This window comes from Solanum stenotomum, chromosome 2 (assembly GCF_019186545.1).
Source record: "Solanum stenotomum isolate F172 chromosome 2, ASM1918654v1, whole genome shotgun sequence".
Taxonomy (NCBI): Eukaryota; Viridiplantae; Streptophyta; class Magnoliopsida; order Solanales; family Solanaceae; genus Solanum; species Solanum stenotomum.
Window position 1 is genome coordinate 35,855,553 of NC_064283.1, and position 72,089 is coordinate 35,927,641.

Consider the following 72,089-nt stretch of genomic DNA (forward strand, 5'->3'; position numbering starts at 1 on the left):
AAGGAGGGATATTTTGGTCTTTTCCTTATCCCACTAGGCCTGCAGATTTTTTTCCCACCCTTGTAGGGATTTAAACTGAATAGAATAATTGTTAGTCATTCCAAAATAGCTTAGGGTTTTTAGATAGAAGTTCAAGAGGAGAAAAAGAAGAACGTTCAAGATTCTTGCAAGCATTGAGGGTTTTAACCAAGAACTTAGTTCTTGCAAGGTATGTAAGCTTTCATAATGTTGGGTTTGTTTGCCCTCACACCAATCATGTAAAAAATTTTAACACCTCGAAATCTAGTAGGCTTAACTAGGGCTAAGTGAGGGGGCAAGGGCCAAGAAGGGGGCTTGGGCCGGCTAGTCTTCACAAGTAAATGCCCACCTTCCCACGCCCACCATTAATGTTCGTGGTGAGGACCACTAGTCGTGGTGAGGCTCATGTTGGTGAGGTAGTAGCTATGTGAAGCTGCCCTAAAACTAGACCTTCCCCAGGAGCCACTTAATGGCTCGTTAACGCCACCACGGCTCGTGGAGGCTCACGTGGTCATGTGACTGACAACTATAAGTTGAGGGTTAAATGGTCTTTTTCGGTTCTTATTAGATTAAAGCTATGTCATTTTGCCTTAGCGTAAGACCCCTATATATGTCATTTTAACCCCAAAACTCACCCATTCAAGTCATTATTTCCAAAACCCAAAAGAAAATCAAAGTTCTTCCTCCCAAAAATATTTCTAGAGACAAGAGAAGAAAGGATTCAAGCTAGAATCAAGGTTAAGCTTCAATTACTCCATTGAAGTTAAGATTTGGACTTTGAGGTATGTAGTTTTCATCCATGGATTCCTTCCATTCATGGAATTCCCAAATTCCACTATTTTCAAAGTTAGAAATCCCCAATTGAGTTAGGGTTTTCTTCAATTGTCATGGGTTCTCTTAAATGTTGATTACATGATTGAATTATGATCTATTATGCATGAATTGATGAAACACTATGATTTTTATTATGATTTACCCATGAACCTATGTAATCCCAATGTTTTCAAGTTATGAACTTTATGATGTGGGATTTTGATCTTCAAGGAAGAGTTTTATGAAATTAAGCATGTATTGCTAGTTTTACATAAATTTATGATGAAATCCATATCTAACCCATGTTTTCTAAGTACTGATAATTGGAAGTGGGTTTTGAACCTCGAGAGGTGAATTATGGAATTTTGCATTCTCTTATGAAATCTATGCAATTGTTTTAAGGGTAGTTTGTAAGTAAACTACCAATGATGATGTTGTTGTTGTGTTGTTGAAAGTACATACTCATAAACACATACTAGCGTGATGTGAAAAGATTCCTCACATCGAAAGGATTCTTAGGTTGAAAGGTTTTCTCACCTACTTGAATCAAAGAGTAAGAGCTATCCTAATGAATTTAGCTTGGATTGGTTGTCCAAGGAAACCTTTCCATGGATAATGAGAATAAGTAAGAAAATACTGTTCTGTGGGATTTATGCTTAGCATCGAGAGGATATTGACTTGAGATGGAAGCTCTCCTATAGTAGAGCTCGGGTTTCTAGAAATAATCTGTTGAGATGGAAGCTCTCCTAAGTAGAGGCCGGGTTTCTAGTAGAGATCTCCTTATCCCTTAACTATGCGCCCCTATGGGTTGATTTAGATACTGGATCCACTTAAGCTAAACGTTCATGGTCCTTACCTTGGCAAGTAGGACAACCCTTTTTGGTGTGCGAGACACCGTAGGATTATGTTATAGCTCACATGGTCTCTATGTAGGTCAAGGCTAATTCCTCACAACAAGATGAATAATGAACTAAGGTTACTTCAAGAAGTATCACATATGAGTTCAAAGGTTTCAAAGATGATGTTTACTTGCATTGATCAAGGTTTTATGACTTATGGGTTCTAGCTCTCAAAATACATGTTTAATCTTGATCATTGCATACTTATGAAATGTTCCTTTTTTCATGATTTAAATGTTTTATGCATGGCTATCATACTTGTTACATTGTTTTGTACTAACACATACTCTTGCCTACATTTCCCCAAATGTAGGGTCTGGCAGTTAGGGTTTCGAGTTTTGTGGTTGATGAGTCCACAAATTGGACTCATTTAGGGCTATATTTTGATAGAATTAGTGTCCTCAAATGCATATTTTATCTTAATATCTAATGAAAACCCTTAAGTTTCAGGTATTTGGAGTTTGAGGGAAAGCATGGACACTACTTAGCAAAAAGGAACAAAAGCAGCTGAAAGAACGAAGAAATGAAGATTTGAGAATCGCCGAACCCATTCGGCGAGTCGCCAAAAGGTCTTATCCTCGCCTTTTGTTCCAGTGTACTGAGGCCTGAAAGAACGAAACAAATCTATGGTGAAAAGGAGCAGTCGGCGTATCACCGAGTAGTTTTGCAAAGCTGTACTATGTGACCTAATGGTCTAAAAGACGACGATGCTGAAGGTTAACGTAAGACGGCGATGACACCTACCAAAGGGAGTATCGCCGAGTTGATCGGTGATCTCGACTAACGATGCCGAATGATCCGCTGCAGCACAGATTTTTGAAAACTATAAATACTCGTTGAGAGTTGTAGCTTAATATCAGATTTTTAATATATAATTTTTAACATAGAATTTTGAGTTTTATGTTTGGAGAGGGTTTTGAAGAACTTGAAGATTCAAATGGTTTCAACTCTAAGAATTTGGACTTGGGTCTTGTGGATTCTTCACTCTTTGCTTGTTTTAAGACTTAAATCTTCATACCCATCTGAATGCAAACTCATATTGGTATAAATTTCTATCTCTTTTACATGTGTAGCTAAAACCCCAATTCTTAGGGTGTGATTTTGTGAATATGAGTTAGATTATCTGTTGGGTCTTGCTTGTTGATGGTTTATTTGTTGTGTAAATGTGATTTCGTTTAGTAGTTGTGGTGGAACTTAATGAAAATGTAGTTGCAAATATGATTTAACCTTTGTGTTTTCGGCTTGCTCGAGAGAGAGGTAGTAAACCTAAGACTACTAAATTGATGGCTGGTGGGAGTGAGTCGACATGAGGTTCAGCTCGAGAGAGTGAAACCTAGTCCTTCTCCCACACACTCATCTCGAGAGAGTGAGTGGGCTAAGGCAGAGGCTTTTCTTCGTGCGGCAAGTGGGTGTCCGAGGGGAACCCATTTGATTCGGGGTAAGTTGTTCGGGAGAGAATTTACCCCCACTACAGTCTAGACTAGTCACAAATACTCAACGGATTTACTATCAAAAGCATGTACCCAATAGTCTAGTCCAACCCGTATTCCTATCACATCCCAAGAATCATGTCTCCTTGATTAGTACTCCTTTTATTTTTGCTATTTTTTTGCTTACTTGTCACAAACCCCCATTGATAATTGACACTTGCGTCACCCCTTGGATTAATATGTTTATATTCGGTAATGTTTTTAGCTATGACTAATTAGAACTTAATTCTATTTTTCTATTAATTCTCAAGCCCACTCCCTTGGGACTCAACCCAAACCCTTGGTTGGGTTACTTTACTATTGTACTATCGTAGACACTTGCATTGGAAGTTGTGTCTTGATTACGCAAACATCAAAACGGCGTCGCTGTCGGGGAGTGATGTTATTTGAGAATTTTTAGTTTAGTATAATTTTTGTTCTTCTTAATCATAGTTTACTCACTAAATTTTTAGTTTTTTTTTGAGTATTTGTGTGTCACAACAGGACATATGAGTGCAAACGGATCATCCAGCGGGTGGTGCTCTTCATCGAGATGACATCGATGATGTTAGTTGTGTTTATGACCCTACCCACAGGGGTGAGATGGGTGCAATCTGCATGCTACAATCCAACGGAAATGCAATGTTTGAAGTTACAAGCGCGATACTCCAGTTCATACATTCAAGAGGTTTAATTGGAGGGTTAGAGCATGAAGATTCACATGAACATATACGAAGCTTTGTGGAAGTGTGCACCCCTTTATCGTTCAAGAATCTATCGCAAGAGTCCATACGTCTTTGCTTATTTCCATTATCATTGACCGAGGGAGCTACTAAATGATTGGTCGAGCTTCAAAACAACTCCATCAAATCATGGGAGGTGCTGGTTATGGTCTTTCATGAAAGATTCTTTCCTCCATCAAGCATGATGAAACTGAGGGACAACATTCTGAATTTTAAGTAAAAGAAGGGTGAACCAATTCACGAATCATGGACAAAGTTCAAGAGATTTTTGCGTAAGTGCCCAATGCATGAACTGCCAGGTGAATTGTTGCTTCAATACTTTTACCGTAGTCTGGACTCGGTTAATAAAGGGATAGCTGACCAGTTGGTGCAGGGATGAATACTTTTACAATCATTTGAAGTAGCCTCATTTCTCCTAGATGGTATGACTAAAGTAAACCAGGCATGGTACACCAAAGATGATCAAGTTTCCCCACTGTGCTTCAGATTAACACAAGAACAACTCGATAAAGAAAGGGAGAGAGACAAAAACATCAAAAAGATGTTGTTTCAAATGAAAATTCTAGAAGAACACATGAAGGGGGCATATGGAGTATTTCGAGTTGAGGAGGGTTCTTCTTCCGGTTACTCAAGATCGGGGGAGAATCAAGGTTGGAACTCCAGAAGATACGAGGAGGCTTTCCACCCACGCTATCAACAACGGGGCGGAAATCAATGTTGGAACTATTATAGGGGTGAAGAACCAAGGAGATGTTGGCAAGATTGGGTTGAGAAGGATGATCATGAGGAGGTCCATACTCACTTGAGTGAGAGCCCAAAATCTAAAGAGAGTGCAAGTAGTGCTCGGGTAAATGATTTATTGTCACGCGTACTCGACAAAGTTGAGGGCTCTGATGATTTGATAAAAGGGATGAAAGATGACTTTTCATCATTGAACAGTAAAGTGAATTCTAATGCTGATGCCATCAAAATGCTGGAAGGTCAATTAACTCTATTATCAGCACGTCCAAAACACCGATGGAAGATATTGAAAGAGATCTGGTTGTAGTTACCCGTAGCGGAAATGTGGTAATAGGGAATGTGATGGAAGATGAGGATCCTCAAAAGCATGAAGAGAGTCAAGGTATGGAGGACAAGAATTACCTATTCGACAAAACCTTTCCAAAGAACCACAGGAGGAAGCGGAGCAACAAGTTTAAGTTCCAAAAGTCATGCACCCTTTACCCAAGATACCTCCATCATTTCCCCAATGCATGAAAAAGAAGAATGAACACGAGAAGTTCAAAAAGTTCTTGTCAGTGTTCAAGAAATTATCCATTAACCTCCCTCTAGTGGAAGCATTGTTGGAGATACTGGGATACGCCAAATTTATGAAAGAGCTAGTTACAAAGAAAAGGAGCTTGGACAATGAAACTATTGAAGTACCCCATAGTTGCAGCACAATTATGACAAAAGAGCTAATCACTAAGAGAGAAGATCCTGGGGCATTCACCATCCCGTGCACCATTGGTATGCTCCAATTCGCTAAAGCTTTGTGTGATTTAGGAGCAAGCATCAACTTAATACCATATGCAATATACAAGTAGCTTGGTTTGGGTGAACCAAAGGCAACCACAATGAGAGTCCTTATGGCAGATCGATCAATCAAGCATCCAGTGGGTATACTCTATGACATCTTGGTAAAAGTTGATCGGTTCATCTTTCTGGCTGATTTTGTGATTTAGATTGTGAGATCGATGCTGAAATCCCTATTATTTTGGGAAGACTATACTTAGCAACCGGGAGGGGATTGGTGGATGTAGAAAGCGGGAAATTGAAGTTTCGGGTGAACAATGATGAGGTAACCTTCAATATTTGCAAATCCATGAAACAGCCAAGCGATATCCATGTGGTTTCAACTAAGGATGTTATAGATGAAGCGGTGGAAAGTGTGAGCCATTTGATGCGAAAGAATGAACCCTTGAATCTGTGCTTGCTAATTATGATGAATCCAAAGTTCAAGGCTATGATGAAGTGGTAGCTACCTTATCGGGATTAGGAGTATATTCAAGGAATCCAATCAAGTTGGATATCGACTTGAAAAATAGAGAAATTCCTTCTGCAAAGCCATCAACTGAGGAGTTGCCAAATATGGAATTAAAAGCACTACCCTCTCATCTCAAATATGTCTTCTTGGGAGTAAATAATACTTTACCCATGATTATCGCAACTGACTTGCTTGAAGGGTGGGTGAACTTGCTCATTGAAGTACTGTATAAATAGATGAAAGCTATAGGATGGACCATAACTGATATAATGGGAATACCTCCTGGTATCTGTATGCACAAGATTCGGCTTGATAATCAATGTAAACCTAGTGTGGAACATCAACAAAGATTGAACCCACCAATGCAGGAGGTAGTAAAAAAGGAGATTATCAAGTGGTTAGACGCGAGAGTAATCTACCCGATTGTAGATAGTAAATGGGTAAGCCCGGTACAATGTGTACCAAAAAAGGGAGGTATCAGTCTGGTCCCAAATGTAAAGGAGGAACTCGTGTCGACTAGACCAGTGACTAGGTGGAGAGTATACATGGATTATTAAAAGCTTAACTCATGGACCGAAAATGACCACTTTCCAATGCCTTTTATAGACCAGATGCTTGACCGGTTATTGGAAAGGGGGTGGTATTGTTTTTTAGATTGGTACTCCAGCTACAATCGAATCTCTATTGCGCCTGAAGACCAAGAGAAAACCTTTTTTACTTGCCCTTATGGAACATTTACATTCAAAAGAATGCCATTCGGGTTATGTAATGCCCAACAACATTTCAGCGTTGCATGTTGTCTATTTTTGCAGTTATGGTTGAAGACTCTATGGAGGTATTCATGGACGACTTCTCAGTCGTAGGCGATACATTTGAAGAATGCTTGACACACTTAGGGCAAGTGCTCCAAAGATGCGTGGAAACGAATCTGGTTCTGAATTGGGAGAAATGTCACTTTATGGTGAAGGAATGGATTGTTCTCGGGCACAAGGTATCGCAAAAGGGGCTGGAAGTTGACAAGGCGAAAATTGAGGTTATTGAGAAACTACCCCCGCCAATTTCAGTGAAGGGTGTTCACAGTTTCTTGGGGCATGTAGGGTTCTACCGAAGGTTCATAAAAGACTTCTCAAAGGTTGCACACCCACTATGCAAAATCTTGGAGAAGGAAGCAAAGTTCTATTTTGATGACGTCTGTATGGCTGCATTTCAGTGTCTGAAAGAGAAACTAGTATGCACCCCGATTATCATCAGCCCTAATTGGTCCGAATCTTTTGAAGTAATGTGTGATGCTAGTGGTATGGCATTGGGGGTAGTGTTGGGGCAAAAGCGCAACAAACTATTTCACCCAATTTATTACGCAAGAAAGACTATAAATAGAGACTAGCTAAATTATACGGTCACTAAACAAGAGTTGCTTGCGGTAGTCTATGCATTTGAAATGTTTCGGGCATACTTGCTAGGCACCAAAGTGATCATACATACTGATTATGAAGCACTCCGTTACTTGATGGCAAAGAAAGACGTAAAACCAAGATTGATATGGTGGGTGCTACTATTACAAGAATTTGATTTTGAGGTAAAAGATCAAAAAGGCTGCGAAAATAAAATGGCTGATCACTTATCGAGGTTGGAAGGAAGGGAAGATGCTGAGCATGAGGTCCACATAGATGACTCCTTCCCCGATGAACATGTGTTTGTAATATCTCTCAAACATACACCATGGTATGTAGAATTTTCAAATTACATTGTGAGTGGACTGATGCCGGATGAGTTGACCTTTTACCAACAAAAGAGGTTCATGTTCGATGTTAAAAAATACTTTTTGGATGAACCATACCTATTTCGAGAGTGTGCTGACCATGTCATTAGAAGGTGTGTTCCTGAAGAAGAAGCGTAAGAAATTCTCCGTGCTTGTCATGCATCTCTAGTGGGTGGTCACCATAGTGGTATTCACATCGCCACTTAAGTTCTCCAGAATAGATATTACTGGCCGTCCTTCTACAAGGATGTACATGAATTTTCAAAGAAATGCTCCTAATGTCAACAATAAGGCGGAGTGTCTAGAAGACACAAACTACATCTCAGTCCTATTTTAGAGGTCGAGCTATTTGATGTATGGGGGATCGATTTCATGGGCCCATTTGTGAGCTCATTTGGAAATAAATATATCTTGGTGGCTGTAGATTATGTTTCCAAATGGGTGGAAGCCATTCCACTTCCAAACAACAAAGGAAGAAGTGTTGTCTAATTCTTGAAACGTTACATCTTTGCATGATTTGGCACTCCTAGGGCAATTATTAGTGACGGGGATCCCACTTTTGCAATAAGTGGTTTTCAATGGCACTAAGCAAATATGGGGTGAAACACAAGGTAGGAACCCCATATCATCCCCAAATAAGTAGCCAAGTCGAGGTATCAAATCGGGAGATCAAAAGCATATTGAAAAGACAGTGAATGCCAACAGAACTGACTGGTCTAGGAAGCTCGATGATGCACTATGGGAATATCGGACCGCTTACAAAACACCTATTGGTATGTCCCCATATCAATTTTTTTTGGTAAGGCTTGTTATTTGCCTGTCGAGTTGGAACACAAAGCATTGTTGGCATTGAAAGCTTTAAATTTGGACTGGTAAAAAACTTCAAGGGTAAGGGTAGAGTAGTTGAACAAACTCGATGAATTTAGACTCAAATCTTATGAAAGTCCAGCCATTTACAAAGAGAAGATGAAGAAATGGCATGATGCTCGAATACTCAAGCGGGACTTCAAGGTGGGAGATTGGGTGTTGCTATACAACTCTCGACTTAGATTCTTTCCCAAAAAACTCAAATCCAAATGGTCTGGACCTTTTAGAGTAACGCGAGTGTTCACCAATGGTGCCATAGAAGTTGAAGATCAAGAACGACCCCTATTTAAAGTGAACGGTCAACGTTTGAAATTATATTTTGGGGAATGTCAGGAGATTTCTTTGGTTGAAGAGGTGTATCTGGAGAATGTTTGAAGGAACTACGGCGTTGTGCCACGACATTAACTAAGGTGCTGTTTGGGAGGCAACCCAAAACCCTTTATTGTTTTAGGTTGCTTTGATAAAATAATGGTGTGTTAATTGTGCATGAAGAAGTGTGGGAAGCATTTGTAAAGAAAGAGATTGGCGAGGGAAATGTCGGTTGGTGAGTCGCCAAAGTATTAGGTGATCCGACTCACATAGCCGTTTGATCCAACCCAGCTTGGGTTTGTGGTCTGTAAAGCTCGGCAGTCCTAAAGAAATGATTGGCGAGTCGCCGATCAGCTCGACGACCCCAATTTGTATCTCCGTTTGGATCCCCACATTAACTAGGGGATTATGTAAAACTTAGTGAGGAAGGTGATTGCTCGGCGTGACGACGAATGGTTTGGCGCTCACGACTAATGTCGCCGAGTGGGAAACAACTGGATGGTTTTTCAAGCCAAAGGTTTAAAAGTTTCAATTTCCTATGCTCTCCTTTATTTTCAAACTTTGCAAACTCCAACCTAGTTTTATTCTCAATATCGCTGCATCTCTATTGTGTTTTGGTTATTAAATTGTGATCGGATCTGGATTGCATTGCCGCCTAGCATCTCAATAGCATCTTAATCAACATCCAAGGTTTGTTTTTGAGCCCTACTTTCCTTTTATCAAAAGGTGTGCTCAAATGCGATGACATTACTTTGATAATGTGTGCTGGTCCTCTCTAGTAGGATTAAATTTTTTATTTACTTGCTTTGATTCAATAATATTGACCGTACTGAGTTAATTAGTTAATTCCTGAAAATTGTGCCCTATAGTAGATGAGAAATCGTGGGTTATGCATAAGTGTCGCTGGGTCTGAGCCTAATTTGGCTATTGCATGTTTTGATTTTTGGTTTCGGGGGTTGCAGGGTTGAATTTGGGAAGTTGGGTCGAAAGTAGGCACGTTGGATCATTTGGTGAGCTGGGTCGAGCTCACTGAACCACTCGACGGTTCACCTAAAGTACCCTCGTTCCTTTAATTCAATGCTAAATGTGATGTTGAATTATGTAACTTTTGGCGAGAAGCATAATGTCGCCAGACGCATTCGGCGCCTCGCCGAAAGGCTTCCTGTTCGCCCTTTTTCTGGACCCTTGTATTCTCTGTGCTGCCTAAGTAGTTGGGTGCTTCGCCAACTGGTTCGGTGAGGTGATTCTGAAATTGAATGGCCTTTCTTTTGTTTGAATACTTTTAACTTTTTCTCAAAGTTTGCCGAAATGGCTAGACCGAAAGTAGCTAGAAGAGATATACCACCTCGACAAACAATAGAGAAAAAATTCAAGAAAAATACAAAGGCAATAGATCCTCCCAAAATGGATAATGAGGGCCAGAAGTCCAGTACAAGCAAGAGAACAAATCCCCAAGACCCCACTATTCCCTCGTGGAGACATGGATTCTTCACAGTTTTGCACTCCTTTCTGGCGGCTCATCACTTGGACAATATCAGTAAGTCAGTTGCCACTGAATCTTCTGAAGAGGCTCAGGGGACCATTATCAATTTCCAAGCATACACTTCGAGCACTGATGCCCCGATAGATGGAGAGACTGCATAGACAGGATTCCTCTTTACCTCCTTCACTATCTTTCTTTATTTTACATTTTGAATTCTGTGTTATTTGCATTTGAGGACAAATTGCTTTTATTTGTGGTGGGGTGAGGCCCACCTTTATGTGTTATTCGTGAATTGTGTTTTGTTTATATATTTGGGTTGTAAACTATAATTGTATTAAATACTGCTTTGCGTGAATGTTTGAGCTTGTGGCTCCTTTTATTTTAAATTGCAAAATGATTTTGACCCGTCCGAAAATTTTTGCCACCTTTCGTGTGTTGAATGTGGCTGTTCTTTTGCAAAATTTGAGTCTCAGTTCCGATCAATATCGATAACTTGAATAGTTCTCTCAATCGAACGAACATAAATGCGCGGCTACGATGAGGCCAAATGAAGTTGCATAGACAATATGTGAGCTCTTTGCATCTCGTTATGACTAGCCTAATATCGAATTGAGTCTTTTGTAATGATCATTGCACACTAGCGAAAGTGTGGAGTCCTGTTTGACTTGTAGTGTCAATGCCTAGTGTGATGAGCTTACCTGTGAACAATGCATGATGGATCCTAGAATTTGCCCCGTTGGTTCGGTCAACTAAGTGATGCTATCTCTTGATATGATCTTAGGAGAATTCTAAGAGTGTGGGCCAATTTGACATATACCTCTTTTGTGACCTACTTTGTGAGTGTGTGAACCGCTTTTGAACACCCCTTGTGCCTTACCTTCCTTTGGAAGAAACTTGATGAAAACTAGACCTTCCTTTATCCATCACCCATAATCCTCATGAAGTTGTGGTTAGTTTAATAGCCAACTTAGGCCAAAAGACTAAGTTGGGGATGTGGTGAAAAGATAAGGTCAAGTCAAGAAGTACAAGAAAATTCTCCTCTTACTCATGGTTTTGAGAAAAATGGAACCCCACCATAAAAAAAAAGGATAAAGAAAAAGAAAAAGAATGAAAAAGAAAGTTGTGGAACAAAGTATAAAAGAAATGGGGTTTCCAAACAATCCATGGAAAAAAAAATAGGATGACTTATGAGCACTACAGAAAATGATGAAGGAAAAGGAAAGAAAGTGTTGTGAGCACCACATTTCATGAGGATGAAAGTCACTGAGCCTAAATGACCATACCTTTGCACTCAACCCCATTACAAGCCTTGAAAAGACCTTTTTTGATCTTGAGTGAGCTAAAACAAAAGTTGATCGGAAAATACGGGCAAACCTATAGGTGAAAGTATGCATTCTGTTCTTCTTTGTGAGAATGAGCGTTGCATTTGATTCTGGAACTTTAAATGATTAAACCATTGGGTGTGAACATGGAATCACTCCTTGTGTGAGGGCATTTGAACACTTTGGTTAAGCTTGAACTTGCATTTCAAGGAAGTATTGTGAGCATGAGATTCTTTGATATTGGTGAGTGACAACTTGAATCTTTGAGTGCACATTTGATCTTTGCATAAGTAAATTGAGTCTTGTGTAGCACTATTCAAGATGCCCTTTTTGAATGGCTGAACTTGAGTTTACTTGAGGACAAGCAAAAGTTTAAGTTGGGGGTGTTGATCAGTCCACAAATGCGTATTTTATCTCAATATCAGATGTAAACCCTTAAGTTTCAGGTATTTGAATTTTGAGGGAAAGCGTGGACACTACTTAGCAAAAAGGAACAGAAGCAACTGAAAGAAGGAGGAAATGAAGATCTGAGAGTCGCCGAACCCATTCAACGAGTTGCCAAAGGTCTTATCCTCGCCTTTTGTTCAAGTGTACTGAGCCCTGAAAGAAAGGATCAAATAGGCGGTGAAAAGAAGCAGTGGGCGTATCGCCGAGCAGTTCCGCGAAGTTGTACTATGTTGCCCAATGATCCAAAACACGACACTGCTGAAGGTTAATGCATGATGGCAATGATACCAACCAAAGGGCGGATCGCCGAGTTGATCGGCGATCTCGACTAACGATGCCGAATGATCTGCTGCAACACAGATTTTTCAAAACTATAAATACTCGTTGATAGTTGTAGCTTAATAGTTGATTTTTAATATATAATTTTTAACATAGAATTTTGAGTTCTAAGTTTGGAGAAGGTTTTGAAGAACTTGAAGATTCAAAGGGTTTCAATTACAAGAATTTGGACTTGGGTCTTGTGGATTCTTCACTGTTTGCTTGTTTTAAGACTTAAATCTTCATACCCATTTGAATGCAAACTCATATTGGTATAAGTTTCTATCTCTTTTACATGTGTAGTTAAAACCCCAATTCTTGGGGTGTGATTTTGTTAATATGGGTTAGATTATCTGTTGGGTCTTGCTTGTTGATAGTTTATTTATTGTATAAATGTGATTTCGTTTAGTAGTTGTGGTGGAACTTAATGAAATTGTAGTTGCAAATACAATTTCACCTTTGTTTTTTTGGCTTGCTCGAGAGAGAGGCCGTAAAACTAAGACTACTAAATTGATGGTGGTGGGAGTGGGTCGACATGATGTTCAACTCAAGAGAGTNTTTAAGACTTAAATCTTCATACCCATTTGAATGCAAACTCATATTGGTATAAGTTTCTATCTCTTTTACATGTGTAGTTAAAACCCCAATTCTTGGGGTGTGATTTTGTTAATATGGGTTAGATTATCTGTTGGGTCTTGCTTGTTGATAGTTTATTTATTGTATAAATGTGATTTCGTTTAGTAGTTGTGGTGGAACTTAATGAAATTGTAGTTGCAAATACAATTTCACCTTTGTTTTTTTGGCTTGCTCGAGAGAGAGGCCGTAAAACTAAGACTACTAAATTGATGGTGGTGGGAGTGGGTCGACATGATGTTCAACTCAAGAGAGTGAACCCTAGTCCTTTTCCCACACACTCATCGAGAGAGAGTGAGTGGGCTAAGGCAGAGGCTTTTCTTCGTGCGGCACTTAGGTGTTCGAGGGGAACCCATTTGATTCGGGGTAAGTTGCTCGAGAGAGAAGTTACCCCCACTATAGTCTAGCCTATTCACAAATACTCAATGGATTTACTATAAAAAAGGTGTACCAAATAGTCTAGTCTAACCCATATTCCTATCACATCCCAAGAATCTCGTCTCCTTTATTAGTACTCCTTTTATTTTCCTGTTTTTGCTTACTTGTCACAAACCCCCATTGATAATTGACGCTTACATCATCCCTTAGATTTAATATGTTTATATTTGGCAATGTTTTTAGCTATGACTAATTAGAACATAACTTTTGTTTCTATTAATTCTCAAGCCCACTCCTTTGGGACTCGACCCCAACCCTTGGTTGGGTTACTTTACTATTGTACGATCCTAGACACTTGCATTGGAAGTTGTGTCTTGATTATGCAAACATCAGTGGCTAGAAGTTGACTTGACATTTTCCGATATTTGGTGAGTCCTCATGCTTCGAGGACAGAGTTTTATTGTTTCACTTTCTTTCATGTATTTCTCTTTTGGACATGATGTATGGGATTGGCCCAATTTTATTCTATTGTATTAGATGACTATGATGAGACAAGTGTTTTAGACTTCCACTTTTCATTTATAAAATATTTTTAGACTTGGCCTATTGTTTTACTCTTATTGTTCTATTTGTTACGTTATGAGACCTGCTATGTGGCTTGTATGGAGTTCTTTGGTGTTCTATACGCCATGTTACATCTAGTGGGTACCCCTAGGTCATGACAAACTTGGTAACTAAAGCACAAGATTTATAAGGGTCCTAGGATGTTTTATAAGCCACATCTGGTAGAGTCTTGTTCATGAGTGTGAAGTGCTCCATATTTATGAATGAGAGGCTACAAAATGATTAGGAAACTCCACTTCTTTCATTACTCTTAAGTTGTGCGATAGATTTTAACTCTATAAGATCTCTCTCCTAATCCTTACCCTATGTTCTACGGGATATGACTACCTGTAGAGCTTTTTCTAGAAGGAATGTGAGGGAGAATGAGGAGCAAGAAGCTCCTCCCCAAGCTCCTCAAGTTCCGGTCGATCCTTTAGCCTAGCAAGTGACTAATATGGAGTTTAGGGCTGCTTTTCAAGTGTTGTCTCAAGCCGTGACAGCCCAAGCCAATTGAGAGCTTGTGGTTCTTGTAGGCCCGGATACGAGTATGGTGGCTTCAAGAGTGAGAGACTTTACTAGGATGAACCCTCCAGAGTTTCATGGTTCTAAAGTTGTGGAAGATTCTCAAGAATTTATTGATGAGGTCTACAAAGTCTTGATGATCATGGGTGTGACGCCGGTGGAGAAGGCAGAGTTGGCTGCTTATCAATTGAAATGTGTTGCTCAAGTTTGGTAAAACCAATCGAAAGAAGGGAGATCAGAAGATGTGGGTCCTCTTGATTTGGAGAAGTTTGAAGTTGCCTTTCTTGATAGGTTCTTTCCCTTTGAGATGAGGGAAGGCAAAGTGCTTGTGTTCATTAACCTTCGGCAAGGAAGTATGAGTGTGAGGGAATATGCTCTAAAGTTCACTCAATTGACTGAGTATGCTCCAACAATGGTTGCAAATTCTAGGGCTAGAATGAGTAAGTTCATTTCGGGTGTGTCCGAAATAGTGGTTAAAGAGTGTTCTACCCCCATTCTCATTAATGACATGGACATCTCTCGTCTCATGGTCCATGCACAACAAATTAAGAAGGATAAACTTAAGGAAAAATCTAGGGAGGTAAAAAGGGATAAGACTGGTAATGGTAATTTCTTACATGCAAGGTGTAATGGACATGGTCGTCTGAGATTTTGACAATGGTTTTCCGGTCAAGGTTCCTCCAATGCTCCTCCTAAGTTCAACAAAGATTGGGTGTCTAACTCTAGGCCTCAAGGAGGGAATGGTAGTGGATCTTCATTGCCTATGTCTACTTGTACTAAGTGTGGAAGGAAGCACGAGGGTAAGTGTCTAGCCGACACAGATGGTTGCTTTGGTTGTGGTAAAAGTGGTCACAAAATGAGAGATTGCCTGATGCTTACGGGTAAAGGAAGAGAGGGAAAGCAAGATCCTATTAGTGGTTTGAATTCCAATGCTCCTAAGCAGAACTGGTTCTATGCTGTTCAGACCCAGGGTGAGCAATAGAGTTCTCTAGACGTGGTTACCGGTATGTTAAAAGTTTTCCAAATAGATGTATATGCTTTACTTGATCCCGGTGCTACCTTGTATTTTGTGATGCCATATGTGGCTATGATATTTGATGTGCTCCCTGATGTGTTGTTAGAACCTTTTTCTGTCTCTACCTATGTTGGTGATTCTGTGGTGGCTAAGAGGGTCCATAGAAGATGTTGCGTTTCCTTATCCCATAGAATTACTCTTGTTGATTTGGTAGAGCTTGATATGTTAGACTTTGATGTTATCCTTCGTATGGATTGGTTTCATTCTTGTTATGCTTCTATTGATTGTAGAGCTCGTGTAGTCAAGTATCAGTTTCCAAATGAGCCTATCCTAGAGTAGAAGGGGGAATTCTATGCCTAAGGGGCAGTATGTCTCTTGTCTTAAAGCTAGAAAGATGATTTCTAAGGGTTACATTTACCATTTAGTTAGGGTGAGGAATGTTAAATCCGAAACCCCTATTCTTGAGTCAGTCCCCGTTGTTAATGAGTTTCCAGAAGTGTTCCCAGATGATTTGCCTAATATTCCTCCTGAAAGGGAAATAGACTTCGGCATTGACCTTCTCCCAGATACGCAACCTATTTCTACTGCTCCTTACCGCATGACTCCAGTAGAACTTAAGAAGTTGAAAGAACAATTGAAAGATTTTTTTAATAAGGGTTTCATCAGACTGAGTATCGCTTCCACTAGAGGTAGATTTATCGATAAGGTCTTGAATACAGAGAGAAACTTCTTGAACTTTTCATCTTCATTCCTTTTCTTGAGTCTTTGCGAAATTGTGAATTTATTTTGGGCAGTGCTTTTATCGGCTTTTGATGAGATACCACTTTATTTTCGGTGCTTTGCTGTGGATCTTCTTTAGCCTCTTCGAACATGTCATTCTTCGAAACATAGTCTGGTTCCTCTACATCCATGATTCCTTGCCCTTCTCTACTAGTGCTTGCTTCATCATTCACTTTCACATCTCCACCTCCCTTACCATTTCGGGTTAATAACGCTAAGCTCTTTTCATGACCATCTTCAAAATCTTCCACAACTTCATTCACATATCCCTCTGATGGTTTAGATTGCATTTGGGCTGATAGTTGATGCATCCGCCACTGAAGTTGTGTGATAGATTCCGAATGAGAGTTTACTTTGCTGTTCAAGGTTGAGAAGTTAGCCTTCATTTCTTCAAGTGTGTCGTGTCATCCTTCCACTTTTCTTAGAATTTGGGATAGAAACTCATCTACCCGACAACTTTCAGAGCTATCTCTAGACCTTGGGCTGCTACTATTTGGGACATAATACTCATCATAATCACCCATATTATGATTCAATCCTCTCCTTTCATTTTCACCATATATGCCCCAACCTAGATTCTCACTCGACTATAGAGAGTCCAGGTAAGAACCCTTCTCTAAACTTGACACCTTCTTCACCTCATAGTCTTTTGTAATACCCCCCAAGATTTGGTGTTTAAGCAAACTCATTTGAGACATCATCTTAGCTATATTTTCATCCCGTTCTTGATTCTTCTCCACTTGATCTTTTGTCATCCCAAAACTCAATGCCGACACCTGATTTTCTTTAGCGTACCACACACTATTGATTTTTGCCATTTCATCAAGGAGAGTGGAGGCTATAGTGAACGGTTGTTGCATGATTCCCTCTCTAACAAGCTGATCAGATGCTCCTTTGTTGACTGAATCGAGACTCCGATAACAGTGTTATAATAGTATGTTGTCTAGGAGTCCATGGGTTGGACATTTGAGCAACAATTTCTTGAACCTCACATATGTTTCTTGAATTGGTTCTCCATCAACTTACTTCAAATTTTGGATGTTGTCCCTCAGCTCTAACATCTTGACGGCGGGAAAAACTTCACATAAAATGCTTCGGTTGACTATACCCATAAAGTGATTGACCCTCTTTGTACTGATATACCGTGAGTTTATGGTATTTCTAATACATTTCACTTACAAGTTGTGTGTGTCTAGGACCTTTTTATATTGGTTTTTATGTGTTTTTATCATGTTTTGCAGGAAAGATGTTCAGGCGCGGAAGTATAGAGACAACTGAAAGAAATGAAGAACAGGGCATTCACGGAGGTGATCTACGGACTGTAGGTCCATCCACGGTCCGTAAGTGATGACCGTAGATCAGGAGACATGGTATTGAGGACAAATCAGGGAAATCTGACCAAGTGTGGAACCACGGGGTCCATTGACGGTCCGTAGATTGATCTACGGACCGTACTGTTGATCCGTAGAATGATACTGTAAGGGTTCCAGTACCTGATTTTTGAAGATTCTAAGTATGGAGCTACGGAGGGGATTGACGGACCGTAGATCGATCTACGGTCCGTACTGCTAGTCTGTCGTTTGCTTCAGAGAAGCTGATTTTTTGGAGGTGGAAATATTTTCCAAGTCCTGACTGACGGAAGGGACTTACGGACCATAGATATATCGACGGTCCGTAAGTCAGTCTCGTGGATTGAAGACGCGTACCTGAACAAACTTTCCTTAATTTGTTTCCCTTTTAATTTAGGATTTGTTTTTTATAAATAGGACATGTAAACCTCGTTTTTGGGGGTTAGACATTATTATTCTATTTTTACTTTGTGACTTTGGAGATTAAGTTGCAATCCTAGCAATTATTGATTTCCTACATTTGTTTTGAAGATTTTGGCTTTGCAATTCAAGTTGAAATTCTGGGTTTATTATTCTCGTTACGTAAGTTCATGATTTGTTCATCTAATATTATGAATTGTGTTCTTTCTAGTACGGGTAACTAAATCCACAACTAGGGTTGTGGGAACCATGAGTGATTAACAAAGTATGAATAGTAAATAAGTAATTCTTGAATAGTGTTTTGCATGCATTGATAATTCTTTCGTTTAAAAGTCTTTTTAAGGAGTGCACCCCTTAGAACTCGCCTTGTTGCTACTTGCCGGATCAAGGAGGTAACCAACAAGAAAAGAATTATCAACATAGATTTAGTGTGATACTATCTAATAGGCTAGTGTCGATTGGTGCGAAGTAATGACTAAGCCAAACATCGATTATGATGTCTAATATGATGTAAAGGTAAGGATTAGTAAATTATGCACACGTAGCCGGATCAAGGTTCGGGGTGAAATTCTCTAGATGCTGGATCAAGGAATTAGAGATACCTAACTTATCACTTTGCACGTAATACACTAGGAAAGAATTGCGATTACTAGGATTACTGCGTTATGAGCTTGTGGGGAACACGTTTACCCTAGTTAATTTTCTCAACTTGATAACAACCGAAATTGACTTTTGATTATTGATTACTTACTGAATTCTTACAATTTGTTTCACAAATCCCTCCCCCCCCCCCCTTTTTATTTCTTGTTTCTGGAAGTACTTTGGCTAATTGAATATAATTGTTGGTTAAAGTAAAGTCTAAACCATTTTCCTCGTGAGATCGACCCCAACCTACAAGTTGGGTTCTTTACTTGATAACGACCACTTATTCTTCTTTAGGGAGGTGTAATTTGAGCGTATCAGGTACCTTGGATAGCCACTTCGTTGCTTCCCCCTGTAGAGAGAAGGGAAACAACCGAAGTCTAACCAATTCTTGAGTGTTGTTCTCCAGAGTAAACGACCCACAAGTTTCCACAAAATTTTGGATGTGCACGTGTGGGTGTTCCTATTCTAACCCCTGAATAGTCCCTTCATTTTCATGAGTTGAAGCATGGGACTAGTGACATGGAACATATTATTCCCTATAACTAGAGGCATCCGAATAGCTGCAATGGTACTCGACTGAACTTCATGAACATCGACCAAATTTCTATCGTCATTTCGGTGTCCAAGAAGGCTGATGTTACTCCCGTGAGTACTCATATTGCTACCTTGTCAGAGGGAACACTCAACAACAAACAGTTAATGGGTTCAACTATAAAACAATAAAATCAGAAATCGACTTCAATAAAAGAATTCAATAACACCACTCCCTGGCAGCGGCCCATTTTTGATAAACGCTCAACTACACCACATCCAATACTAGGTGTAGGTAATTGTAATCTGGTATATAACCCAATGAAAGGTTGGGGTTGAACCCACAGGGAGCGGTACCGTATCAAATTCAATTAGGAAGTAAAGATTATGGTTTAGTTGGTTATTTAAGTAGACATTGTCGAAATCAAACAAATTAAGTTAAGGATTTGACAACGAATGTCAGATAGGGGTTTCAGAGATGTCAATTAACAACTACGATAAGCACGAAAAAAGGGGAGGTAATAAAATAGATTCAAGTTCTTGGGGATGTGATCAATTATAAGATGATTTCGCTCTATAAGTAATTGTATATTATTTATAATTTGCTAAATCTAAGTGGGTAGGCTAGGCTTTAAATGAAATATCTTTCTCTCGAACAACTATTATGGTTCATGAGAGTTCTTTCGAACCTCGACAAGCATGCTAATAAAACTTTCCCAATACCTCAATTTACCCACTCTCTCGAGCTAGGTAGGTAGGATTGAGTGAAAATTCACTCTCTTGAGCTGAACCCACAACCCAAAGTGTATTTTTGAAAGGCGGACGACCCAATTTGAACTTAACATGTCACTTTGAACGAGGTGACAAGCCAATGTGTCTCTTTAAAGGTGGACGACCTAACTTGAATATAACCTGCCACTTAGAGGGAAGTGACAATCCAACGTATTTCTTTGAAAGGTGGATGACACAATTTGAACTTAACATATCACTTAAAGGGATGTGATAACCCAACATGTCTCTTTGTAAGGCGGACGATCCAATTTGAACTTATATGAATGGTGTACAACAATATCTGCAAAACCATTATGAGTAGCAACTGTAATGTAAATGAAACATGAATTATGCAAACATGGCCTCTTATGAACAATGAATAAGGTGATTAACTTATGCCACATTTCAAATAGAATAACATCATGAATATAAAAAAAATGTCAATTTGAATGGAATAAAAAGTGTCATTTTGAACAGTATGACACACCAATTTTAAAAAGCAGCACTTTATTTAAATAAAGAAATACTTTTTTTTATAAATTTCTTTTTGAAAGGTATGATGATCTAAATTTAAATAGTTATCATTTTGAAGGGTATGCCAACCCAAATTTTAAAAGATGTCATTTTGAAGGGTATGACGACCCAAAAATAAAAGGTATCATTTTGAAGGGTATGACGGCCCAAAATTAAAAGATGTCATTTTGAATGGTATGATGACCCAAAAATACAATTTTAACGATGAAACAGTCCACAAAGTTACTTTGGAAAAGTTTCTACAATGAAACGGTCCAGAAAGTTAGTTTGGACAAGTATCAACAATGAAACAGCCCACAAAGTTTGTTTGGACAACTATTGAAAAGTGGGTGTCAACCCATTTTTTTATGAACAATGCAACATCTTTTAACTTGGTTAGTGCCAACAAAACTATTGCACAAAAATTCCTCACTATTCTTTCTCATTCAATAGAAATTGACTTCGAGGTAATTCCTATAGATTCATGTGATACCTCATTTGTACTTAAGTAACGACAAGATTGTTCATCTTGCTACAAACAAAGGTTTTGAACTAGACCTAACAACATGTTTCAAGTGTCCTCACCACAAAGAAAGACCAAATTTGCACATATTTAAAGTATTTTGATTTGGGGGGATTTTGGCAAAATTCACTCACACTTTAAAAAGTTTTCAACGCATGCAATTATGATACCATAGGCTTGACCTTCATGTAAATCTCCACTAATGTGAGAACATTTGAAATGAGATCATGCATGGCTTGTTATTGGCTTGTAATATAGGCATAGGGTCGGGTAGGATGTTCATTTGGGAAAAAATAACTTAATTCCTTCTTAAACATTGTACTCAATCTGTGATTTCAACATTTGTTACGTTTTAGCATTTCATCCTCTTTGTTGTCCCTTTTGTTTTGTACTTTTTGTCTTCTTTTTATGCTTTGATTGTCTGAATTTTCCCCTTTTCTCCTCATTTTTTTTGGAATTTTCTTCTTCTTTTGTTGAATCTGGCTTGTTTGAACTTAAGGGATTTTTTTTTCTTTCTTTTGAAGCCATTTTTGTATTTCTTGAGTTTCAGGGACTTTGTAACTTTTTTCTTTGACAAGCTTAAACTTTGGATCTTCTTTTGTAACATTGCATATCTTCAGTACGCTCATGAAAGTCAGCCCAAAAGAGGGATAGTGCGTATGAACACTCAGAAAGGGTATAAGCTAAAAATGTGGTTGTCCAAAGAAAATGCTTAAGGCTCAAAGTTGGTTATACAAAGGTTAATGTCATTTGGTATGCTTTGAAAGGAACAAATGGGTCAAAGAAGGTCTACAATCATTTCTCAAAATCAAACATTACTCAGGATTTTACCTCAACAACATTCAGGCCAAATTCTAGATAAAAAAGCCAACGCAATTTAATTTAATCAAAAGCTCACCACACAATGCAGATGAAACAATGACTCTGGTTTTGTTCTAATCTCAAAGGTATGCAAGAGAGCATATTCAAGTGTTACAAAAGTATGAATGAGAGGTTTCGAAAGAATCTATGGTTTAACAAGAAGTCAATTTTCTCTTTTGTACCAATTATTTTTCATATGCACACTCGATTTGTGTTGGCACTAACCAAATAAAAAAATAATTTCAAAAATATAAACATTTTAAAAGGAATGAAAAAATAAATAATCTTTTGAATAATGAATACCGAACCCTAGAAGGGATGCCTATGTATCTCATTGGTGAGAATCAAGTTTGCGTAGTTCGTTCGGATATGACATAAAAATATGTTTTGAACAACAAATGAATTTTGGAAAAATAAAATGATCGAAATGAAAAACCAATGAGTAACATTGAAGGGCGGTCAACCAAAATTTAACCAAAATTCTTTTTTATTATTTAAAGGAAAAGTAACAAAAACCCAATGAGTCACAATGAAAAGTGGAAAACCCAAGTTAAAAAATGTCAAAAATTTTATTTTAATTTTTGAAAGGGAGCAATTGAAATGTAAAATTCATGAGTCACATTGAAGGGCGGACAACCCAAATTTAAAAATGTCAAACAAAATAATCTTTTTAAAGGACTGTAAGATAAATAAAATCAAAGATATACAATGAATATAACATCACGTACAAAAATTTAATGCAAAGGTATAAACCAACGTGGAGCGATGCCCCTATAAATCTGGTGTTAGAGTTAAACCTTGGTTTTCCTTCAAAAGTTTGCCCTTGTTTCAACTTTAACAACCTCTAGTATTCAATCTTGTAACAACTATATCCTTCGTGAAATTTTTGGAGACCTCATCAAAAAAATTTTCCCTAGTTTGCGCTTTATAATAATGGAAAGCTTATGAGAAACATGACCGAGCCGTTATGGCTCCTACGTATCCCGTTGAAGCAGGAATGAGGTCAAACGTAGTTCCAACAAACTGTGATTTGAATAGAGATTGGACAAAGATTATGAATATTTTAAAACTATTTGACCAAGAGTGGCTGTTTGAAAGACTGGGGCCCAAGCGGACAACTTGGTGGAAATTATGGCAACCATTGGATGCATAACAAACGAATAAATTGCAATGCATTTCGAAAAGGGTTGGCTATAAAAACACCAGTTGCGGAATTGCAAAACCGTTCTTTAATATAAACGATTGATGACAAATGATGAAAACTTGTCATGAAATACAATGCTAATATACATATAATACAAATAAATAATGAATGAATATTAAATTCAATATACAAATAAACAACAAAATTACAAGGTATAATGTGTAACATAATAAAAGAATAGTCTCCTCGATTTGAAAAAATGAACTCATAATGGTTAGAACCTCTAAAGTCCCCAACAGAGTCATCATTTTGTTGACATCCTCTAAGAGGACGCAACATTGCGGTGATTCACAAAAATAATAATCAATTATAAAAGAATAAATGAATTTTAAGGGAAAAAGGGTCTCTACATCTAATTTTAAGAAAAATAAGAACCTAATTAATAGATTAAATAAAAAATGTCTACAAAACCAGTAGATTCTAGGTAAAGGTTCAAGTAATTCCGAAGGAAATGTATTAGGCATCCTTCGAAATCCGCAACGATGAGTCCCGACTGAAGTTATTTCTTTAAATTAAGTAGGAGATAACAACAATATACAAGTATAATAAATATTCATTATACACAAATAAAAAAATAAAATAATATTATAAGAAATGACCTAATTTTGCTTATCATCAATATACACTAATGAATAAACAATATCATTCAAACTTCATTCGAATAGCTTCAATGGGAAGCACTTCGGGTACCTGTAAAGACACTTATTAAAAGTGTTGGTAATAAATAAATATGAAATAAATAAAGAATAACTTAAAAATAAAAATCCGTCTTATTAACATGGGAGGCCTTGAAAATCGATGGTAATTTCTTCATCAGCCAATTTAACATACAAAATAAATGAACTTAAATTAAATTTATGTCTTCAATAATGGGGAAGCTTCCGAAACCAACGGAGAAATTTTCTTGTTGTCCAATTTTAACATACAAAGAATATGAACCTAAACAAGATTTCCGTCTTTTAAAATGGGGCGGCCTCCAAAACCGACGAAGAGTTTTTTTAATTGACCAAATTTTAACAAATAATATCAATCACAGTAAAATAGTAAAGATATGAAAACAATATAAAACATTTGTAATAAAGTAAAAAATAGAGCAAATTATCAAAGACTCGAATAAGTAACTAAAAAAATTTAATCGACAAATAATGATAAGCCTAGAAATAAGAAAAAGGTGAAAAACGGAAAAATGTATAAAATAATAGTAAAATAAAACTCTAAAATAAATCAACATAAACAAAGAAAATAATATACAGTTAATAAAAAAATGAATATAATAAACAATATTTAACAACAAAAAAAATAGAGTAGCGCATATTAATGACAAAATTAATCAACAGAAACAAGAATAGCACACAAACCACTTGAAAACTCAACACCACACAAGTTTAGTTCAAGGAAAGAAGTAAAATTAAAAATAAAACAGAGCAATAATAAAATGGGGTTGCCAGGATCGGAACTCCGGCGGGATAACTATTATCAACACATGCTCACAAATAAGGATAAAAATTATACCATGATAAACAAAGCAACCTTGAAAATACTCAACATAGAGGTCATTGAAAACTTGCAAAACAAAATAAGAGCAAAAATAATGGACTTAAAAGAACTCACCAACGTTAATGGTATTTTCCGGTGATGTGATGGTGTTAGGTTTGTTGGGGTATGGAGGTTAGTTCTGTGTTGTTCTCCGGTGGGTGGTGGTGTGATCTTGATGCAGTGGTTTTGGGTGCGGTTTTAAATGGTTTTTCGGTGGTACCTTTGGTGGTGAAGATTTGGCGTTGGTCGATTTTAGTGAGGTTTTGGGTCTGATTGGAGATTGTGAATATGAGAGGGAATGATGATGGTTTTGGGTCGTAGTTTGCCGGTGATAACTGGTTGTTGTTGGAAGTCGGAGACGAGGTGGGGTTTCAATGGTCTGTTCGTTGGTTTATGGTTGATTTTTGTTTGGAACTGGTAGATTCAGGGGTGGTTTGCCGCTGGGCTGTGGGTCTGTATTTGGTTACTGTTGAAGAGCTTCAGTGCTCATTGTAAATGATGGTTTTTTTTTTGGAGAATTAATTATGGCAGATGATGGTTTCTAGTGGCTGTTTGCCGTAAAAAGAATGGGTAAAGGGGAGAGATGTGAGCAGTTGTAAATGGAGAAGGAAGAAGGGTTTCTGTGTGCTGGGAGAAAATAGAGAAACGGGGAGGGGTTTAGATTGCCGGAGCTTCTTCTGATTCCGAGGTTCTGGTAGCATGTCACGACCCAGGGGTTCCCCCTAGAAGTAACATGGTGTACAAGACCCCGACAGGCCTCATACAAGCAACCACTTAGCTTTCATAGTCATGATAATAGAAATCGATAAGATTTAAACTATTATTTTAACATAACCAAAATTTTCAAAACAAAGCGGAAGTCTAAACCATTATCTCAAAAACCATCAAGTACAATAGAATCCCGGGATGTAGCCCGTACATCAATGTTAAAAACTTGAATTGAAAAGAACATAAGGAAAGTAGTGGCCAAATCCTTGGATGAATGAGGAGTCACCAATCTTCAACTTTTCTTCTACTATGATCCTAGCAATGGAGGTGAGATTCAGGAACGTCGGATCCTACATATTGATAAGAAATATAGGCAAGAGTATGCGTTAGTACAAAAATGTACTAAATATTATGGAATGCATAAACATAACATAAAAGTTAAACAATATAAGTCATGAAGCATCATCAATGCACATTATAGATCATTTCAACATGTAAGGGGTACTTCTTGAAGTAACCTTGACTCACCCTTAGTCAATACATTGGTAATCACCTGTAGTCTTACTCATAATGGAAGGCAAACTCAAGCAACAATTCAAGCTCATCATTTATCATAACATGTCATAGCTTATCTTTTAAAGGACATGAGGAATCGCCTCTTGCCTTCTTATAAAGGGTCATGGGTAATCACCTCTTGTCCTTTCAACTTGGGATCATGGGTAATCCCCTCTAGTTCAACTTGCATTATAGGAACGTGGGCAATCGCCTCTAGTCCTACTTCAAGGAATATAGGTAATCACCTCCTCTCCTTCATTTTAGAGGTCAAGGGTAATTGCCTCTTGCCTCATCACTTTCATAGTTCCTTAGCATAGATTATTTTAGGTGAGAAATCCTTTGAATAACTCATGTGGGAAAATCCATTCCATAACAATCACATTAGTAATCAATAATTAATAACATATGCTTCACTCTTAAAGCAATTCTTATCATAAATCATCACCTATGCTTCAATATCAATGTAATTCATATCGTATATTATTTATCCTATAAGAATACACATAAATACATAAATTCTCCTTTCATAGAGTAAAACCCATTTTGAATCAATTTCTTTTTAGAAACATGGTTTAAGCATGGGTACATGTAATTTCATCTTAATAGCATAGAATCCTATCATTAATGCATAATCAATAATAATTAAATCAATTGAATCAACATTCATAAGAACCAATAACTTGGAATAAAACCCTAACTCAAATCGGGGAATTTCTACTTTACAATTTGGAGAACTTGGGGGCTCCATACCTGAAAGGGTTCCACTGATGAAAAGCTATCGTACCTCAATGCCAAGAGCTTTTCTTCAATGGTGGAATTTGAGACTTGCTTTGAAACCCTAGGTGGAACCCTTCTTCTTCAAGTTTTCTAGAGAGGGAAATATCTTGAAGAGGAAGAACTTGATCTTATTTGGTAAATTTAAGAGAGTGAATTGAATGGGTTGAATTTGGGGTTAAAAAACCTTATATAGGGGTCCTAGGCATAGGCAAAACGACATAGCATTGTTGTAAAGAAATCTGGAAAAGACCCAAAAGCCTCTGAACTTACATCTCACGACCCCCCCNCCCCCCCCCGACATGGTACCCTTCATGATTCGTTAAGGATCACACGGGCCGTGGTCCTTGACCAGTGGTTTGGAAATCTTTACCCAAAATTTCACTTACCTCACGACCATCTGCACGAGTCGTCTAATGGCTCGTTTGGAGGGTCAGCCTTAAAGTAGCTACTGCCTCCTCCTTCACGGGAATCACTATGCGTTGTGGTGCTCACCACGAGCTGTCTAGGTGCTCTTGGGAGGAGATCCATATATGGCTCAACACTTTAAGCCTTCACGAGCTACACCACACCTCGTGGTGCCCTTCACAACTCATTTAGGCCTTTGTGAAGGGTGCCCAGGCTCATCTTGGCTTGTGACATCTCACTTGGTCCCTTGCTTAGCCTACTTGATTTCGAGGTGTTACATTATCTCCCCCTTGGGGACATTCATCCTTGGATGGGATTCTAGAAATCAAATGGAGACAATAATTCTATCATATCAACCCATCATGCATGAAATCACATAAATGCACATATCCGAGGAGGAAACATCAACTCCAAGCTAAAGCATGTTCAACATATCATATCATGAAGTCTATATGAAACTAATGCTTAATGCACATCAACATGAGGAAAATCAATCATGTAAACTCATTTTTTTTTTCAAAATTCAAACTTTTCATGAACATGCATAAAATAAGGAATCATGGATATATCGAAGACATATGACACCAAAACAAAGAGTAAACCATGAGGAACTCATTACCTCAAGCTAAAATAGGGGTAGAAGAAAAAAATATGAGGATATCGAGACATTTGGCCTCGGCCTCCGAAGTAGCACCCTCAACTAACTGATTCCTCTAAAGAACCTTTACGGAAGCAACTTCTTTGTTTCTCAACTTCTTAACTTGCACATCTAAAATCTCTACCGAAACTTCCTCATAAAAAAGATTTTTATCAACTCTCAAACCTTTTAAGGTAACTATGGATGTCGGATCTCCAATACACTTTTACAACAAAGAGACATGTGAAATATAACTCACCGATGCCAAATCATTAGGCAACTCAAGCTCATAAGCAACCTTCCTAATATGCCTCAAAATATAATATGGACCCACATAACATATACTAAGTTTTCCTTTCTTCCCAAATCTCATTACACCTTTCATCGGTGAGATTTTCAAGTAGACCCAATCGTTTACCTCAAACCCTAGGTCTCTTCTTCTAACATCGGCATAGGACTTTTGTTGACTTTGGGCTGTTCTACACCTTTCTCTAATAAGTCAAACTTTCTCCAAAGCCTCATGGACTAACTCGTATCCTATCAAGGAAACTTTACCCACCTCAAACCAACCTATTGGAGATCCTCACCTCCTACCATAGAGAGCTTCAAATGGAGCCATACCAATATTGGAGTGGTAGCTATTATTATAGGAAACCTCAATCAAAGGAAAATAATCATCCTAATTACCCTTAAAATCAATGACACATGCTCTCATCATATCCTCCAAATTTTGGATAGTACGCTCCGCTTGCCCATCGATTTGTAGATGAAAAGACGTTCTAAGTTTAACACGAGTAACAAGACCCTTTTGGAAAGATTTCCCAAACTAAGAAGTGAATTGAGTACATCGATCAGATATAATAGAAAAGGGCACTCCATGAAACCTTACCATTTCCCTCAAATACAACTTCGCATAATCTTCCACTCAATAAGAAACCTTGACGGGAATGAAATGAGCATATTTCGTCATTCGATCTGCTATAACCCAAATTGATTCATATTGTCGACGGGTATGAGGCAACCCTACTATGAAGTCCATATTCAAATCTTCCCATTCCCAAGTAGGGATACTAATGTCTTGGGACAAACCTCCCATTTTCTGATGTTCAATTTTCTTTTGTTTACTATTAGGACATTTAACCACAAATTCTACAATGTCTTACTTCATCCTATTCAACCAATAGATCTCCCGTAAATCACGATACATCTTTGTGGCTTCCGAGTGATGGAATACCGAGAATTATGGGCTTCTGATAAGATTTGTTCCCCCAAGTCATCAATATTGGCAACAAAGAAATGACCTTGGTAATAAAGCACACCATCTCCCCCTTCAGAGAAAGCCTTAATGGAATTTTTAAGCACCATTTCCTTCAATTCAACTAAGGCCGGATCAAGAAATTACTTAGCTTTCACATCTGCCACAAAAGACGATTCTAAACCATTTTGAACCACAACACTACCCTTGGTGGATTCCATTAACGAAACACCCAATCCGGTGAATCTATGTACATATCGGAAAAACTACACCTTGATAATCGGTGAAGAGCATCCACCACTATATTTGCTTTATCGTGGTGATAGAGAGCACACATATCATAATCCTTAAGTAACTCAAGCGACCTTCTTTGGCAAAGATTTAGATCCTTATGATTAAACACATATTGTAAACTCTTATGGTCAATGAAGACATCTACATGAACACCATACAAGTAGGGCCTCCAAATTTTTAAGGCAAAAACAACCGCCACTAATTGAAGCATAGGCAATGACTTTCCCATTTTACATAAGTACGTGATTAATGTTTCAAGGACACTTCATCCAATTCTAAGTGTCATAGATGGCTAGTCAGTATAAACCTAACTAAATGAGTTGGGGTCGATCCCACAGAGAGTAGCTTTCTTTTGAATTCGAAATGAGAGTATGACAGTGGCCTTTGCAGCTGAACCAACACCACACTTAAAAGTCTATCAGTTAAACTTCCCAAATATCGTTACCAACCCACTTCAACAATCAACATAGAACAATCATATAACGAGATAACACTTGGGTGATTTGACTAACAACTATTGAATTCAACACAATAGGTGTACATCATAATTAACAATGTTAATTCGTCGTGGGTAGAATGTACTATAAGTAAAGCAATTTTCTCTCGAATAATTATTTTATTTCTGTTGAATTCTCTCGAGCTTCAACACTCTCCTTAAGACGCACATCCCAGTTTCTAATCAAATATACTCTTTCGAGCTAGATACAAAGGGTGAATCTCAAGTTTCATTTCCTCAAGCTGAAACCATCATGACCCACTACTAAGGATGCCAAATTACTACTTTGGTTCTATACTTATCTCTCGAGCAAGCACAAAACTTTGAACTATATTACACTAAATATTCAATAATGAAATTAAACCACATTAATAATTCAGACCCACTTCAAATTAACACCAAAATTTACTAATTGATAACACCCATTTAGTCAAATGCAACAATTGGTCACATTGCCAAACCCCAAAGGTTAGGATTTTTAGCCAATCATAGTAAATAGATGGAATTCAATACCTGCCACGTTTTCCATAGCTGGGTAAATGAAATTTGAAAGTCAAAATTTAATAATATCTTCTCTATTACAAAACCCAAATGAAAAACCTTGCGAAAATCACTTGAAATCAACACTAGTAGTGTTTATGCTCTGTAGCTTTTGTTCCTCACAATTTCTAAATGCTTTCTCTCTCTTGCAAAAGTCAATTTATAAAAGTGTGGTGTGTGACTTTTTGGGACCAATTGGCGAGGAGAGTCGGGCATCGACGATCGTTTGGCGACTCACCAATTGTCCTTTCATCTCACCTTAATTCTTCACCTCTTCTTCATCCATCTACTGTAATTTTAGGCGAGCCAAATCGAGATCGCCGTTTCATTATGTGCTGCTCCCGTTTTTCCTTTGACTCGCCTATCAATGTTTGTTTGGATCTTCATCAGCACCTTTGGCGACATGGTCGTCCTTCGCCGATGGGATCGGAGTTGCGGCGATTGAGACTACTGCTCGCCAAATTTACTCCTAATCCAGCCTCAGAGTTCTGTAATTTTAGGCGGTAAAAGAGCAATTTGGCAATTCGCCGATTTATCTCGGCGATCATCAGGCTTGTTTTTCCTCTTCTTTTCTTCAGCTTGTGTTGTCCTTGTAGAATCAAGGGTTTTACATCAATTATTAGCACAAATTAAGCATTTGAGGACACTAACTCCATAAAAACAAAGCATTAAATGAGTCCAAATCTCAGACTCATCAACACCCGCAACATAAACTTTTGCTTGTCCTCAAGTAAAATTCAAGTTCAACAGTTCAAATAGGATGTCTCAAATAGTGCTACAAAAGATTCAACCAAGAATGCACACAACAAGATTAAAATTACTCATGCAAAGATCAATTGTGCTTTCAAAGTTTCAAGTTGTGACTCACCATCATCAAAGAATTTCAAGTTCACAATACTTGCTGCAAATGCAAGTTCAAGCTCCACAAAGGTACTCAAATGCCCTCACACAATAATGATTCCATATTCACACACAATTTTTCAACAAATAATTTCAGAATCACATACAACTCTCACACTCACAAAGATGAACATATGCATGACTTCTCCGATAGGTTTGCCCTTATTTTCCAATCAACACTCGCTTCAGCTCACTCAAGATCAGAAAGGTCTTTTCAAGGCTTGTAACGGGGTTGAGTGTAAAGGTATGGTCATTTAGGCTCAGTGGTTGCTATCGTCATGAAATGTGATATAAACATCACTTTCTTTCCTTTTCTTCAATATTTACACCCATACTCAATTCACCACATTATTCATTTCCCATGGAATATTGGACACCCCATTTCTTTTGCAACTTTCACAATTTTTATTCTTCAACTTGTTCATTCTTTTTCTTTTTCATTCTTCTTTTCTTTTTCTCTTTTTTTTATAGAAGAGTTTCTTTTTTCTCAAAACCATGGATCAAGGAAGACTTCTTTGCACTTCTTGATTTACCTTCATTTTTCACCACACCCCCAACTTAGGCTTTTGGTCTAAGTTGGCTATTAATAACAACCACACTTCATGAAGATTATGGGTGAACGAACAAAAAAGTGTTACAATTTCATCAAGTTTCTTCCAAGAAAAGGTTAAAGCTCATAGGGTGTTCAGGCAAAGTTCACACATCCCACAAGGTTGGCCACAAAAGTGGTTTATTGTCAAATTGTTCTACTCTTCAAAATTGTTGCCTAAGATCATTTCAAGAGCTTGCATCACTTAGTCAACATGACCAACATAATAAATTATAGGTGTCATCACACAAGGTTCACGGTAAGCTCATCACACAACGCATTGACACCAATATCAAACAATACTCCACACTTTTGCTAGTGTGCAATGTTTATGACAAGAGAATCCATTCGATAACTGGCTAGTCACAACGAGATGCAAACGTTTACATAATATCTATGCAACTGCATTTGGCCTCTTCGTAGTTGCACATTCATTTTTGTTCGATTAAGAGCAATATTTAAGACACCATTATTGATCTTAACCGATACTCAAATTTATAACTTTTTTCGAAAAAGGAAGGGACTCACTGAATTGAACACACACACAACCACCAAAAGCATTCAACATTGTCCCCAATGTGAGTAGAGAACAAATAATACCAAAAATGACAAATAAGGATAAACTACTAGTATGTAAACATGCAGAGCAAGGTGACAAGGAATCTTCACTAGGCGCCCATTTGGCGAGAATCTTTAAACAGTCGCTAAATTACTCAACGATTCGCCTAATGGTATGGCTATCACCCTTATTTCCAGTATGCATCATGCTTAGAGAGAGGCGAAAAGGTGAAATTGAAGGCGTTCACCGAACAGGTCGGCGCTTTGCATAATGGACTTGCTACCCCGCCGAATGACCCATTGGGTCAGGCTGTCAGAGCTGGGGCAGAAGGGCGGAGAAAATTGAGTCACCCAATCACTTCGGTGAGTCACCGAGTGATGCAGATTCCCCACCTAATGTTCCAGTATCTGAACTCCATCTTTAGAGTCCAGAAGGCGGACTATGTCGGGCTCGCCGAACAGATTTGATGATTCGCCAATGGTGTCAGCATCTCACACAATTGCTTGCACCTGCAAAATCAACACACATTATTTACGTTAGTAACACTTGGGTTCTCTCCCAAGAAATGCCTTTTTTAACGTCGTGGCATAATGTGGAAATGCTCTCAAACATCTTCCAGATACACCACCTCAATCAGAGAAATCTCTTGGCCTTTGCCAAAGTACAACTTCAAGTGTTGCCCATTCACTTTGAATGCAAGTCCGTCTTTGCGTTTGACTTTAATAGAACCATTTGTGAACACCCGTCTTACTCTAACTGGACCAGACCATTTGGATTTGAGCTTTTCCAGAAAAGAGTCTTAGTTGAGAGTTATATAGTAACTCCCAATCTCAAACACTGAAATCCCTTTTAAGGATCCTAGAATCATGCCACTTCTTCCTCTTTTCCTTGTAGAGAGCTAAACTTTCATAAGCCCTGAACCTGAATTCTTCAAACTCATTTAGCTAAACTACTCTCTCCTTTGAAGTATTTGCCGGGTCCAGATTTAGAGCTTTCAATGTCCATAATGCTTTATGTTCTAATTCAATTGGTAAATGGCAACATTTTCTGATGACTAGCTGATACAGAGACATACCGATTGGTGTTTTGTATGCGGTGTGATATACCCATAGAGCATCATTAAACTTTCGAGACCAATTAGTTCTATTTGCATTCACTGTCTTGGCCAGGATACTCTTGATCTCCCGGTTCGACATTTTGATTAACGTTTCAAGGACACTTCATCCAATTCTAAGTGTTAACAATCTCTAGTCAATATAAAACCCAACTAAATGAGATGGGGTCGGATCCCACAGTGAGTGGTACATGTTTGAGAATCAATTAGGAAGTACGAACATGGTCAAATCAGTCATAGGAATATAAATTATCGAATAAGAACATAATTCAAATTAGGGGGTGACACGAATGTCAAATTAGGGGGTTTTCATTTTAATTATCAACTTCAAACAGTGGTAAACAATACGAAATACGATAATGAGACGTGTTCTTGGGATGTGATCAATTTAAGGCTAATATAGACAAATGGGTAATTGCACCTATTAGAAAATAACTAGATATTAGTGAGTAAGCTAGGCTATAGAGGAGGTAAACTTTCTCTCGAACAATTCACCCCAAATCAAGTTGATTTCTCTCGAACATCGACAAGCATGCAAAATAAGAACAACCCACACCTTAGTTCATTCACTCTCTCGAGCTAAACCCGTATCAACCCAATACCCACATACCATCAATCAAAAAGCTTAGTTTTAAAATCTCTCTCTAACAAACCAAAAACACAAGGGTAGAACTGTATTTGCAAATACAATTCTTAAATTAAACCATAATTAATGATTGAACTCACTTCTAAATAACATTTAAAGTAACAATTAGAAATACCCATAAACTAAATCATCCCATAATCAGATAATCACAACCCAAGAATTTGGGTTTTAGCTAGACATTATAAAAAGATAAAAATCATTATCAAATTTAGTTTCCATCAACTGGGTAAGATTGATTTTGTCTTTACAATGTTCAAAGTCGAAGAATCTCAAAGACCCACATCTAATTTCTCAAAAGTAAAAAACTTCAATTCTTCAAAGCTAAGGAAAACTAGAGAAAACTTGTCTCTCAGTTCAAAACTTAAAAATAGAATAAAATATTATGATATCATATACAGTTCAATTGATTCAAAAATGTATTTATAGTCGCCAAAAATGTACTGTGAAGAGTCACTCGGCGAAGTAAGTCAGGCTCACCGAACCACTCGGCAATCCGCCCTTTGGTCAATTCTATCGCCCTTTTTGCCTTAGCCTTCAACATCCTCAAGAACTGTAACTTTGGGTGGTTCAACACTCCCTTGCGGAACCACGCGATCCACCGACTGCTCCTTTCTCTCGCCAACTTGGTTCTTTCGTTTAGGGTTTGGCACACTGGAAGTTTAGGTGGTCAAGCAGCCATTCGGCGACTCGCCAAGTGGACTTGGTGATCACCAGGCTTGCTTTTCTTCATTCTTTCAGCTCACTTTGTTCCTTTTTGCAAATTAGTGTCCTTGCTTTGTTCCTCGATCCATATACATAGAAATCAAGGATTTTACATCAGTTATTGGAACAAAATAGCATATGAGGACACTAAATCATTATAAATAAAGCCCTCAATGAGTCCAAATCTCGCACTTATCAACACCCACAACTTAAACTTTTTCTTTCCCTCAAGTAAAACTCAAGTTCAGCATTTCAAATAGGATGTCTCAAACAGTGCTACATAAGACTCAATCATGAATGCACACAAAAAGACTCAAATTACTCGTGCAAGGATCAATTGTGCACTCAAATATTCAAGTTGTGACTCGCCATTACCAAAGATTCTCAAGTTCACAATACTTGCTTCAAATGCAAGTTCAAGCTCAACAAAGGTACTCAAATGCCTTCACACAAAAATGATTCCATATTAACACACTATTCTTCAACAATTTATTTCTCCGGAATCACATACAACTCTCACACTCACAAAGATGAACACATGCATGACTTTACCCATATGTTTTCCCTTATTTTTCAACCAACATTCGTTTTAGCTCATTCAAGATAAACAAGGTTTTTTCAAGGCTTGTAACGGGGCTGAGTGTAAAGGTATGGTCATTTAGGCTCAGTGGTTGTTATCCTCATGAAATGTGGTATGAAAAACACTTCTTTCCTTTTCGTTAACACTTGCACTCATGCTCAAAATTTCACCCAATTATTTACTTCTCAAGGAATACCGGACACTCCATTTCTTTTGCAACTTTCACAACTTTATTTCTCAACTTTTTCTTTCTTTTTCTTTTTCATTCATCATTTTTTTTTTGGTATGGAGGGGTTCCATCTTTCTCAAAACCATGGATCAAGGGGTACTTCTTGCACTTCTTGACTTACCTTGTTTTTTCACCACACCCCCAACTTAGGCTTTTGGCCTAAGTTGGCTATTCAAACAAACCACACTTCATGAGGATTATGGGTGAATGGATAAAATGGGGTTACAATTTCATCAAGTTTCTTCAAAGAAATGGATAAGGTTCAAAGGGTGTTCAAGCAAAGTTCACACAATCACAAGGTTGGCCACAAAAGAGGTATAATGTCAAATTGTTTCACTCTTCAAAATTGTTGCCTAAGATCATTTCAAGAGTCTGCATCACTTAGTTAACCGGACCAACAGGGAAAATTCTTGGTGTCATCCCAAAATGTTCATGGTAGGCTCATCACACAAGGAATTGACACCAATATCAAAGAAGACTCAACACTTTCGCTAGTGTGCAATGTTCATCACAAAAGACTCATTCGATAACCGGCTAGTCACAACGAGATTTAAATAGTTCACATATTGTCTATGCAACTTCATTTGGCCTCATCGTAATCGCACATTCATTTTTGTTCGATTAAGATCACTATTCAACTCATCGGCATTGATCATGACTGATACTCAAATTTGCACAGGAACAACCACAATCAAACACAATAAGAGGTGGCAAATTTTTTCAGAACGGGTCAAAGCCATTTACATTTAAAATACGGAGCGACAAGCTCAAACATCCACAAAACAATGTCAAAACACAATTTACACCACAAAATCCCAAACAAAAATAATAATCAGAAGAGGTAGATATTGAAATACCTCACTCCACCACAAATAAAATGCAATTTTTTCTTAAATTCAACAAAATACTAAAATTAATGAAAGTGATAGAGAGGGAGGTAAAGAGGGGTCCTGCCTACACAGTCGCTCCATCTGTCGGGTATCAATGCCCGGTGACATATCAATACTTCCAGCTCCACTAGGGCCTACCATGGACGTCTCTGTCAGCGAAGTCTGAATCACTGACTGTATAATCGTCTACTTAAGGTCAGGCAGGTCTCCATAGATGGTCTCCTCTGGCACCTCTATTTGCTGTTGGTCTGTCTTTGCCTTAGACTCATTAGTTGCCACCTCATCCATCGACACGTCTCTAGTGGTGGCTGGAGGAATCTTACAAGTAGGTGGGGCATCCACATCATCAACTATCTCCAGAGGTGAAGTGAAGTATGTGGACTTCAAGTATTCCACATCCTTTCTCTAATCAGCGACCTCAACTTTTAACGTCGTCACCTCTGAAGTCGCCCTTTGTCTACTCTCACAAGTCTCAACTCTCGCTATGAGAGTGTCAATAGATGCTCAGAGGGGCGTCAGTGTAGCTAGGATAGAACTCTAAATCATCCACGATACTACATCCTCCAATCGGGTAGTCCTCACATCCGCAGAATGGGCTAAGTGCCGAATCCTCAGGATCATGGAATGAGTAATCCTGGTGGGGTGGAAAGTAGTAGAAGCACAAGGAACTTGGGAGGAAGTGGAAACATGTGTACCAGAAGGCTCAGAGACCGGAGTAGGCATAAGTGCCTCTTTAGGTATCATCTAAACATCAACCTCCAGGGATGCGTCCACCGGAGGTGCTCTCCTCCTGTCTACCTCCTCCCAAGTGTACTCGGCCTCTATACGCTAGATGTCTGTGAAGGATGTGGGAGTGACCTCGATATCTCTCATCTCATCACAAGGATCTCTAGCACACCGGCACAACTCTGTAATTAAGACCGAGAAAGGAAGGGACGTTTGGTGTTGTTTGGCCCTTATGGCCATCTCCTGCTCAATGATGAGTTCCATGTTGAGCTCCTTCCTTGCTATTATGGATCTGAGACAGGCTGCCTTTGGGTGGCGAAGGATGGACTAATTCTGCGATGGCATGATAGAGTTGCTGATGAACCCGAACTAGTACCGAGCGGCAATAATCAGGTCCTTCTTCTCATTCGGAGCTCCTGCCTCAATCCACCTCGGGGTGGTATCAGAAATCAAGGTTGTAAGCCAACCCTTTAAATCATCCAGGGACTGCGCTTTATCCAAACCCTCATATGCATGCGCCAAACCTATAGCCCTACCAAGTAACATATTTATGTGATCACTACTACACCCTACTTCTTTCCCTCGGACCATAATAGACTTCACCGGTCTGAAAGCACACGCCCTCTTATTTCCCTTAGGTACCACGTCACCGTATGTTGTGTAGAATTCCTGAACCCATGTAGGAATATAGAGGCCTCAGGGCCTAGTGAACTGCTCAAACCTATGAAACTTGATAGTGTCCCTCATGGTGGAATATCTACCAACTAATCCCTCATTGGATAGTAGCTTCTCCTCTAGAATTTTTGTCAACCGGGCAGCCTTTAATCTGTTCATTAGCCGGGGAGGAGGACCCTGTACTGGTGGCTCTAGGATCACAGTCCGTGCCTGAGCTAGCACTAAATCAGTTGTAGAAGGAGTGGCCTCTGGAACTCTCGATGAGTCAGGGCGAGACCTAGCACAGATTTTTACCCTCCAGGACTGTAGAGGCTGGCCATCATCCGGCTAAAAAAATGCAGCTTGGGAGTCAAACGGCTCTCGAGGAGTTGTGCTCTGGAACCTCAAATATGGGCTTCTTGCCCTTGCCTTTGCCTCCTTTGGGAGGTGCCGCCTTTCCCTTGATGGGAGGATTGGCTTCCCTTCATTTATCACTATTCCCCATGCTCTTTTACGGGGCGGCATGTCCAACTTGGTTCTAGCCATATCTACAAAAACTTAGTAGAAAGTTAGAAACATTTCAATAAAAATCACAATTCATATTGTAGATAGACTCGCCGAACTGATCGGCGAGTCGCCAAATCATTTTGACGAGAGAAATCGGGCTTGCCAAAAAGATTGGCTCAAAAATTTCCAGAAAAATAGCTAGTCGGTGATGGGAAAGTCCTTTCGGCGAATCACCAGCTTCATTCGGTGAGCACAAACTAGCCCGTCGAAAGTTACAATGTATTTTAAGGGTTAGGGGCGCAGAAAGGGAAATCAAATAAGACTTTCGGCCAGTCGCCCAGTGCACTAGGTGAACTCAAGCTTCTCACCAAAAGTTACAGAACCAAAAGCAATAAAACACATGAAATTAAATGAGATGAAGGGTGGTTCGGCGAGCTCGATCCAGCTCGCCAAACTGCCCACCGTGCCTACTTTCAACCCCAACTTTCAAAATCAATTTCGCAGCCCCCAAAATTAAAATCAAACCATACACTTGATCAATTACACTCAAACCCATCAGACCCATGCCACCGGGGTACTCAGGTTTCTCCCGGTTTGGTCAAAATTAGCTATTTGACGACTTTAGCCCTTAAAAATGATGTCAACCACTCTATCATTGGGGAAAGCACGTCATTTAGCGCAAAAATGGGTTACTCATAGTTCACCCGACTAGACCCAACAACAATTAAGCAAAACCCAACAATTTAAGATCAATTTTAAGGCACGAAAGTTGGGAAATTAACAATTAGGCATTATATGCATGATAGGAAATTAAAATTGGCAAACAAGCATGCAAACATGAATTCAAAGAGGCACAACACACTGCAACACAATTAATAACAATGCATTTGAGTTTAACCGCTAAATATGAGTTTTGGGGTACGAAAAACCAAGCTTAAATCCGAATATACGATTTGAAATGCTAGGGAAAAAAGAATTCCAACTCCAAACACATGATCGATGACTAGGAAACGGTAAAAACGTGAAAATGTAGAAACTATAGTACGGGTGTGATTTTTTGAAGTTAAAAAGTGAGGGAATGTGAAAGAGTTTGAAATTTTAATTAATACTTTGTCCATTTAAAAATCGTCCAGTTCTCTCCCTTTCGACGACATTAATTTTTTTTGCCGAACCACTCGATGTGTCACGCCTCAGATCTGATTAAGATGGACAGGCACCCGATGTCTAAATGGCCCGGGAGAACCAACTTAAAACCTGTACTTACCATACATTTAACTATGATAACTATGAAGCTATGAAAAGCTTATATGCCCTGTAGTGATAAAAGACCGACATAGACAGGCCCAAAACTTATGTACAACACTTGGCCGTGGAGGCCACAATTGTTAAGAGACAAGACCCAACCAAACTTTATACATTAGTCTACAAAGCCTCTGCAAGATAGATAACCTTAGTTTAGGTCGGGACAAGGCCCCGCCTTACCCTTAACTACTATACGGTAACAAAATAGATGCCAAAGACTCGATTAAGCCCCGAATCAACTTGGAGCTCACCAATAGCAGCTGAGTGTCCTGTGCTCCTACTGGGGAGGTCTACTAGCTGGAGTACCTGTGGCTGCAGCATGAAATGCAGCGTCCCCCGAGAGGAACGTCAGTACGAAGAATGTACTGAATATGTAAGGCAATAACATATGTAAACAAGAGCTCAATTGAAATCTAGTATCAATATGTAACTGCATAGATTAGATTAAAGACCACCCTTGTTGCGTTTGTGGGATCATGTACATTATATTCTTTTTCTGTATATTTTCTTTACATTGCGATCTCTGTAAAGTATGTGATACAAATAACCAACTGATCAGTGGTAAAAGAGGATGACCCATGCTAGGCATTTTAACCCCTGAGATGCTGTCCTCAAATATATAAATTTGGGATCGACCCATGCTAGGCTTTCGCCCCAAGGCTGCCACCCTTATACACAAATTGGGATCGACCCATGCTAGGCTTTTGCCCCTGGGCTGCCACCCTTACACATATACCGCTTCATATAGTTTCTTTAATCTTTGAGATTGTTATTTTGGTGGTCATAATTATTTTTGAGCATCAGAACTGTGGATCAGTAGTAGGAAACATGTGAATATGCACTTAGAGCAATAACAATAACACAAGATGGAAATGTAACACTAATGAATTACGTAAGAGCTCAAATGACACAATGGACCTCATTTGATTGACAGGAGGAATCATAAAGCTACTGCTGAAATTACCCTTTTCTTATACCAATACTTGGAAAAGTAAAAATGCACATATATTGAAGAAATTCGACACACTAAGGAGAGGGGAACTATTGTTAGATGTGTTTGGGATTGTACGCTGCCACTAAGTGTCTCTTACTTGAAAGAGCACTTAGGAAGCTCACTTGTTGGTAGTGACACAAGCAGAGTTCATGCCAAATAATATAGAATCGAATAGCATTACATACCTTGTTGTACCACTCAGATAGTACAACGAATTAACCTCCTTCCTTTCCGATTATTAATCCACAATGAAATAAGTAACACAACTAATATTAGTAGCTAACCAACAGATTGGGCTACTTAAACTTGGCAAACAGTAATCAGGCAGCAAACCCATACTTATGAAACCGATGGTATGCATTCCACCCCTTCTCCTTTAATAACGTCATATACAATACGACCTTCTAATAAGGTCCCCTGAAACTCCTCGGGCTTTATAACATATGCAAAATAATATATAAAGGGGTTGCAGGCAGCAAGCTCATGCAACGCCCAATTAGATGGTACGTTACTGCACCATTTATCGTTTTATCCTTTAACAAGTTCTCATGACTTCTGCACATGCCTTCTTATGTTACTATACATAAATCAGTTTCTAAACATCAGAATGTGGCAATAGCTATATGAACTCACGGTTTCCGACCACTATCCCTTGGGCATCCAACTAACATTACATTTAAAATGCTCAAATGGGCTAACAATTGAGTTAAAGGGGACTCCCCTCCATGGCTGTCCCAACATGCACAATTAACCAGAACATTCCCCAATCTCACACCATGTAAAAGGAACAATTCTCAGCTCATTAACACATACCAAATCCCCTAACCAATTCAAGCACAAAAGAGGGATGAAAAAATTAACATATGGCAGTAGCCTTACCTTAAGGAGAAATCAGTTCCTCCTCTTGAATTTCTTAAGACGGGAGATGTTACACCAACTTGTACTTGAAACATAAAGGGTTTTCTCGGATTTTTAATGGTGAACTTGCAGGCCAGCACTTTGGAGCTTCTAGGGTTTCTTTTTGGGAGTAAATTGTTGTAGAGCAAGTGAGAGATTTATGAAATGAATTTCATTCTCTTAAGGGTGCTTTATGAACGTTTTTACATTAAGAAAAATGTAGAAATATCTAGTCCCTCACTTTAAGTAAGAAGGTACATCACTCCCTTAATTTCTGCCACAAGATCTTTAAGTAGCTGCATCACCTAGTTGCCCTTTTCTTTTAAATTGCAGTCCACATATTTCCTAAGTAGGTGCATCACCTACTTACCACTTATTTAAGTAGGTCAGCAGTTAATCTACCATTAAGAACCTATGTCATCCTTTCTACGTAAGCTACACATGTACGTGAGTAACTTAATTACGTAAGATTTCTGAATTAGTAGCTTAAGCAAGTAGGTTGATTACTATGACAAATTATACTTTACTTACTCTATTTAGCCTCAAGCCACTTTCGAATATTGTCAAACCTATTTCAAATCCTCACTACTCACATAGAACTAGAATATGCAAAATATGGGACGTTACACGACGGTACTTTCCTTGCCAAGTTTTACAAGACCTCCAGTTAATGTGGGGGTCTAAACGGCTAAAATAGTCGAGATCACCGACCTGTTCGGCGATTCCCTGACTAGTCTATTGGCCTGCCGAGTTTTACACACTCCAACCTTAGAATTTCTTAAGTCGAACGGTGGTCTAAATCTGGCTCGTTGATTTCTTCAACAAGTCACCAACTGGACATTTTGCTCGCCAACTTGCACTTTTAAAACACATTCTACACTTTAAACTGCACAATCAACACATGATTATTTCAAAACCAAAAAGAAAGCAAATAAAAACTTGGGTTATCTCCCAAGAAGTGCCTTAGCTAACGTGGTGGAACGATGCAAGTCCTCATTCAAGCTTCATTTTTGAGGTTTGCCTTAGGATCACTAGGAAACCCCCTTTTTTGTCCGAGGTAGAGATGAGACAACCTATGACGCATTTGGGTCTGGAGTAGCTGAATCGATATGGAATGAGAGGCAGTCATCTGATTTAGCATCGAGACATTCTCTTTATCTCTTTCAGCACCCCGTCATGATCTTCGACTTGGTGATGAATGAGTAAGAGTGCCTCTTCTATCTGCCCACCCTCATACTCCTTCTGACTTTTATGCTTGTGAGGGGGAATGTACCTATCTTTTTTCTTTTACATTACTTCCAGTTTGATGATCTTTTTGGCCAAGAGATCTAGTTGATTCTACAATGTGGCCAGTCCTTGGTTCTTCCCTGTATTCTTGTTGGTCTTAATCAAGCGATCAAGGAGTTGGTCTGCTATTTCATAGGGTTGCCGTATTAGTCCACCCGAAGAAAGTTGATTAGCCACTCTTCTATTTTCAGGACCAAGACCGCTGTAGAAGCACTCCAGTAGCATCTTATTTTGAATTCCATAAGTTGGGCACTGCTACAATAGTGCCTTAAATCATGGCCACAACTCATGGATAGTCTCACCCTCCAATTGATTGAAATTTAGGATGTTATCCCTAAGAATCATCAATCTCAAAGGAGGGTAGTCCATTGGGTCATCCTTGCTATAAGATATGTTCATTTCCTCTGCTAAATAAGCAACACGAAAACCAAAACTAAAAATAAGTAGATTCAACTATGCCAAAAAAGAACAAAATTCAACTTCACCAAAAGAGTCTCAACCAACACCACTCCCCGACAATGGAACCATTTTGATTAATGTTTCAAGGACACTTCATCCAATTCTAAGTATCAATGATCTCTAGTCAGTATAAAACCCAACTAAATGAGTTGGGCTTGAATTCCACAGGGAGTGGTACATGTTTGAGAATTAATTAGGAAGTACGAACATGGTCAAATCAGTCATATGAATAGAAATTATCGAAAAAAACATAATTTAAATCAGGAGGTGACACAAATGTCAAATAAAGGGGTTTTGGTTTTAATTGTCAACTACAAACAGTGGTAAACAATACGAAATACAATATTGAGATGGGTTCTTGGGATGTGATCGATTATAGGCTAATGTAGACAAATGGGTACTTGCAACTATTAGAAAATAGCTAGATATTAGAGAGTAATCTAGGCTATAGAGGAGGTAAACTTTCTCTCGAACAATTCACCCTGAATAAAGTCAATTTCTCTTAAACATCGACAAGGATGCAAAATAAGAACAACCCACACCTTAGTCCATTCACTCTCTCCAGCTTAATGTGTGGAATTGGGTTTAGGATTCACTCTCTCGAGCTGAGCCCATGTCAACCCAATACCCACAAACCATCAATCAAAAAGCTTAGTTTTCAAACCTTTCTCTCGATCAAGCGAAAAACACAAGAGTAGAAATGTATTTGCAACTACAATTCTTAAATTAAACCACAATTAATGATTGAGCATACTTCTAAATAGCATTTAACCTAACAATTAGCAATACCCATAAATAAAATCAGCCCATAATCACTTAATCACACCCCAAGAAATGGGGTTTCACCTAGATATTATAAAAAGATAAAAATTGTAACCAAATTGAGTTTCCATCAACTGGGTGAGATTGATTTCACCTTTACAATGTTCCAACTCGAAGAATCTCATAGACCCACTTCCAATTTCTCAAAAGTGAAAAACTTCAATTCTTCAAAGCTAAGGAAAACTAGAGAAAACTTGTCTTTAAGTACAGAACTTAATAATATAATAAAATATTATTATATCAGATAGTGTTCAATTGATTCAAAAATGTATTTATAGTCGCCAAAAATGTGATGCGAAGTGTCACTCGATGAAGTTAGTCGGGCTCACCAAACCACTGGACGATCCGCCCTTTGGTTAATTCCATCGCCCTTTTTGCCTTGGCCTTCAACATCCTTAAGGTCTATAACTTTGTATGATTCAACACTGCATCACGGAACAACTCGGCGATCCACCTACTGCTCCTTTCTCTCGCCAACTTGGTTTTTTCCTTCAGGGTTTAGCACACTGAAACTTTAGATGGTCAAGCAGCCATTCAGTGACTCGCCAAGTGGACTTGGCAATCACCAGGCTGTTTTTCTTCATTCTTTTAGATCGCTTCGTTCCTTTTTGCAAATAGTTTTCTTGCTTTGTTCCTCGATCCATATACCAGGAATTCAAGGGTTTTACATCAATTATTGGCACAAAATAAGCATTTGAGGACACCAAATCATTACAACTAAATCCCTAAATGAGCCAAAATCTCGGAATCATCACATATTAACCTGGCCACTCATTTAGGGATTATATGGACTTGCTACATTGTGTTTCACTACATACTTTCTTAATGCGGATTAAAAAAACTTGTTGCAAAAATGGGATCCCCCATCACTAATAATAGCATGAGAAGTACCAAATCTAGCAAAGATGTAGCGTTTTAGGAATTGAACAACACTTCTCATTTCATTGTTCAGTAGTGCAACCGCGTCTACACATTTAGAAACATAATCTACTGCCACCAAAATGTATTTGTTACCAAACGAACTAACAAATGGGCCCATGAAATCTAAATCCCAAACATCAAATAACTCAACTTCTAAAATGGGATTGAGAGGCAACTCGTGTCTTTTGGACACCCCACCTTGTTTATGACATTTAATGCACTTCTTAACGTGAGCCTCCTTGTAGAGGGACGGCTAGTAGTAACCACTTTGAAGAACTTTAGCAGTTATACGTACACCACCATGATGACCCCCAACCGGTGAGGTATGACAAGCATGGAGAATTTCGATGGCTTGTTCCTTCGGAACACATCTCCTAATGATATGGTTTGCACACTCTCTAAATAAATATGGTTCATCCCAAAAGTACTTCTTAACAGCGAACAAGAACCTCCTTTGTTGGTAGAAGTTCAGTTCTTCCAGAATTAATCCACACACCACGTAATTAGCAAAATCACCATACCAAGGAGGTTGTTGGAAAGTTACCATGAATACCTGTTCATCGAGAAAGGCATCAATTATTTCTACCTCAAGATCGTCATTTTCCTTGCCTTCCAATCTTGATAAGTGGTCAGCCACCTGTTATTCACAACCTCTCTTATCTTCGACTTCAAAGTCAAGTTCTTGCAACAATAGCACCATCTTTTCAATCTTGGCTTAACATCTTTCTTTGCCATCAGATACCGCAGGTCGGCATGATCAGTGTGAACAACCACTTTAGTTCCTAGCAAGTATGTCCTAAATTTCACAAACGCATATACTACTGTAAGTAATTCTTGTTCTGTAACTGTGTAGTTATGCTGAGTATTGTTTACAGTTTTTCATTAGTAGTAAATGGGGTGAAATAGTTTGTTACATTTTTACCACAACACGACACCTAATGACGTGCCTCTTGCATCACACATCACTTCGTAGCGTTCTGACCAATCGGGACTAATGATGATCGGAGTGGAGATCAATTTTTATTTCAAGCACTTGAAGGCCACCATGCATGCATCATCAAAGTGGAACTTCACCTCCTTCTACAAGATTTTGCATAGAGGATGTGCAATTTTTGAGAAGTCTTTGATGAAACTCTGGTAAAAACTGGTGTGCCCAAAGAAACTATGAATACCCTTCACTGAAATTGGTGGTGGTAACTTTTCAAACACTTCAATATTTGCTTTATCAATATCTAGCCCTTTTTGGGACACTTTGTGACCAAGAATTATACTTCCCTAACCATGAAGTGACATTTTTCCCAATTTAGGACCAAATTTGTCTCCACAGATCTTTGGAGAACTTGTCCCTAGTGTGCTAAGCATGCTTCAAAAGTGTCACCCACAACTGAGAAGTCATCCATGAAGACATCCATTGAATCCTCCACCATATCAGTAAAAATAAATAGCATGTAGCGTTGGAATGTTGCCGGAGCATTACATAACCCGAATGTCATCCTTTTGAAGGCAGTTTTCTCTTTGTCTTTTGGAGCAATGGAGATTTGATTATACCCGGAGTACCCATCCAAAAAGCAATACCATTCTCTTTCTAAAAGGCGATCAAGCATTTGATCCATGAAAGGCATGGGAAGCTGATTTTTTCGGTCCACGAGTTTAACTTCCGGTAATACATGTATACTTGCAATCCGGTCACCGGTCTTATAGACACAAGCTCACCCTTTTCATTTGGGACTACTGTGATGCCTCCCTTTTTTGGTATACATTTTACCGAACTTACCCATTTGGTATCTGCAATAGTGTAGATCACACTTGCATCCAACCACTATCAAGCTGAATTTTGTGAGTCCAACTGCTAGGGGGGATGCCTACTATGTCAGATATAGTCTAACCTATAGCTTTGATATGCCTTCTCAACACCTCGAAGAGCGATTTTACTTGCCATTCAAGTAAATCAGCTGCAATGATCATGGGTAAAGTGTTATTTTCCCCCAATAAATCATATCGGAGATGGGAGGGAAGTACTTTCAACTCCAGATTCGATGGTTTTTCTGTTGATGGCTTTGCGGGAGGACTTTCACGATTTTTTAGATCAATGTCCAGCTTCAGTGGAGTCTTAGAATAATTCTCCATGCCTGAGAGTGGAACTATTACCTCTTCGTAGCCTTGAACTTCGTACTCATCATAGTTAGCAAGCACGGCTTCAAGTGGTTCACTCATACACATCAAATGGCTCATACTAGCCATTGTCTCATCAATATCATCAATAGTAGAGACCACATGAATATTGCTTGGGTGCTTCATTGACTTACAAACATTAAAGGTTACTTCATCTTCGTTCACCTGGAACTTCAGTTCTCCGCTTTCAACATCCACCAACGCTCTCCCGGTTGCCAAGAATGGTTTTCCCAAATGATGGGAATTTCAGCAACTATTTCACAATAGAGAATGACAAATTCAGCCGGGAAAATGAATCGGTCAACCTTTACCAATATGTCATATAGTATCCCCATAGGGTGATTGATAGATTGATCCGCCATCAAAAGCCTCATTGTTGTGGACTTTGGTTCACCCAAACCAAGTTGCTTATATATTGCGTATGGAATCAGCTTTATACTTGTTCCCAAATCACATAGAGCCTTGGCAAATTTGAGCATACCGATAGTTCAAGGAATGGTGAAGGCTCCGGGATTGTCCTTCTTTTTTATTTTCTAATTAGTCATAATTGCACTACAACTATGAGAGACTTCAATTGTTTCAAAGTCCAAGCTTCTTTTCTTGGTGACTAACTACTTCAGGAATTTGGCATAACTCGACATCTCCAACAATGCCTCCACTAGAGGGAGATAAATCGATTATGTCTTGAACACCGATAAAAACTTCTTGAACCTCTCATCCTCATTATTCTTCTTGAGGCGTTGAGAAAATGGAGGAGATATTTTGGGTAAAGGTTGCACAACTTTTGGGATTGGATTGTGTTTCACCACATTTTTTTGTTGCCCTTTGGCAATGCTTTGATGGATGAGTATTTCTTCCTCCTCCATATCTTTGTCTTCTTCATCATTGCCCGTCAGATCGCCTATCGCTACCTTCCCACTACGAGTAACCACAACCAGACCTCTATCACCATTTTTTTCCATCATATTTGGCTTCAATTGCGCGGAAAGTAAACTCAACTGACTTTCAAGTAGCTTAATTGCATCTGCATGAGAGTTCATTCTAGTATTCACTAACGAAAAATCATCCTTCATTCCTTTTAACAAATCATCCGAACATTCAACTTTGTAAAGGATGCGAGATAACAAGTCATTCACATAGGGACTACTTGCACTTCCTTTCGACTTTGGACTCTCACTCGATTGAGTGTGATCTTCTTTATGATCATCCTCTCTTCTCCAATAGTCACTTTCCTCAGACCATCCTTGATGATCTCTTCTTTGCTCTTCCTCTTTGTGAAAGTTCAAACCTTGATTCCCACCTCGCTGTAAATAGCGTGGGTGGAAACCCTCCTCATATCCCTTGGAATTCCAACAATGATTCTCCCCCGGTTTTGAATAACCCGAGGAAGAACCCTCCTCAACTCTAAACAATCAATTTTCCCCCTTTTGCTTTTTCACATTCTCTAACACATGGTCTTGTAGTAACTCCATTTGGGCCAACATCTTCTTGATGTTCTCATCCCTCTCTCTTTCCTTATCAAGTTGCTCTTGAGTTATTTTAAAATAAAAAGGTGAAACTTGATCCTTCTCGAGTGTACCACGCTTGATTTATTTTAGTCATATCATCAAGAATAAATGAAGTCACCTCAAATGATTGCAACATTATTCCCTCTCGAACCAATTCGTCAGCTACTCCTTTATTAACCAAATCAAGACTTTGGTAAAAGTATTGGAGTAGCAAATCATTTGGTAGCCCGTGAGTTGGGCATTAAAGTAGGAGTTTCTTGAACCTCAACCACGTTTCGTGGATGGGTTCACCTTCCAGTCGCTTAAATTATTAAATGTTATCTCTGAGTTTCATCATTCTTGACGGAGGAAAAAAGCTTGTATTAAATGCTATGATAAGCTCATCCAATGATGTGATGGGATTCTTTGTTAGCTGAGCCAACCACATGCTAGCCTCTCCTGTCAGAGATAGTGGAAATAATCTTAGTCGGATTGATTCTTGTGTCACATTCTTGAATGAAACGGGCTGCACACATCTATGAAATTCCTCACATGCTCATTTGGATCTTCGTGAGTCAGCCCACCATAAGTCCCTTCATTTTGAGGAGATGAAGGATTGTGCTTGTGACTTCCAACATCACATTCTCATCAGCTGTTGGTAAGCAAATTGCACCCATTTCTCCCGATTTGGTTGGGTTGTACACACTATTAATATCATCAATACCATCTTTGTAACCTGCTATCCTAACATTCACCTCTTCCTCACTCATTCATACTTCCACTCAGCCTAAATAACACCAATGCAATGCAGTCTAACTCGATTCAACTATAGCCGACAAATTCACAATCGTAACTTCGATAAAAGAACTCTAAACAATGCTACTCCCCGGCAGAGGTGCCATTTTTATTAAAGTTTCAAGGAAACTTCATCCAATTCTAAGTGTCAACGATCGCTAGTCAGTATAAACCTAACTAAATGAATTGGGGTCGATCCCATAGAGAGTAGCTTTCTTTTGAATTTGAATATGAGAGTATGACACTGACCTTTGTAGCTGAACCAACACCACACTTAAGAGTCTATAAGTTAAACTTCCCGAATGTCATTACCAACCCAAATCGATAATCAACACGAAACAATCAAATAACAAGATAACACTTGGGGATTTGACTAACCAACTGCCAAATTCAGCACAATGGGTGTACATCATTACCAACAATGTTAATTCGTCGTGGGTAGAACGGACTATAAGTAAAGCAATTTTCTTTCAAACAATAACTTTATTTCTGTTGAATTCTCTCGAAATTCAACACTCTCCATAAGACGCCCAACCCACTTTCTTATCAAATCCACTCTTTTGAGCTAGATACAAAGGTTGAATATCAAGTTTCACTTCCTCAAGCTGAAACCATCATGACCAACTACTAAGGATGTCAAATTACTACTTTGGTTCTATACTTCTCTCTCGAGCAAGCACAAAACTCTGAACTATATTACACTAAATATGCAATAATTAAATAAAACCATAATAATAATTCAGACCCACTTCAAATTAACACCAAAATTCACTAATTGATAATACTCATTTAGTAAAATACAACAATTGGTCACATTGTCAAACCCCGAAAGTTAGGGCTTTAGCCAATCATAATAAAGAGATGGAATTCAATACCTGCCATTCCATAGCTGGGAAATGAAATTCAAAAGATAAAATATAATAATATCTTCTCTATTACTAAACCCAAATGAAAAACCTTGGTAAAATCACTTGAAATCAACAATAACAGTGTTTTTGCTCTCTATCGTTTGTTCCTCCCAATTTTATGAATGATTTCTCTCTTGCAAAAGTCTATTTATATAAGTCTGGCATATGACTTTTTGGGATCAATCGGAGAGAAAAGTCAGGCATCGCCAACCATTCAGTAACTCGCCGATCGTTCTTTCGTCTCGCCTTCATTCTTCACCTCTTCTTCATCCATCCACTGTAATTTTAGGCGAGCCAGATTGGGATCACCGTTTCATTCCATGATGCACCCTTTTTTCTTTTGACCCGCCTATCAGCGTTTTTCTTGATCTTCATTAGTACCTTTGGAGACATGGTCGTCCTTCGTCGATGTAATCGGCTTTGCACCTACTGAGACTACTACTAACCGAAGTCTCCTAATCCAGCCTTAGAGTTTTGTAATTTTAGGTGGTAAAGTAGCCAGTTGGGGATTCACCGAGTTTTCTCGGTAATCATCAGTCTTATTTTTCCTCTTCTCTTCTTCAGCTTGTGTTGTCCCTGTAGAATCAAGGGCTTTACATCAATTATTGGCACAAATTAAGCATTTGAGGACACTAATTCTATAAAAACGAAGCCCTAAATGAGTCCAAATCTCGGACTCATCAGTACGTATCCTAACCAATTCTCAAGGCATCACAATGAACAAAAAAACCATCCGTCCCTTTTGGTAAATTCAACATCGGAGTGGATGTAAGTCTAACCTTCAATTCCTTAAAAGTTATTCTCACATGCTTTGGACCATATGAAGATAGCCTTTTTTTGAGTCAATGTTGTCAATTGAGAGACAATCAACGAAAACCCCTAAACAAACCTTCTGTAGTTGTAATACCCTATATTCTAGAAAACAAAAAATTCAGAAATTCCAGAAGTTGCAGGTACCACCAATGGGGCAAACTACGGACCGTAGGTTGACCCACAAATCGTAGGTGGGATTCATGGTTAGCCACCTGTAGCTCCCTCCTTAAACCTAGAAAAAAATTGGCCAAGTCTGTACCTAGAGAGTGTAGGTAGGACCACATTCCGTGGTCCGGGCCATGGTTCAGACCCCACAATCCATATCTCTGAAGCCAGTCGATGACTGACAGGATGGATCCAAGGTTTGTTCACAATCCATTTGTGGCCCCGACAACTTTTAAGTCAAGGTCGTTTTGGTCTATTCCCTATGTGTTTGGATACCTAAACTGCATCGTTTAATCCCTAAACTACGTCATTATGGTCAACTTTGTCCTAGTAACTAAATTAGAACTTACCCTAGTCAAGTCATTCTCCAAAATTCATCCAATTTGAACGAACAAAAGAAGAAAGAGTCGCCAACCGTTTCGAAAAATGTAACAAGGTTTCCTCCAGTTCCATCCCAGAATTCAAAAGTTTTCTCGATGAAATTCGTAACCAGGTATGTGGGATTTCACTAGTGGGTTTCTTTCACCCATAAGGTCCCTAGAATTCAATGAGATTCTTGATTCTATATATCATGTTTAGACCGAGGGTTTCTTGAACTTTAGAAAAGTGTTGTGATTCAGCTGTTAGACTAATCCTAATCATATTACCATGTTTTTGAGGAATTCTTGCTTATCTTCTTGTACGAAACTCAGAACCCTAGTTGTGTAGATTCGTTTAGTTCATGAATTACACTTGTTAGTTCAGGTTATTTAGATATAGATGCCCCACCTAAGAATGTTTCATTATAAGTACATTAATGTTGCATATTTCAGTTAGCATGTCAGTATTTTGAGCTATTTAGTATTACATAAACTTAGTCATAATGTGTTATTTACATATTCCATTGGGAGTAGGCTTAATACCAAGTGGACTAGGATCAGTCACCCTCATAGTCCCAGAACTCCGTGCCCTCGTAGGTTAAGTCCACTCTGTGGGCATAATATTTAGTAATCACGACAGTCATGCCTTTATACATTGGCAACGTATGTTGGGTCCTCTCGATGAGGCATAAACACCGGACTCCACGGATCGCTCTCGTGGTTTTATGTCGGTTAATAGTAGCTCCCACAATTAAACTCTTGTGCATTGACCAGGTTTCCAGTTATAGTTGAGTATTCAGTCTCAATATGTTATGTTCTTGGTCAATGCATTCTGTTAGCTCAATATTTAGTATATTTCAGTATTTACATTTTGTTCAGAGTATATCATTTCTCTTATTGCTTTGTTAAGTTATGTATATATTTTTCAGTTGTATTCTATCATGCATGGTCAGTACCTTTCAAGTGCTGACGCATACTCTGTGCTACATTTTGTCGTGATGTAGGTTCATGTCCTTAACATTCAAATTACGCATAGATTTTTTCTCGATATCCAGTTCAGAAGTACCAATGGTGAGTCCTCCTTCTTCGAGGACAATAGACATGTTTTCTTCATTTTCACTCTTTTTAGTTTCAGGTTTGCTAGAGTTAGCTGGGGGTATGTCCCAACATCTTTAGTCAGTTATAGGCTTATTTCAGACATAGTTAGATTTAGTTTTAGATTTTAGTTTGATCTTTCAGTTGTTATTAAACTCTCAGTCTTTATATATTCAGACATAGAATTGGCATTCCCCATCATTTCACTTTACATTATGTTTAAGCTCCTGCACAATATATCTATTTTAAGTAAATCTTTAAGTATGCTTATGATATGCCATTTTAGGGTAAGATTGGGGTCACTCCTGATGCTAGGTGCCGTGTTACGTCAAGGGGGTAGCCTTAAGGCATGACAAAATTGGTCCAACAGTCCTAGGATATTTGAAAAGCCGCACTAAGTAGAGTGCCCTTCATGAGTGTGAAGCGCGACACACTTATGAGGGGGAGGCTACGAACTGTTTTAGGAAAAACTTCACATTTTTGATATTCTTACCATTCGTGGGCATGATCTCCTTTTTCTTACTCGATATTATGCAATTTTAGATCATGCTGCCTCGTAGAGATTACCTAAATAATGCTAATTCCAACAGCGCTAACATAACTCCTTCAGTCTCAGAGCATGAGGTTTCGAATGATGAATTTTAGAAAACCATTCAAATTTAGTTAGGATCAGTGGTAGCCAGTGTCCGTGATTTCGTTAGGATGAATTTACCTGAGTTTCTAGGGTCACAAGTTGGTGAAGACCCCCAAACTTTATTGATGAGGTCAAGAAGATATTGGGATTGATGCAAGTGATTGTAAATTATAGGGTAGAGTTAGTGTCCAACCAACATAAGGATGTGGCTCACATATGGCTTACGAAGTGGAAGGAGAACATGGGTGAGAATGCAGTTCTAGTGACTTGGGAGTGTTTTATAGTATTTGTTTGGACAAGTTCTTTCCGAGAGAGTTGAGAGAAGTTAAGGCACATGAATTCATGAATTTGAGACAAGGTTTTATATCGGTCTAATAGTATGAACTTAAGTTCACCCAGCTTTGCAGGTATGCTCCACATAAGGTTGCCGATCCCAGGGCGTAAATGAGTAAGTTCATATTTTTTGTGTCTAAGTTGGTGAAAACACAATGCAAAAATGCGATGTTGTTGGAGGACATGAATATCTCTAGGCTCATGACTCATGCTTAGCAGAATGAGGGAGACAAGTTTAGGGAACTTGCTAAGGAGAATAAGAAGACTACAACAGGGAACTTTGAGTACACTCATCAGAAATTGAGTTATGGAAATCGCTCGCAGTTTAATTAGAAATCTTTAGCCCCAACACATTCATCATCTAGTGTTCCATTCTCTAGGTTTCGATAAGATTAGAAAGGTAGGGCATCATACTCTAAGTCTCTAGGGAGTGTTTCAGTTACCAGAACCTACCCAACTTGTCCAAAGTGTGGTAAGAACTATCCAGGCAAGTGTCTTGTAGGAAGGATGGATGTTTTGATTATGGTCAGACTGGTCGCAGGTTGAGGGACTACCCTTCTTCTAAACAAGGCCAAGGAGGTAACAATAGTAGGGCTCAGTCTACAATTTCAACACCACCAACAGGTCACCCAACTCAGCAGGGTACTTCATTGGGTGCAGGTGGCGGTCAGCGCCAGAACAGGTTGTATGTTCTCCAGGCTCTCCGGGATCAGGAAGATTCTTTTAATGTGGTTAGTGGTACGTTGCAAGTCTTTCACTTAGATATTTATGCTTTGTGATCCATGGGCTACTATTTCCTTTGTAACTCTATATATAGCAGTAAGCTTCGGTGTCAGTCCAGAATCTCTCTCAGAACCCTTTTCAATCTCTACTCTAGTCGGTGACCCAATTATAGCTAGATGGGTATACATAAATTGCCCTATCACAGTCTCTCAGAAAGTCACCTCAGTAGATATTGTAGAGTTATAAATGGTAGACATCGATATCATTCTAGGCATTGATTGGTTACATTCCTGTAATGCCTCAGTCGATTGTATAAGTAGGATCATTCGTTTTCAGTTTCAAGACGAGCCACTCTTAGAATGTAAGGGTAGTGGCTAAGTACCTATGAGTCAATTCATTTCTTACCTTAAGGTCAGAAAAATGATCTCTAAGAGGTATCTCTATCATCTAGTACGGGTTAAGGATTCAAGCTCTGAAACCCTAACTCTTGAGTCAGTTCCAGTAGTAAATGAGTTCCCAGAATATATTCCTGGATTTCCTCCCGAAAGGGAAGTCAACTTTGGTATTGATCTCCTTCCAAATACCCAGCCTACTTTTATTCCTCCTTACAGAATGGCTCTAGCGGAGCTTAAGTAATTGAAAGAGTAGTTGAAAGTCCTTCTAGATAAAGGCTTCATCAGACCTAGTATTTCCACATGGGGTGTACCAGTATTGTTTGTGAAAAAGAAAGATGGTTCTCTCAGGATGTGCATTGATTATAGGAAGTTGAACAAAGTCACAATCAAGAATAAGTACCCTATCCCCATGAATGATGACTTGTTCGACTAACTTGAAGATGCTAGTCACTTTTTTGAAAATAGACCTCAGATCTAGTTATTATCAGCTTAGAGTTAGAGATAGTGACATTCCAAAAACAACCTTCAAAACTCGGTATGGTCATTATGAATTTGTAGTTCTGTCATTTGGACTAACCTATGTTCCTACAAGTTTCATGGATATGATGAATAGGGTGTTCAAGTAGTATTTGGATTTGTTTGTTATCATCTTTATTGATGATATCCTCATTTACTCTAGAAATGAGGAAGAATATGTGACTCATTTGAGGGTTGTCCTGCAAACTCTAAAAAATCTCCAATTATTTGCTAAGTTTAGAAATGTGAGTTTTGTTTACAATCAGTTGCTTTTCTTCGGCCTATAGTATCTAGCGAAGGTATCTGAGTGGATTCTCAGAAAATAGACGTAGTGGAACAATGGCCCTGACCTACCTCTCCTACAGATATAAGAAGTTTGTTAGGTTTGGCTGGTTATTACAGAAGGTTCGTGGAAGGATTTTTATCTGTAGCATCACCACTGACTAAGTTAACTCAAAAAAAGGTTATGTTTGAGTGGCCAGATAAGTGTGACAAGAGCTTCTTAAAACTAAAAACTAGGTTGACTAAATCTCTTGTTTTGACTCTACCAGAGGGTTCAGAGGTTATGCGATCTATTGTGATGTATCCTGTGTCGGCCTAGGTGATGTGTTAATGTATTGAGGTAAGGTTATAACTTATGCTTCTAGACAACTTAAGGTGCACTATCCGACGCATAACCTCGAGCTTGCATCATTAGCATTTTCCCTAAAGATTTGGAGACACTACTTGTATGGTGTTCACGTAGATGTGTTCACACACCATAAGAGCCTTTAGCGTGTTTTCACCCAGAAAGAGTTGAATCTTCACCAGAGCAGATGGCTTGAATTCCTAAAAGATTATGATATGAATATGCTTTACCATCCTGGTAAGTCCAATGTAGTAGCTGATGCTCTTAATAGACTATCTATGAGTAGTGTAGCGCCTGTTGAGGAAGAAAGGAATGAACTAGCAAAAGATGTTCACCGGCATGATCGTTTAGGAGTGCGCCTTATGAGCATATCAGATGGTGGTGTAACAGTCCAAAATAGGTCAGAATCTTCATTGGTAGCGGATGTTAATGAAAAGCAAGACAGTGATCCTATATTGCTTCAACTGAAGGGTGCAGTTCATTAGATAAAAGTTGAGGTTTCTCCTAAGGAGGAGATGGTGTACTTTGCTACCACGGTCGTTTATATGTTCCTAAGGTGGGTGAGTTGATATAACAGATTTTTACAGAAGCCCATAAATCCAGGTATTCTGTTCATCCAGGTCCCACCAAGATGTACCGTAATCTGTGGGAAGTATTTTGGTGGAATGTCATGTAAAGGGATATAGAATATTTTGTGGCTAAGTACCCAAATTGTCAGCAGGTGAAGGTAGAACATCAGAAACCAGGAGGTATGACTAAAGAGATTATCACAGAGTTTGCCTACAATAATAGGTACCATTCCAGTATTCAGATGGCCCCTTATGAGGAATTATATGGGCGAAGATGTAGATCTCAAGTTGGTTGGTTTGAAGTAGGTGAAGCAGCCTTGGTAGGACTAAATACGGTTCATGATGATATGGAAAAAGATCTGCTCATCAGAAATAGACTTAAGCCAACTCATAGTAGCCAGGAGTCCTATGTAGATGTCCGGAAAAGGGACTTGGACTTCGAAATAGATGATTGGGTTTTCCTGAAAGTATCAACTATAAAGGGGGTGATGAGATTGGACAAGCTTGGGGGAGTACGTCCGTAGAGGGACCTACTTGGGAAGCAGAAGCAGCCACGAAGGCCAAGTAACCTTATCTCCTTACTTCTGAATCTATTCCAACTTGAGGTAACAGTTACTCTCCAGTCTTTCAGTTACTGATGTGTAGATTCAGTCTTAGTATAAGGTTGCTTTACTTATACTTGCATTTTCAGCATATTTTCATGTTCTTGGAACTTAGTTCAGGCAGATTTCAGTTGCAGTACTTAGTGGTAGGGTTTGGACCTCTCTCCCTCCATATTAAGCTAGTTTAGTTTTCATTCAAGGACGAATGTTCCCAAGGGGGAGATAGTGTAACAACCTGTATTCTAGAAAACCAAAAATGAAGAAATTCAAGTAGATATAGGTGCCAACAAAGGGGCCACCACCGGACTGCAGGTTGACCCACAAATCGTAGGTGGGATCCGTTGTTGGCCTCCTACAACTTGCTCCCAGCACCTAGAAAAAAATTGGCTAGGTCTTGACCTATGCCAGGACCTACGAATCTTTGGTGGGACCACGGTCTATGGTCCAGGCCGTGGTTCAGACCCTCACAATTCATCTCAATGAAGTCAGTCAAAGACTGACAAGACAAACCATAGGTCATTCATTGGTGAGGTTCGTCAGTTGGTCCCGACAACTTTTAAGTCAGGGTCATTTTGGTCTTTTTCCTATGTGTTGGACAACTAAATCGTTTGTTAGCTTTGTCCTAGTTACGTAATTAGAAATTAACCTAGTCAAGTCATTCTCAAAAATTCATCCAATTTAAACGAAAGGGAGAAGAAAGAGTGGACCAACCCTCTTCAAGAACGCAACAAGGTTTTCTCAAATTCCATCCCTGAAATCGAAAGATTTCTCTGTGAAATTCGTCACCAGGTAAGTGGGATTTCACTAGTGGGTTTCTTTCACCCATTAGGTCCCTAGAATTCTATGAGATTCTTGATTCTCTATATCATGTTTAGACCTTGGGTTTCTTGAACGTTAGAAAAGTGTTGTGTTTCAGCTATTGGACTAATACTAATCATATTACCATGTTTTTGAGGAATTATTCCTTAGCTTCTTTCAAGAAACTCAGAACCCTAGTTGTATGGATTCGTTTAGTTCATGAATTACTGTTACTAGGTCAGGTTATTCAGATATACATTCCCCGGTTAAGAATGTTTCATTATCAGTACATTAATGTTGCATTTTCAGCTAGCATGTCAGTATTTTGAGCTATTTAGTATTATCGAAATTCAGTCATATTGTGTAATTTAAATATTCCATAGGGAGTAGGCTTAATATCGAGTGGACTAGGGTCAGTAACCCTCATAGTCCTAGAACTACGTGCCCCAAAGGTTAAGTCCCCTCTGTGGAAATAATGTTTAGTGATCATGCCAGCCATGCCTTTGTACCCCTAGCAAGGTATATTGGGTCCGATCGATGGGGTGTAAACATCAAACTCCAGGGATAGCTCTCGTGGTTTTATGTTCATTAATAGTAGCTCCCACAGTCAGACTCTAATGCATTAACTAGGTTACCAATTACAGTTTAGTATTCAGTCTCAGTATGTTATGTTCTTGGTCATTGCATTCAATTCAGTCAATATTCAGTATATTTCACTATTTACATTTAGTTCAGATTATACCATTGCTCTTATTGGTTTGTTTAGTTATTTATATATTGTTTAGCTTTATTTTATCATGTAGGCTCAGTACCTTTCAAGTATTGACGCATACGCTACATTCAAATCACGCATAGATCGGTTCCCGATTTCTAGTTCAGCAGTACTAGTGGTGAGTCCACATTCTTCGAGGACGATCGACATGTTTTCTTTCATTTCCAGTCTTTTTAGTTTCATTTTTGCTAGAGTAACCTGGGGGCATGTCCCATCATCTTTAATCAGTTAGAGGCTTATTTCAAACATAGTCAGATTCAGTTTTAGATTTTAGTTTGATCATTCAATTGTTATTGTACTCTTAGTCTTTATATATTCGGACATAGAATGGCTATTCCTCATCATTTCACTTCACATCATGTTTAAGCTTCCACGCAATATTTCTATTTTTAGTTATCTTTAAGTATGCTTATGATATGCCAGTTTAGGGTTAGCTTGGGGTCAATCGTGATCCTAGGTCCCATGTTACGTCAAAGGGGTAGCCTCGAGGCATGACAGTATTAGCCAGCCAAACCAAATAAACTTCTAATATTCGAAGGGCATAGAGTTCTAGGCCAACTTTTGACTGCAACATTCTTCTTAGGATCTACCTCAATACCCTTACTTGGAACAATACAGCTAAGGAAAGCCAAATACCTTAGCCAAAACGCACATTTGCTAAACATTTCAAAGAGTTGTTGGTTCTTGAAAATTTGCAACACGATCCTCATATGATTGATGCGATCATCCTTACTTCCCAAATAAATCAATATTTAATCAATGAAGACAATCACGAACATGTCAAGATATTGTCTAAACACCATATTCATCAAATTCATAAAGGCAGATGGAGAATTAGTCAAACAAAAGGACATCACCAAATACTCAAAATGACCATATCAGATTCCAAAGTCAATTTTGGAATATCATCTTCCTTCACCCTCAATTGATAATAACCCAACTAGAGGTCAATTTTGGAAAAATAAACTGCCCCTTGAAGTTGGTCAAACAAGTCATCTATCCTTGGGGAGAGGATACTTTTTGTTAACGCTAACCATGTTGAACTGCCGATAGTCTATACACATATGGAGAGAACCATCTTTCTTTCTAAAAAACAAATTTGGAGCACCCCATAGAGAGATACTCGATCGAATGTAACCTTTATCCAAAAAATCTTTCAATTGCTCCTTCAATACTTTAAGATTTTCCGGAACCATATGGTAATGAGGGACAAAAATAGGTTGCATATCTAGGAGAAGGTCAATACCAAAGTCTATTTCCCTTTAAGGAGGAATACCGTGTAGATCATCTGGGAATACTTCCAGAATTTCATTCACCACGGGTAACGAATCGAGAGTAGGGGTTTCGAAATCTATATCCCTCACCCTGACTAGATGGTATAAGGAACACTTAGAAATCATCTTTCTAGCTTAAGACATGAGACAAACTGACTCTTAGGCATAGAATTACCCCTTTCCTTTCTAGGACGGGCTCATTCGGAAATAGAAACTTGACTACATGAGTTTTACAATCTATAGAAGCATAATATGAGTGCAGCCAATCAATACCAAGGAAAACATCAAAATCTAGCATATCAAGCTCTACCAAATCAACACGAGTAACTCTATGGAGAGGACAAGGAGATGGGACACTTTCTATAGACCCTTTTAGCCATAATAGAATCACCAACATGAGTAGAGAAACAAAAAAGATCTAACAAAACATTCGGAAGAACATCAAACCTCATAGCTACATATGGAGCCACAAAAGACAAGGTAGAACTAGGATCAAGTAAAGCATAAACATAAAGTTGGAAGACTTTCAACATACCGATAACCCCATCGGGAAAACCCTCTTGCTCACCACGAGTCTGAAGTGCATTAAGATTTGTTTTGCTTAGGAAAATTTGATCCCAAACCACTACGACCAGATAGAAGAATAGTCTTGAGCAGTTTGACAATAATCTCCTTCATTCTTGGCAACTAAAGGACAATTTCTTATCTTGTGGTCCATCTTACCACACCCGAAACAAGCATTTGAACCCTTTATGCAATTGTCCTCGTGCTTCCTTCAACACTTTGTACAAGTAGGCAACAGAGACCCACTAACATTTCCTCCTTGAGGGTTAGGGTTAGATACCATCTCTTTGTTGAACCTAGAAAGATCATTGGAGGAACCTTGACCAGAAAACCTTTGTCAAAACATAGGAAAACCATGTCCATCGAACCTTCCATGAGAGAAATTACCATCACCATGTTTAGCCCTCTTTGTTTCCATAGACATTTCATTGAGTTTCTCCTCTTTAATTTTTTGAGCATGAACCATGGGACCAGAAATGTCCATATCATTAACAAGCATGGCGGTAAAACATTCTTTAATCACCGTTTCAGACACACCAAAAATAAACTATCTCATTTTTTCCCTAGGAACAACAACCATTTTAGGAGCATACTTAGACAATTGTGTGAACTTTAAAACATTTTTCTTTAAACTCATACTTCCTTGACGAAGGTTGATGAACTCAATCACTTTTGCCTCCCTAAAAACATGGGGAAAGAACATATCAAGGAAAGCAACTTTAAACTTCTCCTAATCTTGAGGACCTACATCTTCTAGTCTCTCTTCTTTCCATTGGTTGAACCAAATTTACGCAACACACTTAAGTTGATAAGCAGCCAACTCCTCCTTTTCCACCGTCTTTCCCATAATCATTTATACCTTGTAAACCTCATCAACAAAATCTTGAGGATCTTCCTCAACCCTAGAACCATGAAACTCCAGTGTATTCATTCTAGTTAAGTCCCTTGCTCTAGATGCTGCTAACGGGAACCACAACCTCAATAATGTATTGAGCCGTCACGGTTTGAGACAACACTTGGAAAGCTGCTCTAAACTCTGCATTCGTCACTTGTTCAGCCAAAGGGTCGACCAGAGCTTGAGGGGCTTGAGAAGAAGCTTCTTGCTCTACATTATGCCTCACATTCCTTCTAGGAAAAGCTCTTCGAGTAGCCATATCCGGTAGCGCATGGAATAGGGATTAGGAGAGAGACTCTATAGAGTTACACTCTATCGAATAACTTTAGAGTAATGAAGAAGTGGAGACTAAACATGGTGTAGCCTCTCATTCATAAATGTTGCGCACTTCACATTCATGAACAAGACTCTACTTGACGTGGTTTTGAGACATACCTTTCTAAACCTTGTGCAATGATTACCAAGTTTTTCATGACCCTGTGGTACCCCCTAGATGTAAATGGCGTACAACATCCTAAGAGGCCTCATATAGGCCTCTTAGATTTCATAGTCAACATAATATAATTCGATAAGATTTAAAATATTATTTTAACATAAACAATTTTTTCAAAACAAAGCAGAAGTCTAAACTTGAATTGAAAAGAACATAAGGAAAGTAGTTGACAAATCCTCAGATGAATGAGGACTCACAAATCTTTGATTGTTCTTCTACTATGGATCCTAGCCACGGAGGTAAGAATCAGGAATTCCAGACCCTACATTTGGATAAGAAATGTAGGGAAGAGTATGTGTTAGTACAAAAATGTACTAAATATGATAGCATGCATAAACATAACATAAAAGTTAGACAATCTAAGTCATCAAGCATCATCAGTGCACATAATAGATCATCTGAACATGTAAGGGGTACTTCTTGAAGTAACCTTGACTCATCCTTATTCAAGGCATTGCTAGTAATCATCATGGAACACAAACTCAAGAAAAAATTCAAGCTCATCATCTATCATAATATATCATAACTTATCTTTTAAAGGAAATGGGGAATCACCACTTGACTTCTTATAATGGGTCATGGGTAATCGCCTCTTCTCCTTTCAACTTCGGATCATGGATACTCCCCTCTAGTCCAACATGCATTATAAGAACTAATCACCTCTAGTCCAACTCCAAGGAATATGGGTAATCATCTCTTATCCTTTATTTTAGAGGTCATGGGTAATTTCCTCTTGCCTAATCATTTTCATAGTTCCTTAGGTTAGTTTTTTTTAGGTGAGAAATCCATTCAATGTAGAATCATTTAATGTGAGAAATCCTTTCAATTAATACAGAAAAACTCATGTGGAAAAATCCCATCCACAACAATCACCTGAGGAATCAATTATTAATAACACATGCTTCACTCTTAAGGCAATTCCTTTCATAAATCATCACATATGCTTCAATCTCAAAGCAGTTCATATCGTATCTTATTTATCCTATATGAAATCACATAAATCCATAAATTCTCCTTTTATAGAGTAAAACCTATTTTAAATAAATTTCTTTTTAGAAACATGGGTTAAGCATGGGTACATGGAATTTCATCATAAAAGCATAGAATCTTCTCAATTCATGCATTATAAATTATAATTCAATCAATTGAATCACTATTCATAAGAACCCATAACTTAGAAGAAAACCATAACTCAAATTGGGGAATTGCTAGTTTTAAATTTGGATAACTTGCAGGCTCGATGGATGCAAGGGTTCCATGGATGAAAAACAATCATACCTCAATGCCAAACGTTTGCCTTCAATGGTGCAACTGGTGACTTGCTTTGAAACCCTAGGTTGAACCCTTCTTCTTCATGTTTTCTAGATGGAGAAATATTTTGGAGAGGAAGAACTTGATCTTCTTTGGTAAATTTAAGAGAAGTGTCATTCCCCGAGACTATCCCGTTGACGTAAACGCAGGACCTAGGATCACAAATGACCCCAAGCTAAACTTGAGCTGACATATCATAAGCATAGTTAAACAATTGAACAAAATATACTATGCGAAAGCTTAAAACATGAGATAACTAATAGTAGGTAACACCCAAAACTGGTTTGAATATAAAATACTGAATAAGAGTTAATGATACTGGACTATAACTCAAAATCTAAAGTTGAATCTAACTATGTTTGAATAAAGCCTCTAACTGACTAGAGACATTGGGACATGCCCCAACTAACTCTTGCAAAACTTAAACTTAAGTGAAGGACTGAAATAGAAAACATGTAAATTGTCCTCAAAGTATGAGGAATCACTACTGATGCTGCTGAATACAGATCAGGAATCGATCTACTGGTGATCTGAATGCTTAGGACCTGAACCTACATCAGGAAAAGATGTAACGCAGAGTATGCGTCAGTACTTGAAAGGTACTGAGTATGTATGATAGGATAAAGCTAAAAAACATATAAACTGAACAAAGAATACTGAGCAATGATATAATCTGAACATGATGAAGATATTAAAATATATTGAATGAAATAAACTGAATGCAATGACCAAGTACATAACATGTTGTTACTGAATATTGAAGTATAACAAAAAACCTGGTCAAATGCACGAGAGTGTGGCTATGGGAGCTACTACTAACCAACATAAAACCACATGAGCTAATCATGGAGTCCGATGTATACGTCCTATCGAGAGGCCCCAATATACCTTGCTAAGGGTATAAAGGCATGATTGGCGTGATCACTAAATTTGATGCCCAATAGAAGGGACTTATAAACATATGGGGGCATGTTGTTCCGGGACTATCGGGGTATGTTGAACCCTAGTCCAACTCGGTTTAAGACCATATAGAGGACCACACATCGTGAAGGTCACCATGGTACCCCACTAGGGCTGGGGTCTATTGGCTCAGGTCCACAGACATTCCCACAACCCTTCATCAAGACCACAGCCTGTGGAGGGCTTCACGATTTGATGTCAGGGCCTGAGAGGTTTTGTCTCACTCCTACGAGCATCAGTACGGTTCGTGTGGTGGTTCATGGCCCGTGAAGGGTTTCGTGGTCCACAATTCCTGAGTTGGGTGTGATGCACAGAGAGGTTGACAAACCATGGTTCCTTTCACTGTTCGTGAACCCTATCATGGTTCACCTATTTTTCTATTGTTCTGGTTTGATAAGTTCTGAGGTGTTACAAGAATGACTTGAATGGGTTGAATTTGGGGTTAAAAATACTTATATAGGGTTTTTAGGCATAGGAAAAATGACATAGTATTGTTTTAAAGAAATCTGGAAAAGACCTAAAAGTCCCTAAACTTACAGCTGACGAAACCCACCACCGCCCACATGGTGCCCATCACGAGGCGTCAAGGATCACACGACAGTAATGGCAATTGTGGTCTTTGACAAGTGGCCTAGAAAACTTTACCCAAAACCACACTTACCTCACGACCCACTCCACGAGCTGTCTACTGACTCGTGTGGAGGGTTAACGTTAAATTGGATATTGCCTCCCCCTTCACAGTCATCACTACGCACTGCGGTGCTCACCACGGGTTGTCTAGGTTCGCGTGGGAGGGGAGCCGTCTATGGCTCAACACTGTGTACCTCCAGGAGCTACACCATGCCTCATGTACGCCTTCGCGAAGGGTGCCCGGGATCAGTACTGGCTTGTCACCTCTCACTTGGACCCTTGCTTAGCCTACAAGATTATGAGATGTTCCACATCCAAAAAAAGAAACGGAAGGAGAGACTCTCTAAGGTCTTACTAATTTGGAAACTCTCTGTAAAATTCTAAAAATTATTTTACCACCCCTAACTTAATGACCAAGAAATTTCTTAAATATAAAATTGAAAAACCACCAATAGTACAATACCATTATTTTAAAACAATGGGTCAAAACCACAAGTTAATAAAATATTTGTTTATGGAATCTTATCCATATTTGAATGAATTTCTTGATTGTGCAAAATATGTAAATAAATATTAACAATAACAAATACAATTAATTTAATTTTTTTTACGAACATAACCAATGACATGTAAAAAAATGTAATTTAACAGAAATAATAATTTAATAAAAAATGAAAAAATATTTAAACGTATTCAAACGGCAATGACAAAAAAAATAATGTAATCAAATAAACCGATAAAAATCTGAATATTTTAAAAATTAAGGATAATTATCACTAAATTACATAAAATTGTAAAAAACGCATTTTGAACTATTTAACGAATGAAATACTTAAAAGTATTAGTTTTAAAATAATATCAGACAAAAAATTTGTGCCAACATCACCCATGTAGTCCTGTCCTCCATGGTTCCCCAAAGATTTCCAGTTCCTAATTTAATCTTCAATTTATCAAATTAGGGTTTCAATTCAATGAATGTGGTTTGCTTTCAATTATGATTGATTGAGTCTTCTAAGGCAATATTTAATGTTAATCTATAAAATTTAGTTGAAATTGTACTTTCTTATGCCTAAATTATGCTTTTTAACCATGATCTTATGATTAACCCAAGAACTATGAATTATGAATTTATAAAGATATATATGTTTTCATGAAGTTATGGTAAGTGAATTGATAATACTTTGAAAGGAAAGTATTGATGTTATTGTGAAAGGATTTCTCATTACTATGATGATCATGATTGTGAAAGGTATTTCTCACAAATGAATTCACATTGACGAAAGGTTTTGTCATCCATGTTGAATAATTCTTAAGGAGTTTTTCTATGTTTTGATTTTGAAAATGTTAATTGGTATTGATCACTGTCTTTCCCTATGTTAAATTAATATTTTCCTTTTATCTAATGTATTGGGATTTAGACTTACGGCTGAGAGAACTTTCAGGTGGAGGGTCAATTAGGGTAGTCTCTAGTAGAAACCTCTAGTCCGAAATTATGTTCTCCAATATAAAACTTTTGGAAATTGGTATGGTCATTATGAGTTTTTTGTAATGTCATTTGACTTGAATAATAATCCGGCCGCATTTATGGACTTGATAAATAGGAGGTTTAGACAATACCTTGATATGTTTGTGATTGTATTTATCGATGATATTTTGATTTACTCAAGGAGTGTGGATGAGCACACAGATTATTTGAGAATTGTGTTGTAAGTTCTCAAGGACTAACGACTATTTCCAAAGTTTAGTAAGTACAAGTTTCGGTTTAGTCTGTGGCTTTTCTTGGTCACATTGTTTCTGGCAAGGGTATTGAGGTAGATCTTAAAAAGACGGATGAGGTTAAAAGTTTGCCTAGACTCATATCCCCTTCAAATATTTGAAGTTTCTTAGGTTTGGTGGGTTATTTTAGAAGGTTTATTGAAAGGTTTTAATTGATTGCCTCTCTTCTAGCAACGTTGACCCAAAAGAAAGTTAAGTTCATATGGTCGAAAGAGTGTGAGAAAATTTTATAAGAAATGAAAGATAGTATTACCTTTACTTGGTTGTTGACATTACAAGAAGGGTCTGATGGGTTTGTTGTTTATTGTGTTGCTTCAGAGATTGGACCGGGATGTGTCCTTATGAAAAACGGAAAGGTTATTGCTTATGCTTCAAGGCAACTTAGAATTCATGAGAAGACCTAACCTACCCATGATTTGGAACTATCAGCGATTATGTTTGCCTTAAAGATTTTGAGGCATTACTTATATGATGTTCATGTTGATATCTTTAATGACCACAAAAGTTTGCAATATGTGTTCAAGCAAAAGGATCTAAATCTTCTCCAAAGGAGGTAGCTTCAGTTGCTAAAGGATTACGACATTAGCGTTCTCTATCACTCATGTAAGGTGATTATGGTGGCGGATGGTCTTAGTCGGCTATCAATGGGAAGTATCACCTATGTTGAATAAGATAAAATGGACTTGGTTCGGGATGTTCATAAATTAGCCCAATTAGGTGTTCAGTTGGTTGAATCCACCAAAGGTGGTGTCATGGTTCATAATGGTTCAAAATCATATTTTGTGTCCTATGTGAAAGCAAAGCATTGTCTTGACGCTATCTTGGTTGAGTTAGAAGAAGGGATTCTTAAAAAGTTCGTTGAGGCATCTCCAAAATAAGAGATGATGTGCTTCGATATCAAGGTTGATTGTGTGTTCCTAATGTCGATGGCTTGAAAAAGAAAATCTTATCAGGAGCCAAGATGTACCGTAACTTTCTGGAGGTCTATTGGGTGAATGGAATAACAAAGGATATGGTGGAAATTGTGGCTAAGTTTCCTTATTGTCAATAAGAGAAAGTCGTCTATTGAAAGCTGGGAGATTTGTGCCAAGATATCAGTATTCCTATTTAGATGTAGGAAGATTTGAATATGGACTTTATTATTGGTTTACCCCGCACCTAGCGGCAACGTGATTCAATTTAGATTATTGTAGATTCTATGATGAAACCAGCTAATTTCATTGTTGTCAAGGTTCCTTATTTGGCGGAAGACTACGCTAAATTGTACTTGAGGGAAATGGTTAGGTTGCATGGAGTGCCCCTATCAATTATCCCTGACGTGGTACCCAAACACTTTTCAGTTTTGGAAATCATTCCAAAAAGGGTTTGATACTTGTGTTAAGCTTAGTACAACTTTTCATCCTCAAACCAATGGGAACACAGAGCATACTATCCAAACTTTGGAATACATGTTGAGAGCTAGTGTGATTTAATTGAAGGGTAATTGGGATGATTATTTGTCTTCGATTGAGTTTTCTTACAATAATAGCTGCCACTCGAGTATCCAAATGGCTTCATATGGAAAAAATTTGACTTAACCGTGAGAGGTTGGAAACGGATCAAAGTCAACAAAAGTTTTATACCAATGTGTCACAAAACAGGGGTACCCCTAGATGTAGCATGGCGTATAGAACCCTGACGGACTCCATACAAGCCACTTAGTTCTCATAACATAAGAAAATAGGACAATAAGAGTGAAACAATAGTTCAACTCTAATAGTTTTTGTAAAAGAAAAGCGGAAGTCTAAAACATTTGTCTCATCATAGCCATCTAATACAATAGAATGAAATTGGGCCTAGTCATACATCAGGTCCAAAATAGATATACATGAAATAAAGTGAATCAATAAAACTCCATCCTCGAAGCATGAGGACTCACAAAAGCTTGGAAAATCTAAAGTCAATCTCTAGCAATGAAATTGATGACCATAACTGTTGGACCCTACATTTGAAAAAAATGTAGGCAAGAGTATGTGTTAGTAGAAAACAATGTAACAAGTATGATAGCCATGCATAAAACATTTAAATCATTCTAAAAAGGACATTTCATTTCATGACATGCAATTGACCAAGCAAAAACATGTTATAGAAGAGTTAGAAAACATTCTTCATAAAAATATGATCAATGAAAGCTAACATCTTTAGAACCTTTGAACACACATGAGATACTCCTTCAGTAACCTCATTTCATTATTAATTTCGGGAATTAGCCTTAACAGACATAGAGATCATGTGAGCTATTACATGATCCCTAGTGTCTCCCACACAAAAAAAGGGTTGTCCTACTTGACAAGGTAAGGACAATGAACTTCTAGATTAGATCCACTAGCTAATCAATCTATGGGGGCACATATTTAAGGGATATAGAGATTGATACTAGAAAGCCAACCTCTACTAACATGAGAGCTTCAATCTCAAGAGATTGCTTCAAGAAAACTGATCTCTACTAGCGGGAGAGCTTCAATTTCAATGTTAATATACTCTCGGTGCTAAGTAGAAATCGGAATAGTAATTTCTTACTTATTCTTATTATCCATGGAAAGGTGTCCTTGGAAAACCAATCCATGCTAGTTCATTAGGTTAGCTCTTACTCTTTGATTCAGTTAGATGAGAAAGCCTTTAAACCTAAAAACCCTTTCTATGTGAGAAAGTCTTTCACATCTTGCTCTTATGTGTACATGATAAAATGCTTTCAATAACACATCATAATCGTCATTATTGATACTTTACTCTCAAAGCATCCTAAAAACATTTGCATATATTTCATAAGAAAATGCATAAGTCCATAATTTACCCCATGAGGTTCAAAACCCACTATCAATCATCAATACTTAGAAAACATGGGTTATATATGGATTTCATCATAAATTCATGTAAAGCTTTCAGTACATGCTTAATTTCATAAAACTCATCCTTGCTAATAAAAATCCCACAACACATGATCGTATCTTGAAAAAATGGGGATTACATGGGTTCATTGGGGAAAATATCATAAAACCATACTATTTAATCAATTCATGCATAAAATACCATATTTTAATCATTTAAATCAATAATGAAAAGATCCCATGACAATTGAAGAAAACCCTAACTCAACTAGGGAATTATACATTTTCAAATAGAGGAATTTGGGAACTCCATGGATGGAAGGAATCCATGGATGAAAACTATCATACCTTGAATCAAAATTTTAGCCTTTAATGGAGGAATTGAGACCTTAGCTTGAAACACTAGGTGAATTCTTCTTCTTCTTCTTCTTCATGTTCTAGAGAGAGAAATATTATGGAGAGAAGAATTGTTTTTGTTTTGTGAATTTGGAATAATGAAGTAAATGGGGTGAATTTTTGGGGTAAAAATGCTTATATAAGGGTCTCAATGAAAGGCGAATGAATTAGTATTTGAACTAATTAATTAGGAAAAGATCAAACTAACCCTTAAAATAACTGTCAGCTGACCACCAACGGACCCTTGTCGATGGACCGTGGTTTGATTTACAGCCCATCCTGGTGGACGCTCGTTTGGTGTCAGGAACTTGTATTTTTGGGGCCTTGGACTGAGGACCCCAACCACGGACCGTGTTCTAACCAACAGTCTGTTGTTCAAACCGTGGTTATGGGCCCTCAGACCAGCTGCAGATAGGCCATCCACGTACCACACCTACGGTCGGTGGGTGGCCCGCGTGGCTTGGTACCTGCAACATCTAGAAAGCTGCTATTTGGCCTTTTTCGAATATAGGGTGTTCCAATATCCCTCCTTGGGATCATTTGTCCTCGAATGAGAATTCAAACGTGTTATAAAAGATTAGGAGAGGAACTAACAACCCAACCTACCATGCAACTTCTGCTAAATTCATACAACCATAAAGGAACTATCGAATCCATACTAGGATGTTCTCAAAACGTTGTAAGAAGGGTGAAAGTAAGTCTAACAGCCCATCATACATGCAATGCACAAATCAAGGAGGAAACATCAACTGCAAGCTAAACATACTTAATGAATCATAAGGAAGTAAGAACTACATAGAGCAACCTAATATGCATGAAATTTCAAGATTTCTCATATTCATGAAGGAAATACCTTCTCCAATCTTAAACCATGTTCAACACAATCTCATGGAACCTTTATGCAATTCATACTCAATATCATTGTTAATGCATGTTCCACAAATCATCTTAGCAAGTATATAGGCAACTCATACTCAATGCACAACAACTTGATGAAAATAAATCATATAAGTCATTTCTTTCAAAACATAAGCTTTTTCATGAACATGTATAAATAAGGAAATCATGGAAAAACATAACACACATGACTCCAAAACAAAGATCAAACCATGAGGAACTCACTACCTAAAGGCAAAATAAGAGTAAATGGAACGAGATGAGGATATTGGGACATCATATTGGCCTCAACCTCCCAAGTAGCATCCTCAACTAAATGAATTCCTTTATAACTATAACACCCTAGAAATCGAATGACCTAAGCTAGAGCCTAAAATGTAGTCTAGTGTCCTAAAAAGGGTTAACGTCAAGCTAAGAGTCATAAAATGACCTCCCTAAGTTAGTACTAATGTTTTAGCCCTTAAAAGTCAAGGCATGGCCACCCCAAGGACCCCCTAAGGGTCCTTGATGAGGGCCAAGGGGCTACTCAAAAGCTGTCAAAAAATAGCTTCATTCACGAAGGGGGAACCACGAGTCATAGGTTGACTCACGCCCCGTATATGGGAATCGTGAGTCAAGACATAGCCTCCCCAAAGTTATTCAAAATCTCCTAGGTTTAGCCACAAACAACGCTTGCACAACACGGTCCGTGGACCACTCTACGCCCCGTAGATGGGGGATCATGGATGACTTCTGGACCAAGGCCAAAAGACCATCCTCAGACCCAATCCATGAGTGACTAGTACGGTTCATGGATCAGTCCACGCCTCGTAGATGGGGGCTCGTGGATGAGGTCTGCAATGCTATCAAGGATTTCAGCCAAGGGTCAAACCTTTTAAATAAATTCTAATTAATTAAGGGTGGGAGACCATTATTATTAGTTATTTTGGACCTATATAAATAGCTTTAATTCATTAAAACCTCACTTAACCATCATAACTCACAAGACCCAAACTCAACCCACTTCCCTCTCAAATTATTCTCTCTCTAGACTCTATTGAAGAACAAAGAAGAAGGTCAA

General features: G+C 38.4%; 1 protein-coding gene across 1 annotated transcript; it reads left to right on the forward strand.

The window, feature by feature from the left end:
* Positions 1 to 14,634: 14,634 nt before the first annotated feature.
* Positions 14,635 to 15,591, forward strand: LOC125855940 (uncharacterized). Its single transcript, XM_049535582.1, has 3 exons — positions 14,635 to 14,819; positions 14,901 to 14,962; positions 15,284 to 15,591. The coding sequence occupies exons 1-3, from the start codon at positions 14,635 to 14,637 to the stop codon at positions 15,589 to 15,591; spliced, it is 555 nt and encodes a 184-aa protein (XP_049391539.1).
* The last annotated feature ends 56,498 nt before the right edge of the window (positions 15,592 to 72,089 follow it).

Bases quoted from the DNA above. Each gene is read 5' to 3' on its own strand.
- LOC125855940 (XM_049535582.1), top strand. From the start codon at position 14,635: ATGGTGGCTTCAAGAGTGAGAGACTTTACTAGGATGAACCCTCCAGAG. The intron at 14,820-14,900 runs GTAAAACCAATC...CTTTCTTGATAG, and splicing joins AAATGTGTTGCTCAAGTTTG to GTTCTTTCCCTTTGAGATGA. The intron at 14,963-15,283 runs GTATGAGTGTGA...TTTCCGGTCAAG, and splicing joins CATTAACCTTCGGCAAGGAA to GTTCCTCCAATGCTCCTCCT.